The sequence below is a fragment of the Castor canadensis genome, chromosome 6 (genome assembly GCF_047511655.1).
Source record: "Castor canadensis chromosome 6, mCasCan1.hap1v2, whole genome shotgun sequence".
Lineage (NCBI taxonomy): Eukaryota > Metazoa > Chordata > Mammalia > Rodentia > Castoridae > Castor > Castor canadensis.
This window is the reverse complement of record NC_133391.1, coordinates 7,736,007-7,807,566: the sequence shown is the minus strand read 5'-3', so window position 1 is coordinate 7,807,566 and position 71,560 is coordinate 7,736,007. Positions and strand designations below refer to the sequence as shown.

Sequence of the window (71,560 nt, the reverse complement as noted above, 5' to 3'; positions counted from 1 at the left end):
ACACCTGCAAGCCGAAAAACTTACTGAAACTGTATTGCATTTGAACTGGGGACACTTGGTGGGGCTTTGTGTGTGTGTGTGTGTGTGTGTGTGTGTGTCTGTGTGAGTGTGTAGTTTTGTTCTACTTTATGCATCCCCTTTGATGAGACAACTAGAGAACAACATCTGAGGCACCAACTCCAGGACTGGAGATTGAGACAGACACCCAAATTATTAAGACTGAAACTGCATTGCATATAAACTTGGAAGTTTTTTGGTTTGTTTTTTTTTTAATTTTCTATTTTCCATTTTATTTTAATTCATTTTTATATATAGATATTACTTTCATTTACTTATTTTTTATTTTTTTTATCTTTGATTTTCAATCCTCTCTCTGTCTCTCTAATGTCTGTTCAGCTTACTGTCAATTAGTACACTAACACTCCCTGTTTATACCTTTGAAACTCTCTTGTCTGATACCTTGTTCTGCTTTCTCCCTCTTGTCTGTATATTTGTTTTCCCCTTTTCTTTAACTTCTTGCTTTCCATCTCAGCTCACCCTTCCATTATAAATATTACCATTGTTATTATTACAAGCTAGAAAATACTTAATTGCACACAGTACAGGGACAGTAACAACACCAAGGACAATGACGGGAAGACAGAAAAAACAGGGAAACCAGTTTCCCCACAGCAAAAAATTAGTACAGGAACCAGAGGGGAATGAAGAGAACAGAAACTCAGATCCAGACTCCAACAAAATGAAGATAAACTATGCCAAAGGACCCAATGAAGCCCACAAGAATAATTTAAAAGAAGACATACTACAAGTACTCAATGAGAATTTTATAGAGATGATACTGGATAGGGTCAACCAAAATGGACAGGAGACACTCAAGAAATTCCAAGACAATAAAAATAGAGAATTTGAAAAAGCAAAAGAAGAAATAAAGGAAACCATAGAAGCACTGTATAAACACCAAAGTGAAAGAGAGAACACAATGAATAAATGGATAAATGAACTCAGGACAAAAATAGACAACAATAAAGAAGAAAACTGCCAGGATATGGAAAACCTCAGAAAAAAGAACGAAACAGACTGCAAAACAAAACGGAAGGCCAATCCAGCAGAATAGAACAAACAGAAGACAGAATCTCAGAACTTGAAGATGAAATGGTAATTAAAGGAAAAACCGAAGAACTATTAATTAAACAACTCAAGACCTGTGAAAAGAAAATCCAAGAACTCACTGACTCCATCAAAAGACCAAACTTGAGAATCAAGGGCATCGAAGAAGGAGAGGAGGTGCAAGCGAAGGGAATGCGTAATATATTCAACAAAATAATAACGGAAAATTTCCCAAATCTAGAGAAAGATATTCCCATACAGATGCAAGAGGCCTCCAGGACACCAAACAGACCAGATCAAAATAGAACTACTCCATGACATATCATCATTAAAACAACAAGTTCAGAAACTAAGGAAAGAATATTGAAGGCTGTAAGAGAGAAAAAACAAGTAACATACAAAGGTAAACCCATCAAAATCACAGCAGACTTCTCAACAGAAACATTAAAAGCAAGAAGAGCATGGGGGTGAGATCTTCTGGGCACTGAATGAAAATAACTTCAACCCCAGGATACTCTACCCAGCAAAGCTATTATTCAAAATAGATGGAGCAATAAAAGTCTTCCATGATAAGCAGAAACTAAAACAATATGTGACCACAAAGCCACCATTACAAAAGATTCTGCAAGGGATCCTGCACACAGAAAGTGACACCCAACTTAACCATGAAAAGGCAGGCAGCACCAAACCACAGGATAAGAAAAAGCAAGACAGTAGAGAGTAACATCAAGTTAGGTACACACAATCAAACCTTCAAACAACTAAGACAACTAAATAGCAGGAATCACCACATACCTATCAGTACTAACGCTTAATGTTAATGGACTTAATTCACCCATCAAAAGACACCATTTGACAAAATGGATTAAAAAAGAAGATCCAACAATTTGATGCTTACAGGAGACTCATCTCACCAACAGAAATAAGCATATGCTTAGGATGAAAGGCTGGAAGAAGATTTACCAAGCCAATGGCCCCCGAAAACAAGCAGGAGTAGAAATACTTATCTCTGACAAAGTAGACTTCAAACCTACATTGATCAAACGAGATAAAGAAGGACATTCCATACTAATAAAGGGGGAAATAGACCAAAAGGAAATAATAATCATCAATCTGTACGCACCCAATGTCAACGCACCCAATTTCATCAAACATACCCTGAAAGATCTAAAAGCATATATAAACGCCAACACAGTGGTTGTGGGAGACATTAACACTCCATTATCATCAATAGATAGGTCATCCAAACAAAAACTCAATAAAAAAATCCAAGATCTAAAATATGCAATAGATCAAGTGGACCTAGTATATGTCTACAGAACATTTCATCCAACCTCTACACAATATACATTCTTCTCAGCAGCCCATGGAACCTTCTCCAAAATAGATCATATCCTAGGGCACAAAGCAAGCCTCAGCAAATATAAGAAAATAGAAATAATACCGTGCATACTATCTGACCACAATGCAGTAAAAGTAGATCTCAACAACAAAAGTAAAGACAAAAAACATGCAAACAGCTGGAAACTAAATAACTCATTACTTAATGAAGAGTGGATCATCGATGAAATAAAAGAGGAAATTAAAAAGTTCCTGGAAGTCAATGAAAATGAAAACACAACCTACCGGAACCTATGGGACACAGCTAAGGCAGTCTTGAGAGGAAAGTTTATAGCTATGAGTGCATATATTAAAAAGACTGAAAGATGCCAAATCAATGACCTAATGATACATCTCAAACTCCTAGAAAAACAAGAACAAGCAAATCCCAAAACAAATAGAAGGAGAGAAATAATAAAAATAAGAGCTGAAATCAACGAAATAGAAACCAAAAAAACCATACAAAGAATTAATGAAACAAAAAGTTGGTTCTTTGAAAAAATAAACAAGATCGATAGACCCCTGGCAAACCTGACTAAAATGAGGAGAGAAAAAACCCAAATTAGTAGAATTAGGAATGCAAAAGGGGAGATAACAACAAACACCATAGAAGTCCAGGAAATCATCAGAGACTACTTTGAGAACCTATATTCAAATAAATTTGAAAATCTTATAGAAATGGACAGATTTCTAGATACATATGATCATCCAAAACTGAAGCAAGAGGAAATTAATCACCTGAATAGACCTATAACACAAAATGAAATTGAAGCAGCAATCAAGAGTCTCCCCAAAAAGAAAAGTCCAGGACCTGATGGATTCTCTGCTGAATTCTATCAGACCTTTAAAGAAGAATTGATACCAACCCTCCTTAAACTGTTCCATGAAATAGAAAGCGAAGGAAAACTGAGAAACACATTTTATGAAGCCAGTATTACACTTATCCCAAAACTAGGCAAAGACACCTCCAAAAAGGAGAACTATAGGCCAATCTCCTTAATGAACATTGATGCAAAAATCCTCAACAAAATAATGGCAAACCGAATTCAGCAACACATCAAAAAGATTATTCACCACGACCAAGTAGGCTTCATCCCAGGGATGCAGGGGTGGTTCAACATACGAAAATCAATAAACGTAATAAACCACATTAACAGAAGCAAAGACAAAAACCACTTATCATCTCAACAGATGCAGAAAAAGCCTTTGATAAGATCCAACATCATTTCATGATAAAAGCTCTAAGAAAACTAGGAATAGAAGGAAAGTTCCTCAACATTATAAAAGCTATATATGACAAACCTACAGCCAGCATTATACTTAACGGAGAAAAACTGAAACCATTCCCTCTAAAATCAGGAACGAGACAAGGATGCCCCCTATCTCCACTCCTATTCAACATAGTACTGGAATCCTAGCCAGAGCAATTAGGCAAGAAGAAGGAATAGAAGGAATACAAATAGGTAAAGAAACTGTCAAAATATTCCTATTTGCAGACGACATGATCCAATACCTTAAAGACCCAAAAAAGTCTACTCAGAAGCTTCTAGACATCATCAATAGCTATAGCAAGGTATCAGGATATAAAATCAACATAGAAAAATTATTAGCATTTCTATACACTGACAATGAGCAAACTGAAAAAGAATGTATGAAAACAATTCCATTTACAATAGCCTCAAAAAAAATCAAATACCTAGATGTAAACCTAACAAAAGATGTGAAAGAGCTCTACAAGGAAAACTATACACTTCTGAAGAAAGAGATTGAGGAAGACTATAGAAAGTGGAGAGATCTCCCATGCTCATGGATTGGTAGAATCAACATAGTAAAAATGTCTATACTCCCAAAAGTAATCTACATGTTTAATGCAATCCCATCAAAATTCCAATGACATTCATTAAAGAGATTGAAAAATCTACTGTTAAATTTATATGGAAACACAAGAGGCCACAAATAGCCAAGGCAATACTCAGTCAAAAGAACAATACAGGAGGTATCACAATACCTGACCTCAAACTATATTACAAAGCAATAACAATAAAACAGCAAGGTACTGGCACAAAAACAGACATGAAGACCAGTGGAACAGAATAGAGGACCCGGATATGAAGCCACACAACTATAACCAACTTGTCTTTGACAAAGGAGCTAAAAATATACGATCGAGAAATAGCAGCCTCTTCAACAAAAACTGCTGGGAAAACTGGTTAGCAGTCTGCAAAAAACTGAAACTAGATCCACGTATATCACCCTATACCAAGATTAACTCAAAATGGATCAAGGATCTTAATATCAGACCACAAACTCTAAAGTTGATACAGGAAAGAGTAGGAAATACTCTGGAGTTAGTAGGTATAGGTAAGAACTTTCTCAACGAAACCCCAGCTGCACAGCAACCAAGAGAGCATAGATAAATGGGACCTCATAAAACTAAAAAGCTTCTGTTCATCAAAAGAAATGATCTCTAAACTGAAGAGAACACCCACAGAGTGGGAGAAAATATTTGCCAACTACACATCAGACAAAGGACTGATAACCAGAATATATAGGAAACTTAAAAAACTAAATTCTCCCAAAACTAATGAACCAATAAAGAAATGGGCAAGTGAACTAAACAGAACTTTCTCAAAAGAAGAAATTCAAATGGCCAAAAAACACATGAAAAAATGCTCACCATCTCTAGCAATAAAGGAAATGCAAATTAAAACCATGCTAAGATTCCACCTCACCCCTGTTAGAATAGCCATCATTAGCAACACCACAACAACAGGTGTTGGCGAGGATGTGGGGAAAAAGGAACCCTCTTACACTGTTGGTGGGAATGTATACTAGTACAGCCACCTTGGAAAAAAATTTGGAGGCTACTTAAAAAGCTAGACATTGATCTACCATTTGATCCAGCAATACCACTCTTGGGGATATACCCAAAAGACTGTTACTCCAGAGGCACCTGCACATCCATGTTTATTGCGGCACTATTCACAATAGCCAAGTTATGGAAACAGCCAAGATGCCCCACCACTGACGAATGGATTAAGAAAATGTATCTATACACAATGGAATTTTATGCTGCCACGAAGAAGAACGATATGTTATCATTCGCTGGTAAATGGATGGAATTGGAGAACATCATTCTGAGTGAGGTTAGCCTGGCCCAAAAGACCAAAAATCATATGTTCTCCCTCATATGTGGACATTAGATCAAGGGCAAACACAACAATGGGATTGTACTATGAGCACATGATAAAAGCGAGAGCACACAAGGGAGGGGTGAGGATAGGTAAGACACCTAAAAAATTAGCTAGCATTTGTTGCCGTTAACGCAGAGAAACTAAAGCAGATACCTTAAAAGCAACTGAGGCCAATAGGAAAAGGGGAACAGGAACTAGAGAAAAGGTTAGATCAAAAAGAATTAACCTAGAAGGTAACACCCACGCACAGGAAATCAATGAGAGTCAATGCCCTGTATAGCTATCCTTATCTCAACCAGCAAAAACCCTTGTTCCTTCCTATTATTGCTTGTACTCTCTCTACAACAAAATTAGAAATAAGGGCAAAATAGTTTCTGCTGTGCATTGGGGGGGTGGGGGGATGGAGGGGGCGGAGTGGGTGGTAAGGGAGGGGGTGGGGGCTTGGGGGAGAAATGACCCAAGCCTTGTATGCACATATGAATAATAAAAGGAAAAAAAACAAAAAAAAATATAAAAATAAATGAAGAAATAATGGTCCCAAATTTTCAAACTCAATGAAAAAATGTGAGTACACAGATTCAAGAAGTTTGACAAACTCCAAAAACAAAAAGGAAAAACATGAGGAAAGGTGTCAAGATGTTCAGATTAAATGAAAAGGGAATTTTGTCAGGCACTGGTTGCTCACACCTGTAATCCTAGCTACTTAGGAGACTGAGATCAGGAGGATCATAGATCCAGGCCAGCTCTGGGGAAATTGTTTTTCATGAGACCCCTTTCCAAAAGAACCAGAGAAAAAGGTACTAAGGTGTGGTCAAGCAGTGGAGCACCTGCTTTGCAGGTGTGAAGCCCTGGGTTCAAACCCCAAACACACCACAAAAGACGGGGAGGAGAATTTCATGAAAAACTTTATTCAGTACATTTGATAGCCTAGATTAAGTGAACCCATTCCCTAAAAGACAAATTAGAAAAGTTTTCTTGAGATGAAATAGACTTCTTCAATAGCCCTATATTCATTTTTAAAAGATTGAAATCATAGTTTTCAAAGCTTCTCACAAGAAAATGCCAAGCCAAATATCATCACTAGTGAATTCTACCAAATAGTTAAGGAAAGAATAATACTAATTCTGTACAAACTCTCCCAAAAACTGAAGAGGAGGAAATGCTTCTCACATTATTCTAGGAGGCCAGCATTTACTTTGCTATGAAAACCAGAGGAAAACATTGCAAGAAAGAAACACAGGCCAATATCCTTTATGAACCTACAGGCAAAAATTCCAAACATAATTTTTGTAACTAGATTGAACAACGCATTGAAAGGATAATGCGTCATGACCCAGTGAGATTTATTCTAGGAAAGCAGTATTTGTTTAGCACTGAAAAATCAATCCATGTGCCAGGTGCCAGTGGCTCATGCCTGTAATCCCAGCTACTTGTGAGGCTGAGGAACACAGATAGAGACCCAACAGGGAAAATAGTTCTTGAGACCCTATTTCCAAAATAGCCAGAGCAAAATGGACTGGAGGTGTGGCTCAAGTGGTAGAGTGTCTGCTTTGTGACAGAGCCTGCTTTGCCAGTATGAGGCCCTAAGTTTAAACCCCAGTCCCAACACACACACTCAAATTCAATCAGTGAGCCCCATGTGGTGGCACGCTAATCCCAGCACTAAGGAGGAGAACCTTGAACTTTCCAGTCTTTGGAACAGTGTGACAACATGTAACTATTATTTCAGCCACCCAGGTTATAAGACTTTATTAAAGTAACCCCAGGCAATTAACACATCATTAGACAACACCCCAAACTCACGGCCTTGGCCTCCAAGGCTTCCATCTTCTTTTAGCAATGCCTCCCTCACTGACTACCCTTCCTCCACCCTGGAATGATGCAAACTAATCGAATTTTTATTATTTTTCAATAGTTAAAAATTACACTAAAATATAAATACCAATAAACTTACATTATTATAAAATTATTATGATTAATGATTAATGTTAATGATTTTAGATGATTATAAAATCATTTAAAATCCAATAGTCCATGAACAGATAAGATTGCTTTCGAAATAGACTATAGACATGATTCAAACAGCCTAGCATGTATTACAAAGAGGAAGAAACGTGACATGGTAGCTGAAAGTCTTAATTTTCTATTAATTGAGGCTTTCTACAGTTTTTTTCTTAGAGCTGGAGTCAAAAGTGTAATAATTATGATGAGTGTGAAAAGGGGATTGTCTGGGGGGATCAGTGGGAAGGAGAGGGGCAGAGGAGAGGTAACTGGGAGTGAAGAAGGTCAAAATACATTATCTAAAATATAGTATGTATTATATATGATACATATATGTGTATTTATAGGAAGGTAGCATAATGAAACCCACTAAACACTGTTTGAAGAAGAAGGATTAAAGGAATGTAAGGCGATGAACTTACTCAAAGTACATTGCACACATCTACAGGACAATCACAAAATAAACCCCCTTGTGCTGCTGATGTATGCTAACAAAAAACGTAAAAATAATAAATAAATAAATAAACTAAAAAAGCAACGAGGGCTGGGAGCATAGTTCAAGTAGTAGAACATTGCTTAGCAAGCCCAAGTTCCTAAGTTCAAACCCCAGCACCACCAAAACTATAACCAAAAAACTGATGAAAAAAATGTAAGTATTGTGCAAAATGCTATTACATATCACATGTGTACATATTATATAGAATATATTGAATCTATATTTTACATTTATGGAAGTATAAAATATAGGATTGTTAAAAGTGGCTTAATTTTTAAAAATTGTAAAAATTATGGGACCACTGAAAACTGTTTTAGAAAATTGAAACTATGTACTATTCTCTGATGCAGCATTTCCTAGGTCAAAATGTTGAAAAAATGGTTAAAGAAATGTTAAAAAAAAAAAAGTAAACAAAAAACCCTATACTAATTCCCCATTCTGAAATATAGACCAAAAAATGCTTAAAGAAACACTAAAATGTTTTCAAACACCTCCCACGGTGTTTGCACAACAGTAGGGGAATACACTATGATTAGGAAGGTATGCTTTAATCAATGTTTTTAAAAACAAAATGGGATTTTTTGAGGGCTAGGGATTAAACCCAGGGCCTCATGGGTGCTAAACATGTGCTCTACCCCTGAGCCCTCCAGCTTTTGATTGCCTAGCTGCTGAGCATCCTTCTGGCAAAACCCTGTGCTTAGAAGGTCTCTCATTTGGTTTCATGCTCTTGTATTGGAGTTTTTAATAATCTTTGAATAAAATGCCCTGCGTGTTCAAATTTCATTGATCCCTGCAAATAACAGTCAATGCCGCCTAAAGCCAGGTGAGAGGCCCTAAGTCCGTCATCATCTTGCTACTGGTAGTTTCCTGAAGTCTCTTGGTTGATGAGATGCTAGTGGCTGGGTTGGGGATAGGAAGGAAAAGCATGTGGTGGTGGCTAAGTGTGCCTGATGGCTGCCAGAACCAGTTGTCCTTATGGCCTAGGCCGGGCATCAGAGCTTCCTAGAACTGGCCCATCCCATCACTGCCTGGCTCTTTAGATAAACTGTAGCAATTAGAGGAGTCCAAAGGTTCACAGTTAGCATCTTCCCCCACCCTATCCAGCAGACCCTGACCCCACTAATTGACCCATGAGTGGTGGGAAGAGGATGAAGTACAAAGGAAGCTCTAGTTTTGTGGTAGTGGGGGATGGGGGACTTAGGTGAGAGAAGGGGCCAGGCCTCAGACAAGGCTGGAAGCTGAAACCATCAGTCACAATGAACAGTCATTATCATAGTCTCCATTATGTTTTCTTGTTGCTTGTCATTTGATTGTTTTTATTAGGGTCAAAATTAAGAGTGAAAAAAATTCACAACCAACTATGCAGCCACTATTTTGTGGGGTTTGTATCACCCTTAATTTTGATCAAGTACAGAGAAATAGATTATCCAAGTTAAAGATGAAAGAGTTCATTTAGATCTCAGGTTGAGGCCCAGCAGACAAGGCAGCTGGCTCCTCACTGGAGGGCATGGAGGGGATGATTTGGGAAGAGAAGGAGGCAAGAGCTGCTGGGTCCACCCACTACCTCCCTCCCTCTCACTTTTTTCTGACTAATAGCAATTACTTTTTAGAGAAAGGCCATGGACTGGGGCTATCACTCAGTAGTAAAGCACTTACCTAACATGAGGGAGGCCCTGGATTGGATCCCCAGAATCAAATAAATAAATGAAGGAAATAAGTAAATTCCTTTCTCCTACTTGTGGGGTCTCCTCTCATTCCTTTCTGTTACAATTTCAGGACCTCAGAAAGTGACCGTATTTGGATATATGTTTTTGTTTTTTGAGATAGTCTCACTATGTAATTCAGGCTGGCCTAACACTCTTGATCCTTAGCCTCCTGGTTGCTGGGATTACAGATGTGTGCCACCATGCCTGCTTTCTACTACTTTATTTTAAGCATATTTTATGATAAAATTCTGTGTCAAATTTGTATTTTGTTCCAAAATATAACTTGTTGATTCATTCTTTTTTATTGTTTTTAATTTTCAGAAAACAAGCTTGAAAAAATAGACCCAGCAGAAGCCAAATTCTGAACCATGGTGGGGCACGAGTAGGTGTTTAATGTAGATTGCTGGACCTGGTGTTGGGGAGGGGAGGGCCCTGGGTCTCACTTGCCTATCTCAGTGTTTTCAACCATATTCTCACACCTTGGTCCAGAGTGGAGCCTGGTGCACTGGCACCTGATCCCATCCCAGGAGCCTCCATTCTGCCAGATATTGACCAAATAGTGACATTGTTCTCCTGTGAAGCCACTGGGGCAAACACAGACATCTCCTATCCATTGCCCTCCATTGGAGCAGGTCCCGGAAAGAGACAGCTAGTCAACCACACATACTTGATCAGCATATTACTGCTTCAAATGTGTTTTCAAAGATATTGTCTACTTTGATACTGTCATGAGACCCTGGGGTACACAAGGTAGTTAGTGTCATCCCTGTTTTACACACAGGAGAGGTGACATGGACAGAGGCTAAAAGGCCTGTCCAAGGGTCCAAGTAGAAGAAGACTTGACCCAGTCTTGGAGTCCAGCATGCTTTACTTCACCCCAGAAATATGAGGAGTGTTGGAATTACAGTATACACCACCAGCAGCCCACCCTGGCTGGACATATAGTCATTGCAGGTGATCAAGTTAGACTAAGGTCATTCAGCATAGGCCTTATCCAATATGACTGGTGCCCTTATAAAATCTAGAAATTTGAACACAGACACAAATATGTGTACAAGGGAGCATATCACGGGAAGAAGAAGACAGAGATTGGGGTGATGTAGCTACAAGCCAGTGAGTACAGCGATTGCCAGCAGCCAGCAGAGGTTTGGAAAGGGGCTTGGGACAGACCCTCCCCTACCACCTTCAGAGGAGTCATGGTGCTGTTGAGCCCTGTGACCTAAGCTTCTAGCCAGAACTGTGACATGATAAATTTCCATTGCTGTAAGATGCCCAGGTCATTCCAGACCATCCAACAGCCCCAAAGGTGGGATTGGGGTAGGAACAAGGGGTGGGTAGAATGCCTGGGACATGGAATGAGGAAGGGCAGTGGGATACGTGTTGTGGGCAGGTGACTGCACCCCAGGTGTTAGTCATATTCATGTTGGGTGTGGAGAGCAGAAGGCATTTGCCAAAGCTGTGCAGGGCAGGGCCAGCCCAGAGGACACGGTGTTTCATTTATATGCTATATACCCAGATATATGGGAAGGTGACAGGACATCTTCCAGGAAGGGCTGGGCTGAGGTCACTAAATTCTTTCTCCAGGCCTACACCCTTTTCTATCATTCCAAGTTCAATGGCTTTAAGGACAGGTGGGGCTCTGGGTCCTTGGAGAGGGCACACAAAAGGATCAGATGCTACTCAATGCTGGCTAGGGCTCCAGAGGCCAGCTAATGCCAGACTCAGAAAGGGTAGAGGAAGGGTAGAGGACTTCAGAATCCTGCTAAGCAGGAGAGGAGAGTCTGAAAGCTCCCATTTTAGAGAGGGGGAGACTGAGATTAAAAATTGAATGAGTCACAGTAAGTGGTATAGTACAAGAGGAAGCAAGGACGACATGGGAAGATCAAAAGATCAGGAAAGAGAGAACCCAGAAAAAGAGAAAGGAGAAGCAGAGGAAAAAGAACATAGAGTGGTAGAGGGATGAGAGGAAGTCAGGAAAGCTTCTTCCATACTGAGGCCCTATAGTGGCTCTAATGCCCCCATAAGAGGCCTCTGGTAGGCCAGATGCTGGTGGCTCACACCTGTCATCCTAGTTACTCGGGAGCAGAGATCAAGAGGATCACAGTTAGAAGCCAGCCCAGGCAGATAGTTTAATAGACCCTATCTCAAAAGAAAACAAACAAACAAACAAAAAACCCATACCCCCCTCAAAAAAAAAAAACAACTGGTGGAGTGGCTCAGGTGTGGGCCCTGAGTTCAAACACCAGTATCGCAACAACAACAAAAAATAGAGCCCCCTGGTCAAGGGTTATGATCAGCTTTACTACTCTCCTTCCCTATCCTGTGTCCTTAGAAGAGATAGCTGAAGCTGTGGCCTGGGGTCCAGGAGCCCCTACTTTTCCTGGGAAAGTGAGCTCTGGGCAGAGCAAAGTGCAAGGCAGGCTTGCTGAGATGACACCTGTAAGGCTGGGCAAGAGAACTCCCCTTTGGTCCCCAAGCTCCACTCCTCACCTTTTTGTGGCACTGGGGTTAGAACTTAGAGCTTTGTGCCTGCAAAGAAGCTCCAGTGCTTGAGCCACACCTCCAGCCCATTTTGCTCTGGTTATTTTGGAGATGGGGTCTCACAAAGAACTATTTGCCGGGGGCTGGCCTTTAACTCAATCCTTCTGATCTCAGCCTCCCAAGGAGCTAGGATTACAGGCATGAGCCTCTGACACCTGGCCAAGTCCTCTTTCTTTCCTCTCAGGCCCTCCCAGAGTGATATTTAGGTGGGAAGGAATGCTGAGACTGGGGGTTTAGTTTCTGCCTTGGTTTCCCTCCCTCCTTCTCTGGGGGTGGAGGGAGCTCTTGAGGGTCTGGCCAGGACCCACTGTCATTTCCCACTGCCCTGAGCCTGGTCCCCATTGCCAAGAGTACCAAAACAACTAAGATGAAAAGATTGTTAGAGGTCCCAAGCCTTGACTAAGGACAGAGAGGAACAAAATGGCCCTATGGCACACAGCTTGTTCCTGGTAGGATTTGAATCTGAAGGCCCTAAATCCCATCTTGGCCTTAGTCCTGTGACATCTCCAGGGTACCAGACAAGGGTGGAGTTATGCAGAAACAGGTAGGATGAAAGTTAGAGGAGGCAGAACTTCTTGGTGTTATTCACCTTTTGTTATGGGGCATTTGGTTTAGGGACAGGAGGTGAGAGGGTATTGGATGGGGACATTTACCAAGTAAAGATGGGCTCTAACATTGGTTGAGCATCTGTCCTTTGCCAGGGATCCTGTCTAGAGGTTTCTGTTTAATCCTCAAAGCAATTGGATCAACAAGTAGGTGTTATTTAACTCTCACCATCTGGAGAAGTAATTGCTTAGAAAGGCCAAGGAGGAGGAAGTTCAAAAGCCCTGCACTTGCCCGAAAGCTCACAAGGAGAGAGAGAAGTCTGGGGTGGGGGAAGGTGCATAAGGATGACATCCAAGTAGAAGGCATTCCTCACCTGAATACCAGGAGGCAGCCCTGCCTGGGGCTGGGAAGGTTCAGAAGGCAGCAGGGTTAGGGGGTCACTTACCCATGTTGGCAGCATTGTGATTGGGCAGGAGCTGAGGTACGAGGGTCAGCAGACAGAAAACCACTGTCCTCACCCTTGGCATCAGAGCGCTGAAGGTTCCACCTGCCCTTCACACTTCTAGGACACTGGCGAAATGATTATCACCCAGGGAACCTCAGACATAAAAAGGCCCCAGTGACCTTTGGCCCCTGAGATACTGAAATTCTGGGGACCAGTATGAGCCTGAGCCAATCTGGGAGCTTCCCTCTTGACTAGGGTTACAAGCCAAAGAGCAGTGGGAGGCGTTCCCTGCTTGGGCCAGACAGCACCTAGGTAGGAGGTAATATAATTTATCAGATTTATCTGTAGTTCTAGGCACTACAGGCCCTGAAGCAGGCAGAGAAAAGAGAGAAGAGCCCCCAGAGGGAGGTGGACACTTGGGGCCCAGCCTGAGCAGTAGACCGACAACTTGGGTTGGTCCCCAGCCTCTGGGAAGGAGACTGCTACTCAAGCCCGTCCTCTGCCCTATGGGTACTTCAACAGGAAATGGGCACAAGTCATGGGCACACCTGGGCAGTGCCCAGCCTTGGGATGACTGAGAGCTCTTGATCTTTACGTTCAAGGGTGAACATGCTTCCCCACAAACTCACCTTGGCCATCTGGAGTGACCATGCCCACTCCCAAGGTCAGCAGAGCCTAGTGCTCACTCCTTAGCCTTTTGAGGTGTTCCACTCCTCACTCTTGGGGCCTGAGGTCTTCTATTCCAGGACCTGACCCTGGGTTTCTCTAGTGCCCAAGAGACCTCAGGTAGAGGTGGGCATGGCACTGCCCCAGTTGGAGCAGACCATGGGCTCATGTCAAGGCACAGTGAGAATTGCTTTCCCCAGGCCCAGGAAGGACAATTCACTCTGCAGCTCCACACACACACACAAACACACACACACCCTATCTTCTTACCTCCCAGCAAACCCAGGCCTGCAGCCAACTCCCTGGAGAGGGAGGAAAGAAACCCTCTGATGTCACTCTGCACTTTAAGAATTGCTTTTATTGATAAGGAAATACCAGAGTAGGAGTCACCCAGGAGAAAATAAGGATGCCAGGGGTGTTTGGGAACCTAAGACCCCAGGATGGAGGGTGAGGGTAAAGGGGAAGGAGAAGAAAAGCTGACACACAGTCCCCACTGCCTCTTCAGAGACCACAACAAAGGACTACTAGCCAAGTCTGTCACTCTGAGTACACCCACAGAGCCACTCAGCCTGGTATCAGTTTCCTCTTGGCCACCCAGGGGCACCTCTGATGGGCTGTCTGTTATTCTCTTATCCAAATCTAGATGAGGGGTTGGAGACCCTGTTCCTCTCATGGAGTAGCTGTCATCACCTTTGGCCTCTGAATGTGGAGCTGGGGCTGAGAGAGACAGGTGAAGGCCAAGGGGCAGCCCAGGGATGGGGAGAAGCCTCAAGGGTGGTGGGGAGCCCCAGGGAAGAGGGAGCTCTTAGCTGAGTCACCTCTGTGCTGGGGTCAATATTCTCCAGGGCTGGCTGGAAGTGGCTGTGTCCTTTTTCAAGGCTGAACTTGTCCTCCTTCAGATTCCTGGTTGTGGGGAGAGATGTGGAGTGAGAGGGAGCCCTGAGGAGGCTGGGAGACACTGGTGGAGGGAGGGAGAGGGAGAGGAGGAGGTCCAGAGAAAGGAAGAGAGGGCTTCTGCCATTCAGCTCCTTGAAGGGCCTCAGTTGTGAAGTAAGCCTGGGAAGCTACCCCATTGTGAGCCAGGGATGGGAAGGACACATAGCTGCAGCCCCCATACCCACCCTGCCCACCATATGACAAGGGGCAAAAGTCAGCCAAAGAGCACAGGCTACTGCCAAGGTCCTGGGGCAGTCATGGGTTCCAGGTCCTAATCTGGGTGGAGTAGAAGAAAGCCACTTGAGTCACAGGTGTCCCCATCCCACCAAGCACCATAGCAACAGTAGCCACAGCAGAAAGAACCCAGCTCTGCCCAGAATCTTCTCTCCCTCTCTCTCTGGTTCTTGTGCATAACACTCACTTCCTGATCCTGCAAGCCCTGCCTCCCTCCCTCCTGACCTCCAGGAATAGTGACATCTGCCTGTCTCCACCATTCCTCTGCTGCCTCCTCAGAAGGTCTCCTGTTCTGCCTGTCCTTTTAGGAGGCTCCTGGAGGCCCTGTCCCTACTCCCCTCATGTCCCATTCTCACCTTCTTCCACCCTGAGCTGATAACGCCCAGTGCCACCATCAGTCAGGCAACAGACCTCTCCCTCTCAACAACCCACCAGGCCCCCAATTCTATTCTACCTTCTACTTCTCTCATGGACACCCATCTCAGGCCCCAGGCACAGCTCAGGTGCCCCGAGAATCCTCCCTCTCCACTCCTTTCTCGAGCCTCTCGCAGCCAGAGCTCAGGTCCAGCTGCCTCATCTGACTGCTGCTTTTCCCCTTCTTCCCCTAAGCTTCCTATCCTGTCACCTGGTCCCCAGCTTTAGTCTGCCCCCTCAAATCCACCTGAGGGTGGCCTGGCCTCTCCCATCTGAATGAGCCCTGCCTGGGATGCCCTTTCCCTGTCCCCTCAGGGACTGTTTGTGGCAGCAGGAAACCATTTCTGACTCAGTGCTCAGAGAACCAGACTCAACTCAGGCAACACCTCCTGGCTGGGCCAAGCCTATCCCTGTGCTCTGGTCATGTCCTGGGCATGTCCCTACCATCACGCAGCAGAGTGGGTGTCTCACACCCTTGCCAGGGTGCTCTCTTGGGACAGGAGCTGGCTCTTAGCCACCCCAGTGCACAGGGCAGTCAAGAAGAACTGATGTGGGAAGGCTGGACTTGCTAAGGGCAGGGACTGAGTAGAGGTGAGCCACACTGCTGTGAAAAGTGTTTTATGTGGACAGAGATCCACGTAGACAGCATAATGGTCCCATGAGCCAAAGGAAGCTAATGCACAAGGAGGCTCCATGAAGGGAGTCGCATTTTAACAAGATCTTGGACACAGAATGGGATTGGGACCTGCAGAGATGGGAGGTAGGAGCTTTCCAGATGATGGCACAATGTGTGCAAAGGGAAAGAGGAGAGAGGGGCAAGCCCCAGGAGACTGAGAGAACCTGAGAAAGGACTGAGAGTCACTAAAGGACTTTGGGGGGACTGAGTCCTCCCAAAACCAGGATGCACAAAACCAGGATGCAGCAGTAGATATAGGACAGGAGGTCACTAAGCCACAGGAAGGTAGGCAAGACACCCTGTCAAGCCACAGTGCAGAGGGCTGGGCATCTTTCCTACCTCTCAGCACCCTCAAGTTCTGCCCCCTCACCCACCCCTCCTTTGCGTTGACGAGTACTTTTCCAAATGCCATTGTTCTGGAAGCTGGCAAAGAAGCCATATTTCACTCACTCTTGTTACACATCGAACTTCTGCTTGCAGATGGAAGCACAGTGAGCAGCTGGGACAGGAAGTGCAGGAGGGAATTCAATGGACTCTCTCTCAATATTGGGATGTAACTGAGGTGACCTGAGAGGGGAGGCCTTCCAGTAGGAAAAATCCCAAGTCACATGACCAGAAGCATAACAGAGCATCCCTAAAACGTTAAGACTGACAGCAATGACCTGGTCCTTATTCAGCAGAAGGCCAAATGGTCACATGACTTCTCCAAAATTTAGCCCTGCAAATCCATGTGAAAGCTGGAAATAAAACCCAGGCCTCCCAGTTCTAAAAGGAAAATGTGGAGAATTTGGTTCTCTCCTGTGGAACTGAGTCCCTGTCTCCTGTGGCTGAGTGGGTGTGGTCCTGACTCCTTGCAGTCCCTCTGGGCTTGCAAGAGATGTTGGAGATTTGGGATGTTACCCTGCCTGGCTGAGTTCTCTCTCTCTCTCTCTCTCTCTCTCTCTCTCTCTCTCTCCCCTTTCCTCCCTCTATTCCTCCCTCCCTCTGTCTTTCTAAGTCTATGTCTTGAGACTCATACTCATCAGCCCTGCAACCTGGAGGAAGAAGGAGAGAGAGATCAGTGAACAAGACCTAGGAGCCTAGGAGCCGGGAGAATTGTAACAAAATTGCTTTCATTGTTTTTAGTTTTTATAAATACATATTATTATATCGACTGATAAGTCAGAATTCATAAAAATAACTTTAATAATACATTATTACAAATATCAATGTGCTATCTATTTTAAAAGAAATGATTTCCATTAAGACAAGATACAATATTTCATATCAGCTTTGTAGAAGGTAGATATAGTCCAGTGTTGGCAAGATCAAAGCTACAAATAGGTCTGTGGTGCTCTCCTTGGTGCTGAATGTGGCCAGTGAGCTGAAGCACCTCTCAGGCAGATGGGCAGGAAGGCCTCGCCTGACTGCATGACAAGCCATGGGAGCTTCCACAGTGTTTGCATTTGAGTTCCTAGCTCGGTGTGTCTCTCCTCTTCTTACTCTTGGTAAACACAGGGGTCATTTTTTATCAAGTCCCCGTGGAAAGCTCTCCATGAGGAAATGTTCCACCAAGCTTGGCCAAGCTGGGTCTTCCCTCCCAAGGCCCACAGCGCCATGCAAAACTGTCTTTGCTTTACAATGCTGTCGTTATCACCTGGGGCCTCTGAATATGGACCTGAAAGAGAGGCAGAGTGAGGTGAGGGTTGGGCCCATGAAAAATCTGGTTTTGGGGGCATAAGAGGCTTGGGCCTAAGGCTATGCTCAGCCTGGAACTTGTCCTATTACCTGGAGTCTAGCACAGACTGTATCTTCTCTTCCCAATCATGCAAGTTTACAGGCAGTCTGGCAGGGATGTCTTTTTTGCCCCATCACACCACTGCTCTCTGTCTAGGGAGTACAGAGCTGAAGCCAACACTCTTGGTATTTCTTCTGCCCTCAAATATCCATATTAATTTGGTCATCATGGATGGCCATCCTTTCCAAGTGGCCAATGCTGGCCTTAGTCCTGGTAGGACAAGCTGACATTATGTATCTCTTCAGTGACATTATAGCTTTATCTACCACATGGCAAAAATGTTTTGGCTAAGTCTAATCAAGACTCTAGACCTGACCTTCACTTTATAGGAATTTCCAAAGACTGAGGGGCAAGTTAAATGACATCATGAGGACAGAATCAGACAAACCTGAGTGTGGAACACTCTAAAAGACAACCATACTAGACTTTTAAAAAATACAATATATTTTTTAAAAAGCAGGAGGTGGTTTGAGATGAAAAGACCAAAGAGACACAACAAAAGTCGGCGAGTGAAATTTGCTGTATCCATGTCTGAGAAAAGGACTGCTGGAGTGGCTCAAGTGGTAGACTGCCTGCCTAGCAAACGTGAGGCCCTGAGTTCAAACCCTACTACTGTCAAAAAATACTTATAACAGGCCAGTTGGGAAATTGGATATTTGATGCTGTTGTGGTGCAATAATGGTTTTGGTAAAATAATGTTTGCAACTGATTGCCAAGTGGTCCAGCAAAGATTAGATGGCTAGATGGATATGAAGAAAGAAAATATAACATGTTAGCATTGGATGGGACACAGACGTATTTACTGTATCATTATTTTGACAGTGACATGTGCTGAAAAATTAAAATAACTCAGAGGCACATGCCTGTAATTCCAGTTCTCGGCAGGCTGAGGCAGGAGGATCGCAAGTTCAAGACCATCTGGACACCAGTGGCTCATACCTATAATCCTAGCTACTCAGAAGACAGAGATCAAGAGGATCGGGGTTCAAAGCAGACCTTGGGAAATAGTTCACAAGACCCTATCTCAAAAATACCAAACACCAAAAAAAGGGCTGGTTCAAATCCCCAGTACCACTAAAAAACAAAACAAGTTTGAGACCAGTCTGGGCAACCTAGCAAGACCTCGTCTCAAAAATAAAATAAAAAGTGGCCATCAGTGACACATTAAAGTGGAGAAGGAAAGCAGAGTGTCAGGACGGCAGATGCCATCTGCTCTATCTCCCCGACCTGCTGTTCCCAGAGTCAGGTTCAGTGTCTGCAGCACAGTCTGGAAACTGTTTGGGAACAACAAACTGTCAACGTGACTTTGCTTTCCCAAAGGCCCTAACCATGTAGGAGAGATGAGGTCTCAGGAGGAGGAGGGTGAGCGTCTTACCTTTGTCTCAGGGTTGATGTGGCTCAGGGAAGCCTCAAAGTTGCTGTACACAGAGTCCACATGAACGTAATCTTCCCGATCTAGAGGAGGAGAAAGCCCCCCAGAGACAGATGGTTAGGAAGGCAAACTCTGGTCTCTCTCGAAGCCCAGCCAGTGGAGAGTGAGGGGTTCACCCTGCTCCCATGACACCGAAACCATCAACAATGTAGTGGACGACCTAAATTATTCCAGCACTCCCTGAAACACACTTCACTGGGGATCAAGCTCAGGGCCTTGTGCTTGCTTGGCAGGCGCTCTCCCACTTGAGCCAGGCTCCTAGTCCTTTTGCTTTTAGCTCATTCTTCAGATAGGGTTTCACACTTCTGCCTGGGTCAGCCTTGAATCTGGATCCTCTTATCTCTGCTGGGATTACAGGCATGTGTCACCACACTCAGCCCCTGATGTAAGCATTTTAAGGCCATAAATTTCTGAGCACAGTTGTAGCTGCCAAGTTTTGATACCAAGTTTTTAGTGATTATTTAGATGCACATATTGTCTAGCTTCCACTATAATTTCTTGTAAATATTTCATAAGTTCTGTAGAAAGTTAAATTTTTTCCAGGATTCTTACTTTCATTTTTCCAAAAATGCTTTTGTTACTAATTTCAAAATTACTTGCATTGTGGTCATATAATGATTTAATTTTTTTGAAATTTATTGAGGATTTTTTATAGTCTGGTGTATATGCATTCTTAGAAATTTTCCATGTAATTTTTTTGAGACAGCTTCGTTTTTTATGCAGGCTGATCCTGAAGTAGAGGTTCACATGCCTCAGCCTCCCAAGAACTAGGGTTTGAACTCAGGGCCTTACTCTTGCCTGTCAGGCAGGTACACTACTGTATCAGCCACATTCTCCTAGGATGCCTTTCTTAGAATAGTTTTCCATCTTTAAATTTTAAAGGCCTTCTTTCTAGAAATTTTAACGTGCATTCAATATAACAAAATTTAATATTAATCCTTGGATTTAGTGAAACTCACATGTTCTCTCTCTTTCTCTCTCTCTTTTCTATTTTTTTCTTTCTTATTTTGGCAACACCTGAGTTTGAACTCAGGGCCTCATGCTTTCTAGGCAGGCACTCTTACAGCTTGAGAACTTTTTTGTGATTTTTTTTTTTGAGATAGCATCTTTCAAACTATTTGCCTGGGGCTGACTTCAACCTTGATCCTCCTGATCTCTGCCTCCTGAGTAGCTAGGACTATAGGTGTGAGCCACTGATGCCTGGGAAAACTCAAATGATAGTGAGTTCACCTATCCCTGGGCACTAACCTATGTCCATACAAACATACCTTGGTGTTCTAGAGAAATCTACCACCATTATATGACCTGTGCCTCCTCACCAGTCTAGTCATGCATGTCCATGTGGGTTTCCCATCCAGGGTCTAGCAAGAGTCAGCCATGGAAATGGGATTTCAAATGTGTTACCAAATGTTTTGGATAGGTACATCTTCCCTCCCCCGCTTTAAGCCGCACCATCTTTCCATGGGCTTCTCTGTGTGTCACCAAGTTGGAGCCATTCTGAGCCCAGCTGGGATTGCCAATACCTTCAGAGACATCAAAACCAGTGTTTTGGAAGGTCCCAGGGGCTGGTCTGCCGTCCTCTTCATTCCACTTGTCCAACTGAGTCACTCTGGACTTTTGCCTGTTGATTGAAATACCACAGAGACCCCATTATCATCACAGAGCAGGAACAAGGACCTGAAGACAAGCTACATCCCTGTTTCCAGTTCCCCACTGTCCATTTTGAAGATGGAGGGATTAAAGAATAAGGAATCCGAGGAGGAGGAGGAAGAGGATGAGGAGGAAGACCTGGAAGAAAAAGGAAGAAGAAGTAGCTTAACTTTTTGCTTCTCTCTTGAAAAAGAACAAAAACACTAGGACGACGATGAGGGCCACCAGCAACACTGCGCCCACTGCCCCCAGGAGCCCATACACCAGGCTCTTCTGGACACCCCAGTCACAGGTTTCTCCAGTGTACCAGTGGGTATCTGTCGTCAGGCATCTGAGATGGGAAAGAGGGGCAGAGAGGAGAGAACAAAGTCAGCTGGGCCCTGGTTCCACGGGTGACTAATGATACAGGGAAGAAGACTGTGAGGATCCCAAGGGGATGGACAGAGACCATATCTAATCAATCTGGTCTGTTCCTTCAATGGGCCCAACATTCAGCTCCAAGCTTCTGGATTTGGCCTCCTGTAGCAACCCAGAACCTAGAATACTCAGCCAGTTTCTTTTCTTTTCTTTTTTTGAGACAAGGTCTCCCTATGTATTGTCTTTGAACTCATAATTTTTCTGTCTCAGCCTCCTGAGAACTGGGATTACAGGCATGCACCTTCATGCTTGGATATTAATATGCAATGCCTGTCTTGGCTTTCCTACCCTCTGTGAGTGGGCTTTGCAGACTCTTCACACACACACACACCCCCATCCCAGAGGTGTGTATCCTTCCTTCTCCTTTTTGCCAGCATGGGACAGTGTTCTTTCGCTGGAAAGGAGGCCCTGTTCTCCCTGCCATACTGGGGGCTTCCTGAAGCTGGGGTCTTCCTTCTACTCCCTCAGAACTTGTCACTGACCTCAGCCTCACCATCACAGAGATGACAGCAGGTTAGGCAGCTCTCGAGCCACTCTTGTTCTATTCTGGACCTGGCCTTAGGGCTTGGGCATGCTTGTCCCTCCAAACCCAATCAAATTCCTTTGTGTGGCTGAATGCATTCAAGACACCCAGGGACCTTGGCCTTCAGGCAGCCTCTTGGGTGGGGTCTGAGGAGAGGGGCTGGGTTGGGGTCAGGGTGGGGTACTTACAAGCACTGGGGACCACTGAGCTGTAGCCGGCACTTGCCATAGTGGCAGTCCAGGGAGGTGTTGAAGCCGGACATGCAGGGAGTGACACAGTACAGCTTGCCATCCTTGTATTCTGGCGTGAAGTAGGCAGCAAACTCCTTGCCAGCTGATTGGCATTCCTCTGAGGAGACCCAAAAGAGCAGCCATAATCAGGGGGGTGGGAGTCCTACCTGGCTCCTCCTTGATCCCCTCCACTGCCTCCCAAGACCTTCTCAAAAGCCGCTAACATCACCTACCTTCAGGATTGACTGTAACCGTAATATTTTCTTTCTTTCTTTCTACCTTTCTGTCTTTCTTTCTTTCTTTCCTTCCTTTCTTTCTTTCTTTTTTTTTTCAAGACAGGGACTCTGTACGTAGCCCATGTTACCCTTGAACTTAAGAATCTCCTGTCTGACTCCCAAGTACTGGGATTAAAGGGCAGTGTCACCACACCCAGATGCTTTTTATTTGTTTCATTTTATTTATTAATTTTTTTGGTGGACCTGGGGTTTGAACTCAGGGCTTCACACTTTTGAAGCAGGCACTCTACTGCTTGAGCCACACCTCCAGTCCATTTTGCTCTGGTTATTTTGGAGATAGGGTCTCACGAACTATTTGCCTGGGCTGGCCTTGAACCTGATCTCACCTTCCAAATAGCTAGGATTACAGAGGTGATCCACTGCGCCTGGCTCGTTTTGTTTTCCATTGGTTGAAAGTTCCTTATGAAAATTATCAATCATGACTGTGAGAAGCCATGAGAAGAGAGATTGTCTTCATAACCTTGGGGAGATGGTGGGGGATCCCATGCCAGTCCAGTTAGCCAGAGCCATTCAAAGAGTTTCATAAAATTGGATCGAATGATACGCAAAAGGTTCTATGAGGTCAGAATCCATGTAGATGAGTGGAAGAGAATACTGCACAGGTGTACACCTGGAAACCTTTTCCCTTCGGTCTCCCTCCTCATGTTAAAATGTTTAGCTTCTTCTCTGAAAACTAATGGGGTGTCCCTCACTCATGACACAGCTTCCAGGTTTTCCAGATTGTCTGCCTGTCCCTAACAAAACAGGATTTCTGTTTTAATCTTGGCCCACCATTCTATAATCTATCCCTCAGGCAAAACATTGAATCTCTCTGAGCCTTGGTTTCTCATCTGTACAATGGGTACAGTTCCACTGGCCTCTCCCACACACTGCTTATAAACTTTCAATAGGAAATGTGTATGGAATCACTGTTGAGGGGTGTTGTGGGATGAGATGTGTCCCATATAAATTCAGATGTTTTGATGGTTAATCTTGACTGTCAGCTTGGTTGGAAGAAGATTAGTAAAGAAATCTCTGGAATAAAAAAAATAAATAAATAAAAAAGAAACCTCTGGGTGTGTCAACTCTGAATGTGGGTGGCACCAGTGTTATAGGCTGGAGACCTGGATATAATAACAGGGGAAAAGTGAGACAGCCAGCTGGTGCAGTCACTTTCTCTCTCCTTCCTGGCCACCATGAAATGAATGCTCTTTTCCACCATGATAAACTGAAGCCTCTTAAACCATAAGCCAAAATAAACCCTTCATCCTTTAACTTGCTTTTAGGTATTTTGTCACACTAATGGAAAGTGCCACTAATACAGATGTTAAAGCTGTAACCCCCAAACCTCAGACAAGAGGATCGTGAGTTCAAGGCCAGTCTGGGTTACATAGTGAAACCGTGTCTTAATAAAAAAAAATAGGAAATTTGTACAAATAGCTGGGTTATGCACACAGATAAAAGGCCATGTGGGGACACAGCAAGGAGGCTGCTATTGGGGCTGGTGAAGTGGCTCAAGAGGTAAAGCACGTGTGAGTCCCTGAGTTCAAACTCCAGTACTGCCCCCCCGCTCCGTCACAATAAAAAATAGGTAGCTATCAGTAAGCCAAGGAGAAATCAACCCTGCTGATGCCTTGGTCTCAGATTTCCAACCTTTGCAGCTGTGAGTGATAACTTTCTGTTCAGTCACTTAGTCCATGGTGCTCTGTCATGGCAGACCTCAAGGGTACCACAGGCACAGTTACAATGGCCTTTATCATTGTGACTATTGCTTCTATTCCAAAGTCCCTCTTCTTAGCAGCCCAAGATACTCACCTCAGCTCTGTGATGGTGACCCCCTCATTCTTGGAAATTCCAGAATAAATTATTTTCATCTGAAAGGCAAGGGGCCACTGTGTCATGAAAGAGGTCCCATTTGGGGTCTTCTGTGCCTTTCTGTGGAACATCAGAAAGGCAGAGGATGGCTGCCCCATCCCATAACACCCCACAAACCCACTCATAGACACTCATCCTCATCCCTAGTCACTGGTATACTGGCCAAATGGACAGCTCCTTCCTAGAGACCAGCGCCACCCTGGCGCTCCCCGTATCCCCCAAACTCTGACAAGCCCTGAGGATTTGGACGGGAGGGACTGAAAACCTCACACCCTTCTAACATGGGAATGGCTTTTAGTTTTCTTAATCCCTCCAGGGTCCTCCCTGGGGGCAACTGAGTGGCCCGGGGTTGTGCTGTCCCAGGTTTACCTGTTCTGAGAATGTCTCATTGAACTTTTTAAATTCCTCAGAAGACCGGTTCTGAAGCTCATCGTGGTACACCTGGTTAGTGACTGTCACGGTCAGTTCCACTTGGGCAGAGACTGTCTGGTCTACAGGGGAAAGAACAAAGCACCACTCAGAGAGCAAAGCACCCCCCTCCCGAGCTCCTGTTACAGAGGTCTGCACCCCAGCAACCCCGCCATGGGTGTAGAAGGAGAGCCAGGCTCCCCTGACACTCAGTGCCCTGCAGGAAAGGGGAGACACCATACCCGGGGCTTACAGATGGAGGCTGAGGGACCTTGAGGCTTAAATTCTCATAGGATACTCCTCACGCTTTGGTTTCTGCTCCAGCATACCCAGACGCTCCTTGGTTTATGACGGGCTACCTCCTGATAAGCCCATCATAATTGAACATATAAATTGGAAAGAAATTTAATCCTTCTAACTTAACAGGGCACACTGTAAAGTGCTGGTTGCTTCCTCCTGGGAGCGTGCAGCTGCCTGGGAGGTGAAGCTAAGCATTGTAAGAAAGGATGGTGCCACAATCATTAATCCAGCTAAAGATTCACATTCAATTTTTATTTGGCAATACTGGAGTTTGAACTCAGGGCCCTGCATTTGATAGAGAAGCACTCTGCCACTTGAGTCAGACCTCAGTCCTTTTTGCTTTAGGTTATTTTTCAGATAGAGTCTTGCATTTTTTGACCAGAGCCAGCCCTAGATTGTGATACTCTTCTCTACCTCCTGCAGGTAGGATTGCAACTATGTCCCACCATATCCAGCTTATTTGTTGAGATGGGGTCTCACTAACTTTTTACCCAGACTGGCCTCAAACCATGGTCTTCCCAATCTCCAACTTCCAAAATCTGGGATTATAAGCATGAGCTACTGCACCCAAGGTACATGCAAAACTTAAAGTATGATTTGCATTGAACTTGCATTGCACAATCATAAGTGAAAAAGTCCTGTTGAACCAATGTACATTGGGGACCTTCTGTACTCTGTTTTTCTTTTTTTCAACTTGTTTATTTGCTTGGGTCAAGTTTATACTGCAGTACCACCTACAGCCTCCCCCATAGCTGGGATGGCAGGTGCCTTTCACCATTCCAACTTATTTGTTGAGATCCAGTGTTTTTTTTTCTTTTTAAAATTTTATTCATATGTACATACAATGTTTGGGTTATTTCTCCCCCCTTCCCCCCACTACCTCCCTTACCCCCCTTACCCCTCACTAACCGGCAGAAACTATTCTGCCCTTATCTCTAATTTTGTTGAAGAGAGAGTATAAGCAATAATAGGAAGGACCCAGGGTTTTTGCTAGTTGAGATAAGGATAGCTATACAGGGAGTTGACTTGCATTGCTTTCCTGTGTGTGTGTGTTACCTTCTAGGTTAATTCTTTTTGATCTAACCTTTTCTCTAGGTCCTGGTCCTTTTTTCCTATTGGCCTCAGTCACTTTAAAGTATCTGCATTAGTATCTCTGCGTTGAGGGCAACAAATGCTATCTAGTTTTTGGGGTGTCTTACCTATCCTCATACCTCCCTTGTGTGTTCTTGCTTTATCATCTGATCAAAGTCCAATCCCCTTGTTGTGTTTGCCCTTGATCTAATGTCCGCATATGAGGGAGAACATATGATTTTTGGTCTTTTGGGCCAGGCTAACCTCACTCAGAATGATGTTCTCCAATTCCATCCATTTACCAGCGAATGATAACATTTTGTTCTTCTTCATGGCTGCATAAAATTCCATTGTGTATAGATACCACATTTTCTTAATCCATTCGTCAGTGCTGGGGCATCTTGGCTGTTTCCATAACTTGGCTATTGTGAATAATGCTGCAATAAACATGGGTGTGCAGGTGCCTCTGGAGTAACCTGTGTCACAGTCTTTTGGGTATATCCCCAGGAGTGGTAGTGCTGGATCATAGGGTAGATCTACGTTTAGATTTTTAAGAAGCCTCCAGTTTTTTTTCCAGAGTGGTTGTACTAGTCTACATTCCCACCAGCTGTGTAAGAGGGTTCCTTTTTCCCCACATCCTTACCAACATCCGTTGTTTTTGGTGTTGCTAATGATGGCTATTCTAACAAGGGTGAGGTGGAATCTTAGTGTGGTTTTAATTTGCATTTCCTTTATTACTAGGGATGGTGAGCATTTCTTCATGTGTTTTTTGGCCATTTGAATTTCTTCTTTTGAGAAAGTTCTGTTTACTTCACTTGCCCATTTCTTTATTGGTTCATTAATTTTGGGAGAATTTAATTTTTTGAGTTCCCTATATATTCTGGTTATCAGTCCTTTGTCTGATGTGTAGCTGGCAAATATTTTCTCCCACTCTGTGGGTGTTCTCTTCAGTTTAGAGACCATTTCTTTTGATGAACAGAAGCTTTTTAGTTTTATGAGGTCCCATTTATCTATGCTATCTCTTAGTTGCTGAGCTGCTGGGGTTCCATTGAGAAAGTTCTTTCTTATACCTATTAATTCCAAGGTATTTCCTACTCTTTTGTGTACGTACTTTAAAGTTTGGGGTCTGATATTAAGATCCTTGATCCATTTTGAGTTAATATTGGAACAGGGTGATAAACATGGATCTAGTTTCAGTTTTTTGCAGACTGCTAACCAGTTTTCCCAGCAGTTTTTATTGAAGAGGCTGCTATTTCTCCATCGTTATTTTTAGCTCCTTTCTCAAAGACAAATTGGTTATAGTTGTGTGGCTTCATATCCGGGTCCTCTATTCTGTTCCACTGGTCTTCATGTCTGTTTTTGTACCAGTATCACGCTGTTTTTATAGCTATTGCTTTGTAATATAGTTTGAAGTCAGGTATTGTGATACCTCCAGCATTCTTCTTTTTACTGAGTATTGCCTTGGCTATTCATGGCCTCTTGTGTTTCCATATAAATTTAACAGTAGATTTTTCAATCTCTTTGAGGAATGTCATTGGAATTTTGATGGGATTGCATTAAACATGTAGATTATTTTGGGAGTATCGACATTTTTACTATGTTGATTCTACCAATCCATGAGCATGGGAGATCTCTCCACTTTCTATAGTCTTCCTCAATCTCTTTCTTCAGAAGTGTATAGTTTTCCTTGTAGAGGTCTTTCACATCTTTTGTTAGGTTTACATCTAGGTATTTGATTTTTTTTTGAGGCTATTGTAAATGGAATTGTTTTCATACATTCTTTTTCAATTTGCTCATTGTTAGTGTATAGAAATGCTAATGATTTTTCTATGTTGATTTTATATCCTGCTACTTTGCTATAGCTATTGATGATGTCTAGAAGCTTCTGAGTAGAGTTTTTTGGGTCTTTAAGGTATAGGATCATGTCTTCTGCAAATAGGGATATTTTGACAGTTTCTTTACCTATTTGTATTCCTTTTATTCCTTCTTCTTGCCTAATTGCTCTGGCTAGGAATTCCAGTACTATGTTGAATAGGAGTGGAGATAGTGGGCATCCTTGTCTCATTCCTGATTTTAGAAGGAATGGTTTCAGTTTTTCTCCGTTAAGTATAATGCTGGCTGTAGGTTTGTCATATATAGCTTTTATAATGTTGAGGTACTTTCCTTCTATTCCTAGTTTTCTTAGAGCTTTTATCATGAAATGGTGTGGGATCTTATCAAAGGCTTTTTCTGCATCTATTGAGATGATCAAATGGTTTTTGTCTTTGCTTCTGTTAATGTGGTTTATTACGTTTATTGATTTTCATAGGTTGAATCACCCCTGCATTCCTGGGATGAAGCCTACTTGGTCGTGGTGAATAATCTTTTTGATGTGTTGTTGAATTCAGTTTGCCATTATTTTGTTGAGGATTTTTGCATCAATGTTCATTAAGGAGATTGGCCTATAGTTCTCCTTTTTGGAGGTGTCTTTGCCTGGTTTTGGGATCAGTGTAATACTGGCTTCATAAAATGTGTTAGGCAGTTTTCCTTCCCTTTCTATTTCATGGAACAGTTTAAGGAGGGTTGGTATCAGTTCTTCTTTAAAGGTCTGATAGAATTCAGCAGAGACTCCATCAGATCCTGGACTTTTCTTTTTAGGGAGACTCTTGATTTCTGCTTCAATTTCATTTTGTGTTATAGATCTATTCAGGTGATTAATGTCCTCTTGGTTCAGTTTTGGATGATCATAGAAATCTGTCCATTTCCTTAAGATTTTTTAACTTATTTGAATATAGGTTCTCAAAGTAGTCTCTGATGATTTCCGGACTTCAATGGTGTTTGTTGTTATCTCCCCTTTTGCATTCCTGATTTTACTAATTTGAGTTTTTTCTCTCCTCATTTTAGTCAGGTTTGCCAGGGGTCTATCGGTTTTGTTTATATTTTCAAAGAACCAGCTTTTTGTTTCGTTAATTCTTTGTATGGTTTTATTGGTTTCTATTTCATTGATTTTAGGTCTTATTTTTATTATTTCTCTCCTATTTGTTTTGGGATTTGCTTGTTCTTGTTTTTCTAGGAGTTTGAGATGTATCATTAGGTCATTGATTTGGGATCTTTCAGTCTTTTTAATATGTGCACTCATGGCTATAAACTTTCCTCTCAGGACTGCCTTTGCTGTGTCCCATATGTACCGGTAGTTTGTGTTTTCGTTTTCATTGACTTCCAGGAACTTTTTAATTTCCTCTTTTATTTCATCAATGACCCATTGTCCATTAAGCAATGAGTTATTCAGTTTACGGCTGTTTGCATGTTTTTGTCTTTACTTTTGTTGTTGAGTTCTAGTTTTATTGCATTGTGATCAGATAGTATGCACGGTATAATTTCTATTTTCTTATATTTGCTGAGGCTTGCTTTGTGCCCTAGGATATGATCTATTTTGGAGAAGGCTCCGTGGGCTGCTGAGAAGAATGTATATTGTGAAGAAGTTGGATGAAATGTTCTGTAGACATCAACTAGGTCCATTTGATCTATGGTATATTTTAGATCTAGGATTTCTTTATTGATTTTTTGTTTGGATGACCTATCTACTGATGATAATGGGGTGTTAAAATCTCCCACGACCACTGTGTTGGAGTTAATATATGCTTTTAGGTTCTTCAGGGTATGTTTGATGAAATTGGGTGCATTGACATTGGGTGCGTATAGGTTGATAATTGTTATTTCCTTTTATTCTATTTCCCCCTTTATTAGTATGGAATGTCCTTCTTTATCTCGTTTGATCAATGTAGGTTTGAAGTCTACTTTGTCAGAGATAAGTATTGCTACTCCTGCTTGTTTTTGGGGGCCATTGGCTTGGTAAATCTTCTTCTAGCCTTTCATCCTAAGCCTATGCTTATTTTTGTCAGTGAGATGGGTCTCCTGTAAGCAACAAATTGTCGGATCTTCTTTTTTAATCCAGTTTGTCAGTGGTGCCTTTTGATGGGGGAATTAAGTCTGCTAACATTAAGTGTTAGTACTGATAGTTATGTGATGATTCCTGTCATTTAATTGTCTTAGTTGTTTGAAGGTTTGATTGTGTGTACCTAACTTGATGTTACTCTCTACTGTCTTGCTTTTTCTTTTCCTGTAGTTTGCTACTGCCTGCCCTTTCATGGTTATGTTGGGTTTCACTTTCTGTGTGCAGAATCCCTTGAAGAATCTTTTGTAATGGTGGCTTTGTGGTCACATGTTGTTTTAGTTTCTGCTTATCATGGAAGACTTTTATTGCTCCATCTATTTTGAATGATAGCTTTGCTGGGTAGAGTATCCTAGGGTTGAAGTTATTTTTATTCAGTGCCCAGAAACCTCACCCCAAGCTCTTCTTGCTTTTAATGTTTCTGTTGAGAAGTCTGCTGTTATTTTGATGGGTTTACCTTGTATGTTATTTGTTTTTTCTCTCTTACAGCCTTCAATATTCTTTCTCGAGTCTCTGTACTTGTTGTTTTAATGATAATATGCCATGGGGTGGTTCTATTTTTGTCACGTCTGTTTGGTGTTCTGGAAGCCTCATGCACCTGTATGATTTCTCTAGATTTGGGAAATTTTCTGTAATTATTTTGTTGAATATGTTATGCATTCCCTTTGCTTGCACCTCTTCTTCTTCAGTGAGTTCTTGCATTTTATTCTCACAGGTCTTGAGTTGTTTAACTAATAGTTCTTTGGTTTTTCCTTTAATTACCATGTCATCTTCGAGTTCTGAGATTCTGTCTTCTGCTTGTTCTATTCTGCTGGATTGGCCTTTCATTTTGTTTTGGATTTCTGTTTCATTCTTTTTTCTGAGGTTTTCCATATTCTGAGTTACTTCCTCTTTAATATTGTCTGTTTTCATCCTGAGTTCACTTATCTATTAATTGTGTTCTTTGTTTCACTTTGGTGTTTATACAGTGCTTCTATTGTTTCCTTTATTTGTTCTTGTGCTTTCTCAAATTCTCTATGTTTGTTGTCTTGGAATTTCTTGAGTGTCCCCTGTACATTTTTGTTGACCATATCCGGTATCATCTCTATAAAATTCTCATTGATTACTTGCAGGATTTCTTCTTTCAGGTTTTTCTTGTGGGCTTCATAGGGTTTGTTGGCATAGTTTATCTTTGTTTTGTTGGAGTCTGGATCAGAGTATCTGTTTTCTTCATTTCCCTCTGGTTCCTGTACTAACTTATTGCTGGGGGAAACTGGCTTCTCTCTTTTTTCCATCTTCCCATCATTGCCCTTGCTATTGTACTGTCCCTGTACTGTGTGCAATTAAGTATTTTCTAGCTTTTAATAATAACAATGGTGATATCTAGAATGGAATGGTGAGAGAAGAGGGAAAGCAAAGAAGGTAAAGAAAAAGGGAAAAACAAACAAGTAAAACAAAAAAACAAACCAAAAAACAGTTTCAAAGAAATAAACAGGGAGAGATAGTGTACTAATCAACAGTAAGCTAAACAGGCATTAGAGAGACAGGGAGAAGATTAAAAACAACCTCCAAGTTCAAATGCAATAAAGTTTCAGTCTTAATTATTTTGGTTAGTCCTTCAGCCTCAAATCCTGGAGATGGTGTCTCAGAAGGAATTCTATTGTTGTTTCTTCAAAGGGGAAAAAACCCAAAAACACAAAACAAACAAATAAACAAAAAACACAACAAAATACCCCAAGTTCAAATGCAGTACAGTTTCAGTAAGTCTTTCAGCATGAGGTTGTAGTTCATCAAAGGAAGAGAAAAAGAAAGAAGGAAAAAAAAAGGGTCTGGAGACAGTTCTGTGGATGTCTATCTGAGGCTGTGGCTCACGTGCCTGCTATTGTCAGCCAGCTGTTGCTGGAGGCTTTATTGATTGCAGATCTCAGGAGTGAGCTTAACACTCACCTAGTTCAGCAGGCTTTGTTTGCTCAGAGTTCTCCTGGGAACAACAGCCACTGTTACAAGGTTTCCGCTCTCCAAGCACACTGGGGGAGGTGGCGCTCCACCCACCTTCTCCAGCCAACTTGTTTATTTACAGTTCACGTGGGAAGTGTCCCTTCCCCCGTCTGCAGTGTAGCTTTCCTCATACAGACACTTTTACAAGCTTTCCAGCTCCACCGATGCTGGGCGGGGCCACCACTCCTGCCTTCTCTGGGCAGTTTTTTTATTCACAGTTCCGTGAGGGATTGCTCCTCTCCCCTGTATGGTGCTCAGGGCGCCCTGCCCTCTTTGCTATGTGTCTTTTCTTGTTGTTGTTTATTATTCAGTTTGGTTTTTTTTCACTTTTTTCCCAGGGTGGGGGTCATTCTGTCCAGGGGGTTATGCTGATCTGGCCCGGGGTTGTTTGTGGGAGTACCGTGCTGCTTAGCTCAGCTGGAGTTCTGCATCTCTTGAGCTGGGAGGAGCTGGCGTCTGGCCGCGTGGGGGCCCTCCTGGTTTCTCTGTTTTCCATGCAGTGGGGATGTTATGCACGGGCTGGGGATGTGGAGGAGTCAGAGGAGTCGGGGTTTTGCATCTTCTCAGAGGTTTTTCATGTAAGGTGCATCTCCAGCATCTCTCCAAGATTTTACTTTAGGAAGCACAATTTCTGCTTCCTCCCTCTAGTTGCCATCTTTGTTTTTTTTCAGACAGGATCTCACTATGCAACGTAGGTTGGCCTCCTACTCTCAATTCTCCTCCCTTAGTCTCCTGAGTTCTGGGATTACAAATGTGTACCACCAGGCGTGGCCTTGCAGTCATTGGTTTTAGGTACTTTTTATGGTAAAATTCAGCATCAAATTTGTATTTTGTTCCAAAATATGGCTTGTTGATTTATTCATTTTCAATGTATAATGTTTCATGTTTAAGGTTTTTAACTATTTTACTACTAGCTTGGGGAAAAAGGCCCAGAAGAGACCAGATTCTTGAATCATGATGGGGCAGGAGCAGGGGTTTGATGTGGGTTGCTGGTCTAGGTGTTGGGGAGAGGAGGGCCCTCCCTGGGGTCTCACTTACCTATCTCAATGCTGTCAACCACTTCCTCACACCTTGGTCCATAGTAGAGGCTGGTGCACTGGCACTTGAGCCCATCCCAGAGGCCTCCATTCTGGCAGACATTGATCAGAAATTGGCATCGCTCTCCTGTGTATGCATCAGGGCAAACACAGCCACCTCCTATCCATTGCCCTCCATTGAAGCAGGTCCCTGCATGAAACACCTAGTCAACCACACATACTCGATCAGCATATTAAATGCGTTTTCAAAGACATTGTCTCTTTGATACTGTCATGAGACCCTGGGGGACACAGGATAGTTAGTGTCATCCTCACTTTACACACAGGAGAAGAGACATGAATACAGGCTGAGAGGCCTATATAAGGATCCAGGTAGAGGAAGACTTGACTCGTTCTTGGAGTCCAGCATGCTTTACTTCAGCTCAGAAATGTGAGGGAAGAGAAATCTGTTGTTGTGAGAGGCAAGCCACACCATCATGGCTGAGAAAAATGAAACAGGAGACAGAGACTAAGTGAATCCAGGAGAAAGTGGCCTTATAAGATTGCACAGGACTGTGAGTGAACATTGTCATTGTCCTTCAATACATGCTGCAGAAGACCTTGCACTAGCACTTGTTACGGCCACAATTGTTTATGATTACTTTCTTATTTCCTGGGACATGGAGAAGGAGGGAGGAGTATAGATGTGTTGAGATGATTATCCACAACTCTTGATCGTGCATGTGGATCCATCCAGAAAATCTAAAGCTGTCTTTGACTGTTCTTGAAAAATCACTGTGCTTGTGTAGAACAGTATTCAGGGTGCATTTTTTGTCTGGGGAAGCACACAAGGCATGGGTGTACTCTGCAAAGACCTGCCTTATCTTGGTTCTCTGGTCTTCTCCAAACTCAGAGAGCAAGGGCCACAGACATGACAATCACATCATGAAACCTTGTCTGAGGTCCAAAATCCTCAGGAATGATGGAACAGAGAAGTCAAGGGTCCTGAGCATGCTGGAGACACAAAAATCTTAATTCATCCTAGTATCCCATACAATTTCCTCACCCCTTCTCCATTCCTTCCTCTCTTCCTCCTCCGCTCTCTACCCTTTCCTACTGAAGATGCTCTGACCTCATCTAGGAGCTGAAGCACAGGTTGGTGAGTTGCTGCTAGGATGTATTCACTTGTTGCCCAACAATCTAAAAGGAAGACCAACCTCTGGGGAATAGGACAGAAGAGGAGATCATCTGCCTTCAGATAAGTGACCAACAACAGATTTTGGACCCAGCAGTGATATAGCTACCTGATTTTTTTTTTGTAGAATGCCTAGTATGGTTTGATTATGATTTGTCCTCCTGAGGTTCATAGGCTGGAAGCCTGGTCCCCAGTTGGGTGATGTTGAGGGGGTGGAACTCTTAGGAGGTGGGGCCTGGTGGAAGGCCATTAGTTCATGCAACACCCTTCCTTCTTCATGCATGTATTAATGCTGGTCTTGCAGAGTGGACTGGGTCTCACAAGAGTGGGTTCATTCCTTCAAAATGCTTGTTACAAACTAATAAGGCCAGTTGCTCTCCACTCTCTTCCTTCCTAGCTGCACACGTGCCCCTTCTGCATGTATTTATGTCCCTTTCCACTTATCCACCATGTTCTGCTTCTCCTAGTGGGGCCCTCGCCAGATGCCAGATCCATGCTGTTTGGAACTTTCAGCTACCCAATTTATGAGGCAAAAAAATCTGTTCTCATTATACATTACCCAGCATCAGGTATTCCATTATAGCAACACAAAACAGACTAAGACAATACCTATAGGGCTTCCTGAGAATATTAGGCTCAAATTGCCCATCTAAAGATGCTCAGGTCCCTTGTATGAGAACCAGGAGCTGAACAAGACAAAGAGATACTGACGAGAACCCAGAGTACTTAAGTAGAGCTTAACAAAAGAAGAAATCAAAAAGCTCTGAAAAAGTGTAGAAGCCCAAAGAGGAGGAACTGTCCTTTATTTCCATCAATTAAAGATTGATTGAGTAATGTCTTTGGAGGGACATTGAGTAATGCCTGCAGGGATATCCATGATAAATTTAAGTCCATCAATGAATGTACATAATATATGATATACAATAGAAAAACAGCACGTGAAATTGTAAAACAATGGGGAGTAAACAAAACTAATTTTAACAAAAGCACAGAGAGTCAAATGAAAGTTCTAGATGCAGGTAAGGAAAAAGGAGACATTAGAAAAAGGATTCCCTGATATGCACACAGGTAGGATCTGGCTTGGTAGAAGTGAAGAAATTTTTTATAACTCAAAGCAAAACAAAAGTTAATGCTGGCAGCTGTGTACCAAGAATATATGCAAATATTATTGCCAATACTGTCATGAAAAAATCATACTTACATATGCAAGAAAAATCAAGGAGGAAAAATCACTAAAATATGAGAAAACCAAATAAAATATTTGGAGTTAATGCCATTATGGCCAAAAAGGCAATGCGAGAGAGAATTTCAGAGTAGAAAAGGAAAAAACAGGAGATGTGACCAGATTACAGGGAAAATGCAGAGAAAAAGACAAACAATATACTCTGTGAAGAAAAAGCAGAAAAAAGCAATGAATAAGTGTGTATTTACATGACTTAAAGATTTCATATAGCAGAAAAAAAGACAGCACAATGGGTTAAAGATTAACTACACAGCAAAAAAACACATGGATGGAAAATGAAACTGAAGAGTGAGATTGAAAATATAGGGATAAATAAATGAGTAGCAAAAATTAAAATAATAGGATGAAATAAATCATAGACCTTTTGTAATTGTTGGAACTGTAGTAGTTGGAAGAGGGATGGTTGTTGTTGGCACAGTAGAGGCAACAGTTTAGGTTGAAGATGTGGTCATTGTGGTGGAAGCAACACTCGTGGTCTAGGATTAACTCCAACACTTGTAGTGGGGACAATTGAAGGAGTGACAGATGTAGTACTGCCTGGGGGATTAGAAGAAGTAATGCTTTACTTTGTAAAAGTGGATGAAGGCAAGGTGGTAAAAGAGGTGTTTGAGAGTGTGTTGATCTCAGTAGATGTGGTTACTGGGGTGCTGCTGACTACGCTGTTTTCAGCGGGAGTGGTAAAGGGTGTGGTCACCTCAGTAGAAGTTGTCTCAAGGGTGGTGCTGACTAGTGTAGTGGATAATGGAGTGCTTCCTACTGTAGGAGGATGCACAGTAGTGCTGGTTACTTCCAAAGTAGTAGATGAGCTAGCTTCCACAGTAGTTCCCACAGGTGTCGTGGTAGCAACAGGAGTAGGTGAGGATGTGCTAGTCCCAGGGGAAGTATTAACCCACTGCTGATGAGACTAGGTGATGACAGAATGTTTCCTTCTGTTGTTGCAGTACCAGCTGCGGTAGTAACTTCTGAAGCTATGGGAATGGAGCTGGATTCAGTGGAAGTCCCAAAAGGTGTGATGTTATGAACAGGAGTACTGAAGGCTGTGGTCAGGTAAGTGGAGGTGCTAACTGGGGTGCTGAAAACTAGAGCAGTGGATGACAGTGCTTCAGTCTGTTGTAAGAATGGAGGTGCTCATTACTTCCAGTGTTGTAGGAGTGCTAGCTTCAGTAGTGGTTCTGATAGCAGTAGTGGTTCAGTGCTATCAACAGGAGTGCTGTGGGGTGTGGTGACATCTGTGGAAGTGGTAAAGGAGGTGGTGCTCACTGGAACAGTGGAAGATGGAGTGATTTCTCCTGTTGTTGGATTAAAAGTGCTGGTAGGGTCTTCCACAGTTGAAGGAGAGGAGCTGGCCTCAGTGGAGGTTCGGACAGGTGTGGTAGTTTCAACAGGAGTGGCTGAGGTTGTGCTCACCTCAGTGGAAGGGCTTACTGGTGTGCTGCTGATGTCAGCAGTGGATGACAGTGTGCTCCCTTCTGTGGTTGGATGAAAACTAGTGCTGCTTACTTCCACAGTTGTAGATGTGCCAGCCTACTAGTGGTTCACATGGGCATGCTGGTGTCAACAGGAGTGCTGGATGGTGTGCTGATGTCTGTGGAAGTGGCGTACAAGGTGGTACTGGCTACAGTCATGGCTGATGCATTGCTTCCTTCTGTCGTTGGAGTAAAAGGGCTGGAAGGGCCTTCTACATTTGTAGAATAAGAGGTGTCTTTTGTGGATGTCCAAAATGGTGTATGGCTCTCAATAGGAGTGGTTGATGGTGTGATCACCTCAGTAGAGATGCTCACTGGGCTGCTGCTGACTAGAGGGCTAGATGACATTGTGCTCTCTTCTGCTGTTGGAAGAACAGTGGTGCTCATTACTTCTCTTGTTGTTGATGGGCTAGCTTCAAAAGTAGTTATAACGGGTGTGGTGGTGTCAACAGGAGTGCTGGAGGTTGTGCTGACCTTTGTGGAAGTGCTAATCAAGGTGGTACTGGCCACAGACTGGATGATGAAATGCTTTCTTCTTTTGTTGGAGTAACAGGGCTGGTAGTGCCTTCCACAGTTTTAGTAGTGGAGGTGGTTCCACTGGAGCTCCAACCAGGTGTGGTTTTTACAACAAGAGTTTTAGAGGGTGTCCTTATCTCAGTACACATGGTGAGAGGTTGCTGCTGACTTGACTGGTGGAAGAAAGTGTGCTAGCATCTGTTGTTGGTGGAAGAATGATTCTTGTAATTTCTACTGTTGCAGATGTGCTACCTTCAGAAGCAGTTCCCACAGGTGTGGTTGTATCCACCAGAGTGCTGGATGGTGGGATAACTTCTTTGGGATGCAAAGGGAGGTAGAGTTGGCTCAACTAGTGGAGGATGCTGTGCCCTCTTCTGTTGTTGCAGGAACAAGAGTGCTGGTTACATCCTAAGTTGTAGATGTGCTAGGTTCAGTACTGGTTTCCACTGGTGTGGTGGTATGAAGAGGAGTACTGGAGGGTGTGATGTGTTCTGTGGAAGTGGTAAAGGAGATGGTGCTGTGTAGAGCAGTGGATGACAGTGTACTTCCTTTTGTTGTCAGAGGAACAACGGTGCTTGTTACTTCCACTGTTGTAGACGTACTAGCTTCAGTAGTAGTTCTCACAGGTGTGGTGGTATCACCCAGACTGCTGAATGGTGGAATAACTTCTGTGGGAATGCTAATGGAGGTGGTGCTTGCTCTGGAAGTGGATGATAGTGAACTCTGTTCTGTTGTTGTAGGAACAGGGATGCTGCTTACTTCCACAGTTGTAAATGTGCTAGTTTCGGTAGTGGTTTCCACAGGTGTGGTGGTATCACCCTGAGTGCTGGATGGTGGAATAACTTCTTTTGGAGTGCCAAGGGAGGTGATGCTGGCTCCAGTAGTGGATGATGGTGTGCTCTCTTCTGTTGTTGTAGGAACAGGGTTGCTGCTTACTTCCAGAGTAGTAGATGTGGTACCTTCAGTAGAAGTTCCCACAGTTGTAGTGTTGTCAACAGAATTGCTGGAGGGTTTGCTAACCTCTGTGGAAGTGGAAAGTGAGGTGGAGCTGGCTGGATCAGTGGATGTTGGTGTGCTGTCTTCTGTTGTTGTAGAAACAGGGATGCTTGTTACTTCCACAGTTGTAGTGGGTGTGGTGGCAGATAATAATCTTCTAGACTGTGTGCGGATCTCCTTGGAAGTTTCGAACGAGTTGATTCTGACTAGAATCCGGGATGATGGAGTGCTTCTTTGTGTTCTTCCAGTAATAGGATTGTTTTTGCCTTCTGCACTTTTAAGAGAAGATCTGGCTTTATCATCATTCCCAAGAGATAGGACCGTTTCAACTTGAGTGGTGTAAGGTTGGCTGTGAGCAGTATATGTGGATTCTTGTCTGCTTTGGTCTGCTGTTGTGAATTTTGGTGTCTTTCTTTGTTTTTGTGAAGTATCAGTTGTTTTGTTATTCATAGTTGTAGTAGCATAAATTGATTTGGTGGATGTGGCCATGTTACTGGACCTTATTGCTCTTGTATCTTTTGTAAAACCTGCAATAATTGTTCCATTAGATTAGTTTAATTGCATTGGTTAACATCCCTCTTTTTTTAAGAAACATTTTTGCACTTATTTTTCCTGTGTAGGCACTCTCCCCAATGTAATGGTCTCAGTAAGTATTGGGGAATATTCAGGCATTGCTTCAAGATGCTCTGTGATCTAGAGTCAGAAATTATGTTAGGATTTGACTTGTTGCCTGACAATTGGTTCAAAGAGATGAAGCCTTCTGGATTAATTTCCCAAATTGGACAGGAATAAGTCATCTCTGTTTTTGCACTTCCTGCTTTCCCTTCTGGGCTCTTATAAATTGAGCTCTACCCAATCCCCTTCTCACTCTTCCTGACTGTCACTTCCACCTTCCTTCCATGTGTCTTCCCTCATCCCTAATACACCAGTGGCATAGCCTGTTAAGTCTGTTGTCTTTGCCAATCTGCCAGGGTCACTCCTTGGTTTCTAGAATGAGCCCCTTCTCCTGGTCTGCAGAGTACCGTTTCCTCACTTGTCTCATTGATTCCCGAAAGCCTCCAGCACTGGGACTCCTCAGAGCCTTCTTGGGAGTTGCACCCTCCTTCATCCCACACATCTCTGCTCTCCATGAGATCTGAAAAAGAGAAAAAGTAGTTAGTATCTTGAAACCACAATCCTCTTTTCCATTCTGGGTTCTTCCTTCTTTCAAAACCTCTGAGTTCTATGTCCTGCTTTGGAAAGCCTCAATCACAAGACCAGTGGTATAATCACCCAGTTAAGAATCATGCATGAAATTTGTCCAATGCAAGAATCAAACAAGAAGTGGAGGGTTAGGCTGAGCTTCTACAGATCTTGAGGTGGAGCAATGTCAAGTGGCACAGGTGTAGGAATGGGAGCCTCTGCCCTGGTAGAAATCAGAGGAGAAAATATTTACAAGTCGCTCGGTCCTTCCCAATGGAATGTGAGCATATGGATGGATGAAACTTCCAAGCCTGACCCAGAACACCTATTCTTCCTCCCTTCTGCCAGGTAGAGGCTGATGGTGAGGAGGTTGGAGGGAAGATGAGAACTCAGGAGGGAGGAACTGAGGTCCCTGAGTCATCACAGAACAGAAAGCCATCTGACAATCAGGGGTGCTTGCCTTGAATCTTTATATGAATGAGAAAAAAGTCTATGATTGAACCGCAATACATTTTGAGCTTATTTTTATAGCAGAGTTTTTAAAAATCCTAACCCATAAGTGAAGAGCTTCACTTCTCCCTAAGAATACAGTTGCTCTAGTCAATCTTAAGAAATTCGAACTTACAATATTAATAGTTAAACATGAAACAGTCTCTTTACACTTGGGATTTAATATATTTCTAATGTTTAGGATATAACAGCCAGGTGACAGTGACTCAAACCTATAATCCCAGCTACTCAGGAGAGAGGATCAGCAGGACTGTGGTGCAAAGCCAGCCTGGGCAAATAGTTCTGAGACCCTGTCTCAAAAATACTCAACACAAAAAAGGGCTGGCAGTGTGGTTTAAGTGGTAGAGTGCCTGTCTATCAAAACTAAGGCCCTTAGTTCAAGTCCCAGTAAAGGCAAGGGAGAGAGAAAAAGAGAGAGAGAGAGAGAGACAGAGACAGAGAAATGATGTATTAGTATAACATGCCACCCTTGCCATAGAATTTTTTGGAGGAACTGGGGTTTGAACTCAGCTTCATGCGTGCAAAGCAGATGTTCTACCACTTGAGTCACCTCCAGTCCATTTTGTGCCGTAGCAATTTTTATCATCATATGTCAGTTTCATCATATGTGGTTTCATTATGACATTTCCATATGTGCATATAATGTAATTTGGTCATATTCATTCCCTCTATCACTCTTTCTTATCTCCCCTTCCTGCTCCTCTTTTCCTCTTCCTCCTGCACCTCCCCAGTTGTTCCCTTTTTGCTTCATGACCTTGGTGTTTTTTATCCCCTACTTTCCATGTTTAGTGCTGGGATAGCTACATGAAGAACACGGAAACTAGATCCCCGTGTACCAAAGTCCTGGACAAAAGTCAAGTCAAAGTGTATCAAACATCTAAATGTAAAACTTTAAAGTTTGAAAGTACTGGAGGAAAACATAAGGGAAAGTTTTCAACATGGATGGCATAGGTAGTGAATTCCTGAATAGGACTCCTGAGTCCTAAACTTTCCTAAACTTAGGAAATAAGAGCAAGAATTGACAAATGGGCAGAGCACAATGGCTCAAGCATGTAATCCTAGCTACTCAGGAGGTAGAGGCCAGCATGAACAAAAAGCTCACCAGACACCATCTCAACCAATGACTGGGCATGGTGTCACATGCCTGTCAATCCTATGACAGGCAAAGGAGCACATACAGGAGGATTGCAATTCAGACTGGCCCAGGCATAAAGCAAGACCCTATCTCAAAAATAACCCTATCTCAAAAGAAGGGCCAATGGCATGGATCAACTGATAGAATGTCTGCTTAGCAAGATAAGGCGCTGAATTCAATTCCCAGTACCGACAAAAAAAAAAAAGAATTGGAATAAACAGATGGGATTATAGCAAATTGAAAAGCTTCATAGCAAAAGAAAGAACAGAGTGAAGAGACAGCTTACAGCAGATATGCATCCAATGGGATTAATATCTAAAATATATAAGGACTCAAAAATTAAACAACATCAAAGCAAATAATCTGATCAATAAATGAAACTGGACACTTTCAAAAGAAGTACAAATGGCAAATAATACATGAAAAATTGTTCAGCATCTTTATTCATCAGGAAAATGCAAATCAAAACTACTTAAGATTCTACCTGACGACCAGGTCTGAGAGGAGCAGTTGGGCCCTCAGCTCTTTTGTGCCCCCAGAAGGGACCAAGGTTTTCCTGTTCCCCAGTCACATTGGAACCCATGTCACTGAAACTGTGAAATGGATGCAAGGAAGGAGGGAATGGAGGAGGACCTGACCAGAGCCTCAGTCTGACTTTGCAAACAAGGGATGGGTAGAGCTGTGGGTGGAATTGAGACTGCCCAGGACCCCCTTCCTAGGATACCTCAGCATCAGTCACCCCATTTAATTTTCTACCAGGGAAAATTTAATACCCTGGTAGAAAATACCCCTACCTGATCTTGCTATTTATTGCTGTAATTTATTGACCTCAAAAATACTGCACTTGGGGCAGGGAGGGTCCCCAGGTTCCCCCCCCCACACCTAAGGGACCATATATGGCCAAGGTGCTGAGAAGAGCCTCTCTGTACCTCACCCATTACTTGCTTCCCCCTGCCCCGCCACTGGGGACTCTGGCCCATTCGCAAATACCTCAAGGGGGAGGGGAAGGGATGGGTTATGGCTGTTTTGTTCAATTGTAATTGGAAGAGGGATCATGTCTGACTTTATACTGTTCCCAGATAGGGGAAGGAATGCCAGGGTCACACTCTTGGACTGGCCACCGCCATTGTTACCCATCACATTGAGTTCACTTCTCTGGAGCATTTAGATAAATCCAGATCAGAGTTGCAGGTATGCAGCCTCAGTGTCACAGAAAAATGACTGACCGACAGTGGACTTCTCCACTCAGAAACGTGCAGTGTTAATGTACACTGATGAGAAACTAGTATTTTATGGTCTTTTCCTTAAAAGCTTGTTTGAAAACTCAAAAAAAAGAAAAAGATTCCACCATTCTAGTGAGAATGGCTATCCTGAAGAAAAACTGTAAGTGCTGGCAAGGACACAGACAGAAGGGGAAGGAACTCTCATCCACTGTGATAGGAATGTGAACTAATTCAGCCACATGGAAATCAGAGATTTAAAATGTTTAAGACAGTGTCTGATTTAGGCTTGTCATGTTACATTAAAATCTTGCTAAGGTTGGAAGTATTAAAACATTTAACAGAATTAAAAATTCATCATACTTGTGTATTCATTTGAGAGACTTGGGGAGTTCTGGTTTGCCCACTCTGAAACTCAGGTTGAAATCTGATTCCCATTGTAATGGTGTTGCAGTGGCAGGGCCTTTAAGAGGTGATTATGTCATTAAGAGGGATTGATACCTTCCTGGAGGGACTGAAGTAGCTACCACCAGAGCAGGCTGTTTCAGAGCAGAGCTGACCTTCACGATTCACCTCTTCTACAAGCACCCACTTTCCCTTCTGCTTTCTGCCATGCTAAGCAGGTGCCATTGCTGTGCAGCCCAGGCTAACCTCAAACTTGAGATCCTCCTGCCTCCTCCTTTCCAGTGCTGGGATTACAGGTGTGAACCCCCATGCCCAGCTGAAACCTCCATTTCTGTTGTTACACAAGTTTTTAAACACGCATTTACTAGATTGTGGACTTTGATAAGTACTTGGGAAGTTTTCATTTGTTAATCAGACAACTGAAGTCCTTAAACAGGAAATGCAATATTATAATACAATACAATATAATATAATTTTGTAAATGAATTGAAAATGTTTGAAGGAATTTAGTTAGCCATGTATGGAAATTAGAATACACCCTAAGCAAATGCTGTCATAAAAGCAATTATTTTTGCTTCTGTTTCTGCCCAAGATGAGGGAACAGGATTGCATTTCCACCTGATCACTGTCTCCTCTCCTCAGTAACCACATAACCATACAAAAGACTTGCAAAAATAGTTTTTCGACACACAGGATATCAGACACCAAAGGACAGCGATTCCTGAGATGGCAAGCAATTGAGACCACCCTACAATCACCCCAGGTTACTGGCTTGAAAGAGTTTCCAGGAAGCAGTGAAGGGAGGTAAAAAACAGTTGGAGCCAAGCAGACCTCCTGAGTTGAGGAGATGCTGGTGACAAGAATCTTGGGAGACCAAAGCTGCTAGATTTCAGAGGACAGAGTCACTGGATCAGGGTGAGGTACAGGGAGATCCTGGAAACAAGAAGTGGATTATCCTTGAGCATTACCCACAGGACTGATCAGTGCCTGTTTATGAGGGAAATACCAGAGGTCAATTAGATAACCACTGGAAAAGAGTAGAAGGAACTCTCACACCAGTGTGAACAGTGCTAATCCCATTAGCCAAACAGGAGAAACTCAAAGTTCACAAGCATTGGATAAAGTAGTTGGGACTGTTTTGCTTCAATAATGGGAAATACAGCTCCAGGCTAGGCATATTGCTGGACCCAACTAAGGACTTTAGATCAAGGGCAAATACAGCAAGGTGATTGGACTTTGGTCACATGATAAAGCGAGAGCACACAAGGGAAGTGTGAGGGTAGGTAAGAAGCCCAAAAAACATGACAGTATTTGATGTCTTCAATGCAAAGGAACTAATGCAAAATTTTAAAGTGACAGAGGCCAATAGGAGAAGGGGATCAGGAACTAGAGAAAAGGTCAGTTCCAGAAGCATCAACTAAGAACGTAACACATGTACATGGAAGCAATGCTAGGTTCTCCCTTTATAGCTATCTTTATCTCAACTAGCAAAAATGATTTGTCCTTATTATTTTTTATACTCTCTCTTCAACAAAATTAGAGATAAGGGCAGAACAGTGTCTGTCTGGAAGCGAGGGGTTAGGAAGGGAGAAGGAGGGCGTGGTGGTGGGGGAAGGGATGGGGTATGGGGTAAGGGGAAAAAATGACCCAAACCTTGTATGCACGTATGACTAAATGAAAAAAAAAAAAAAAAGAAATCACAAAAACAAGACCTGGAAGAATCAAACTGTTTCCATGTAACTTAACTGCATTCCAGAACAAGGATCAGCATGGTTGTTTTTTTGGTTTTTGGTTTTTAGGGTTTTATTATTGTTGTTGTTTTGGCAGTACAGGGGTTTAAACTCAGGGCCTCTGGCTTGTTAGGCAGGTGGTAAAGAACTTGGACCATGTCCCCAACCTTTTTTGCTTTAGTTATCTGGAGATACGGTCTTGCACTTTTGCAAGATGGATAGATCGATAGATAGATAGATATAGATATATACTTATATAGATGTATATTTAAAGTTATATATAGATAGATGTTGATAGATTATCTATCTATCTATCTATCTATCTATCTATCTATCTATCTATCTATCTTTCTTTCTATCTATCTATGATAACTAGAGTCCCTGAAAGGAAGGAGAGAAAGAGGGAACCAAAAATAAGTGAACTATCTTGAAGAAATAGGCCCAGAAGAAGCTAAACTCAGCCTGAACCATGGTGGGGCAGCAGTAGGTGTTTAATGTGGATTGCTGGACCTGGTGTTGGGGAGGGGAGGGCACTGGATCTCACTTGCCTATCTCAGTGCTTTCAACCATATTCTCACATCTTGGTCCAGGGTAGAGGGTGGTGCACTGGCACCTGATCCCATCCCAGGAGCCTCCATTCTGGCAGATATTGACCAGATAGTGACATTGTTCTCCCGTGAAGCCACTGAGGCAAACACAGATATCTCTTATTTCTTCCCCTCCATTAGAGCAGGTCCCTGAAAAAGACAACTAGTCAACCACACATACTTGATCAGAATATTACAGCCTCAAATGTGTTTTCAAAGACATTGTCTACTTTGATACTGTCATGAGACCCTGCAGTACACAGGGTAGTTAGTGTCATCCCCAATTTACACACAGGAGAAGAGACATGGACAGAGGCTAAGAGGCCTGTCCAAGGGTTCAAATAGAAGAAGACTTGACCCAGTCTTGGAGTCCAGTATGCTTTACTTCAGCCAAGAAATATAGGAGTGTTGGAACTACAGTATATACCACCCAGCAACCCACCCTGGCTGGACATATAGTCTTTGCAGGTGATCAAGTTAGACTAAGGTCATTCAGCATAGGCCTTATCCAATATGACTGGTGTCCTATAAAATGTAGAAATTTGAACACAGACACATGACAATAGACACAAATATGTGTAAAAGGGAGCATGTCACAGGAACAAGAAGACAGAGATTGGGGTGATGTATCCACAAGGCAATGAGTACCAGAGATTGACAGCAGCCAGCAGAGGTTGGGAAAGGGGCCTGGGACAGACCCTCCCCTACCACCTTCAGAGGAGTCATGGTGCTGTTGAGCCCTGGGACCTAAGCTTCTAGCCAGAACTGTGACATGATAAATTTCCATTGCTGTAAGATGCCCAGGTCATTCCAGACCATCCGACAGCCCCAAAGGTGGGATGGTGGTGGGAAGAAGGGGTGGGCAGAATGCCTGGGACATGAGGATGAGGAAGGGCAGTGGGATACGTGTTGTGGGCAGGTGACTGCACCCCAGGACTTTGTCATATTCATGTTGGGTGTAGAGAGCAGAAGGCATTTGCCAAAGCTGTGCAGGGCAGAGCCAGCCCAGAGGACACTGTGTTTCATTTATATGCTATATACCCAGAAATATGGGAAGGTGACAGGACATCTTCCAGGAAGGGCTGGCTGAGGTCACTAAATTCTTTCTCCAGGCCTACACCCTTTTCTATCATCCCAAGTTCAATGGCTTTAAGGACAGGTGGTGCTCTGGGTTTTTGGAGATGGGACACAAAAGGATCAGATGCTACTCAATGCTGGCTAGGGCCCCAGAGGCCAGCTAATGCCAGACTCAGACAGGGTAGAGGAAGGGTAGAGGACTTCAGAATCCTGCTGAGCAGGAGAGGAAAGCCTGAAAGCTCCCATTTTACAGAGGGGGAGACTGAGGTTAAAGATGTATGAGTCACAGTAAGTGGGAAGAGGTGAAGAGGAAGCAAGGAAGATGTGGGAAGATCAAAAGATCAGGAAAGAGAGAACCCAGAAAAAGAGAAAGGAGAAGCAGAGGAAAAAGAACATAGAGTTGTAGAGGGATGAGACAAAGTCAGGAAAGCTTTTTCATACTGAGGCCCTATAATGGCTCTAATCCCCCCATTAGAGGCCTCTGGTAGTCTAGATGCTGGTGGCTCAAAACTGTAATCCTAGTTACTCGGGAGGCAGAGATCAGGAGGATCACAGTTGGAAACCAGCCCAGGCAAATAGTTCACTACACCCTATCTTAAAAAGAAAAAAGAAAAATCACAAATAAAAAGGGCAGGTGGAGTGGCTCAGGGTATAGGCCCTGAGTTCAAACCCCAGTACCACAACAACAACAGAAAAATAGAGGCCCCCTGGTAAAGGGTTATGTCAGCTGTACTCCTCTCCTTCCCTACCCTGTGTCCTTAGAGAAGAGCTAGCAGAAGCTGTGGCCTGGGGTCCAGGAGCCCCTACTTTTCCTGGGAAAGTGAGCTCAGGGCAGAGCAAAGTGCAAGGCGGGCTTGCTGAGATGACACCTGAAAGGCTGGGCAAGAGAACTCCCCTTCTGTCCCCAAGTTCCACTCCCCACCTTTTTGTGGCACTGGGGTATGAACTTAGACTTTTGTGCCTGCAAAGCAGCTCCAGTGCTTGAGCCTCACCTCCAGCCCATTTTGCTCTGGTTATTTTGGAGATGGGGGTCTCACAAAGAACTATTTGCCGGGGGCTGGCCTTTAACCTCAATCCTTCTGATCTCAGCCTCCCAAGGAGCTAGGATTATAGGCATGAGCCTCTGACACCTGGTCAAGTCCTCTTTCTTTCCACTCAGGCCCTCCCAGAGTGATATTTAGGTGGGAAGGAATGCTGAGACCGGTGGTTTAGTTTCTGCCTTGGTTCCCCTCCCTCCTTCTCTGGGGGTGGAGGGAGCTCTTGAGGGTCTGGCCAGGACCCACTGTCATTTCCCACTGCCCTGAGCCTGGTCCCCATTGCCAAGAGTACCAAAACAACTAAGATGAAAAGATTGTTAGCTGTCCCAAGCATTGACTAAGGACAGAGAGGAACAAAATGGCCCCATAGCACACAGCTTGTTCCTGGTAGGATTTGAATCTGAAGGCCCTAAATCTAATCTTGGCCTTAGTCCTGTGACATCCTCAGGGTAACAGACCAGGGTGGGGTGAGGCAGAAACACCTAGGATGAAAGTTAGAGGAGGCAGAACTTCTTGGTGTTATTCACCTTGTGTTATGGGGCATTTGGTTTAGGGACAGGAGATGAGAGGGTATTGGATGGGGACATTTACCAAGTAAAGATGGGCTCTAACATTGGTTGAGCATCTGTCCTTTGCCAGGGATCCTGTCTAGAGGTTTCTGTTTAATCCTCAAAGCAACTGGATCAACAAGTAGGTGTTATTACTCTCACCATGTGGAGAGGTAATGACTCAGAAAGGCCAACTGAGAGGAAGTTCAAAAGCCCTGCACTTGTCCTAAAGCTCACAAGGAGAGAGGGAAGTCGGGGGGGTGGGTAGGAGGAATAAGGATGCCATCCAAATGGAAGGCATTCCTCACCTGAGTACCAGAGGCAGCCCTGCCTGGGGCTGGGCAGGTTTAGAAGGCAGCAGGCCTAGGGGATCACTTACCCATGCTGGCAGCAGTGGGATGGGGCAGGAGCTGGGGTACGAGGGCCAGCAGACAGAACACCACTGTCCTCAGCCTTGGCATCAGAGCACTGAAGGTTCCACCTGCCCTTCACACTTCTTGGAAGCTGGCGAAATGATGATCATCCAGGGAACCTCAGATATAAAGAGGCCCTGGAGACCTTCGGCCCCTGAGATACTGAGATTCTGTGGACAAGTATGAATCTGAGCCAATCTGGGAACTTGCCTCATGACTAGGGGTACAAGCCAAAGGGCATTGGGTGGCATTCCCCGTTTTGGCCAGACAGAACCTATCTTTGAGGTAATCTGATTTATGACCTTAATGGAGGAGCACTAAAGGCCCTGAAGCAGGCAGAGAGAAGAGAGAAGAGCCCCCAGAGGGAGGTGGACACTTGGGGCCCAGCCTGAGCTGTAGACAAAGACAACTTGGGTTGGTCCCCAGCCTCTGGCAAGGAGACCCCTACTCAAGCCCATCCTCTGCCCAATGGGTACTTCAACAGGATATGGGGCACAAGTCATGGGCACACCTGGGCAGTGCCCAGCCTTGGGATGACTGAGAGCTCTTGAGTTTTTACGTTCAAGGGTGAAAATGCTTCCCCCACAAGCACACCTTGGACACCTGGAGTGACCTTGCCCACGCCCAAGGTCAGCAGAGCCAAGTGCTCACTCCTTAGTCTTTTGAGGTTTTCTACTCCTCACTTTGGGGCCTGAGGCCTTCTATCCTTAGGACCTTACCCTGGGTTTGTCTAGTGCCCCAGAGACCTCAGGTAGAGGTGGCCTGGCCCTGCCCCAGCCCAGCAGACGATGGGTTCATGTCAAGGCACAGTGAGAATTGCCTTCCCCAGGCCCAGGAAGGACACTTCACTCTGCAGCTCCACACACACACAAACACACACACACCCTATCTTCTTACCTCCCAGCAAACCCAGGCCTGTAGCCAACTCTCTGGAGAGGGAGGAAAGAAACCCTCTGATGTCACTCTGCACTTTAAGAATTGCTTTTATTGATAGGGAAATACCAGAGTAGGAGTCACCCAGGAGCAAATTAGGATGCCAGGGAACCTTAGACCCCAGAATGGAGGGTGAGGGTGAAGGTGAAGGAGGAGAAAAGCTGACACACAGTCCCCACTGCCTCTTCAGAGACCACAACAAGGGACTACCAGCCAAGTCTGTCACTCTGAGTACACCCACAGAGCCACTCAGCCTGGTATCAGTTTCCTCTTGGCCATCCAGGGGCACCTCTGGTGGGCTGTCTGTTATTCTCTTATCCAAATCTAGAAGAGGGGTTGGAGATCCTGTTCCTCTCATGGAGGGCCTGTCATCACCTTTGGCCTCTGAATGTGGAGCTGGGGCTGAGAGAGACAGGTGAAGGCCAAGGGGCAGCCCAGGAGTGGGGAGAAGCCTCAGGGAAGGTGGGCAGCCCCAGGGGAGAGACAGCTCTTGCCTGAGTCACCTCTGTGCTGGGGTCAATATTCTCCAGGGCTGGCTGGAAGTGGCTGTGTCCTTTTTCAAGGCTGAACTTGTCCTCCTTCAGATTCCTGCCTGTGGGGAGAGATGTGGAGTGAGAGGGAGCCCTGAGGAGGCTGGGAGACACTGGTGGAGGGAGGGAGAGGGAGAGGAGGAGGTCCAGAGAAAGGAAGAGAGGGCTTCTGCCATTCAGCTCCTTGAAGGGCCTCGGTTGTGAAGTAAGCCTGGGAAGCTACCCCATTGTGAGCCAGGGATGGGAAGGACACATAGCTGCAGCCCCCATACCCACCCTGCCCACCATATGACAAGGGGCAAAAGTCAGCCATGGAGAGCTCAGGCCACTGCCAAGGTCCTGGGGCAGTCATGGGTTCCAGGTCCCAATCTGGGTGGAGTAGGAGAAAGCCACTTGAGTCACAGGTGTCCCCATCCCACCAAGCTCCATAGCAACAGTAGCCACAGCAGAAAGAGCCCAGCTCTGCCCAGAATCTTCTCTCCCTCTCTCTCTGGTTCTTGTGCATAACACTCACTTCCTGATCCTGCAAGCCCTGCCTCCCTCCCTCCTGACCTCCAGGCCTAGTGCCGTCTGCCTGCTTCCACCATTCCTCTGCTGTCTCCTCAGAGGGTCTCCTGTTCTGCCTGTCCTTTTAGGAGGTTCCTGTAGGCCCTGTCCCCACTCCCTTCATGTCCCATTCCCACCTTCTTCCACCCTGAACTGATAACGCCCAGTGCCACCATCAGTCAGGCCACAGACCTCTCCCTCTCAACAACCCACCAGGCCCCCAATTCTATTCTACCTTCTACTTCTCTCATGGACACCCATCTCAGGCCCCAGGCACAGCTCAGGTGCCCCGAGAATCCTCCCTCTCCACTCCCTTCTAGAGCCTCTCGCAGTCAGAGCTCAGGTCCAGCTGCCTCATCTGGCTGCTCTCCCTTCTTCCCCTAAGCTTCCTATCCTGTCACCTGGTCCCCAGATTTAGTTCTGCCCCCTCAAATCCTCCTGAGGGTGGCCCAGCCTCTCCCACCTGAATGAACCCTGCCTGGGATGCCCTTTCCCTGTCCATTCAGGGACTGTTTGTGGCAGCAGGAAACCATTTCTGACTCAGTGCTCAGAGAACCAGACTCAACTCAGGCAACACCTCCTGGCTGGGCCAAGCCTATCCCTGTGCTCTGGTCATGTCCTGGGCTTGTCCCTACCATCACTCAGCAGAGTGGGTGTCTCACACCCTTGCCAGGGTGCTCTCTTGGGACAGGAGCTGGCTCTTAACCACCCCAGTGCACAGGGCAGTCAAGAAGAACTGATGTGGGAAGGCTGAACTTGCTAAGGGCAGGGTCTGAGCAGAGGTGAGCCACACTGCTGTGAAAAGTGTTTCATGAGGACTGAGATCCACGTAGACAGCATAATGGCCTCATGAGCCAAATGAAGCTGAAGCACAAGGAGGCTCCATGGAGGGGGTGGCATCTCAACAAGATCTTGGACATAGAGTGGGATTGGGACCTGCAGAGATGGGGGGTAGAAGCTTTCCAGATGATGGCACAGTGTGTGCAAAGGGAAAGAGGAGAGAGGGGCAAGCCCCAGGAGACTGAGAGAACCTGAGAAAGGACTGAGAGTCACTAAAGGACTTTGGAGGGACTGAGTCAGGTTGCTCCTGAGATGCACAAAACCAGGATGCAGCAGTTGATATAGGACAGGATGTCATTAAGCTACAACAGGCAGGCAGGACATGCTGTCAAGCCACAGTGCATAGGCCTGGGCACCTTTCCTGCCTCTCTGCACCCTCCAGAACTGCCCCTCTCACCCACCCCTACTTTGCTTTTCAAGTACTTTCAAATGCCATTGTTCTGGAAGCTGCCAAGGAAGCCATAGTTCACCCACTCTTGTTACAGATCAAAGTTCTGCTTGCAGATGGAAGCACAGTGAGCAGACAGGGCAGGAAGTGCAGGAGGGACTTCAATGGACTCTCTCTTAATACTGGGATGTAACTGAGGGGGCCTGAGGGGGGAGGCCTTTCAGTAGGAAAAATCCCAAGTCACATGACCAGAAGCATAACAACGCATCCCTAAAATGTTAAGACTGACAGCAATGACCTGGTCCTTATTCAGCAGAAGGCAATATGGTCACATGACTTTCCCAAAATTTAGCCCTGTGAACCCATGAGAAACCTGGAATAAAACCCAGGCCTCCCAGTTCTAAAAGCAAAACGTGGAGAATTTGGTTCTCTCCTGTGGAACTGAGTCCCTGTCTCCTGTGGCTGAGTGGGTGTGGTCCTGACTCCTGTATCCCTCTGGGCCTGCAGGAGATGTTGGAGATTTGGGATGTTACCCTTCCTGGCTGAGTTCTCTCTCTCTCTCTCTCTCTCTCTCTCTCTCTTTCTCTTTCTCTACCTATGTCTTGAGACTCACACTCATCAGCCCTGCGACCTGGAGGAAGAAGGAGAGAGGGATCAGTGAGCAAGACCTAGGAGCCTAGGAGCCAGGACAATTGTAACGAAATTGCTTTCATTGTTTCTAATTATTACAAATACATATTATTACATTGACTGATAAAAAATCAGAATTCATAAAAAACTCTTTAATAATTCATCATTACAAATATCATGTGTTATATTTTTTAACAGAATTTATTTTCATAAACAAAGAACAATATTTCATATAAGTTTTGTAGAAGTTAGATATACTCCAGTGTTAGCAAGATCAAAGCTACAAACAGGTCAGTGGTGCTCTCCTTGGTGCTGAATGTGGCCGGTGAGCTGAAGCTCCTCTCAGGCAGATGGACAGGAAGGCTTCCCCTGACTTCATGACAAGCCATGGGAGCTTCCACAGTGTTTGCATTTGAGTTCCTAGCTCGGTGTGTCTCTCCTCTTCTTACTCTTGGTAAACACAGGGGTCATTTCTTATCAAGTCCCCGTGGAAAGCTCTCCATGAGGAAATGTTCCACCAAGCTTGGCCAAACTGGGTCTTCCCTCCCAAGGCCCCACAGCGCCATGCAAAACTGTCTTTGCTTTACAATGCTGTCGTTATCACTTGGGGCCTCTGAATATGGATCTGAAAAGAGAGGCAGAGTCAGGTGAGCGTTCGGCCCATGAAAAATCTGGTTTTGGAGGCATAAGAGACTTGGGCCTAAGGCTATGCTCAGCCTGGAACTTGTCCTATTACCTGGAGTCTAGCACAGACTGTATCTTCTCTTCCCAATCATGCAAGTTTACAGGCAGTCTGGCAGGGATGTCATTTGTGCCCCCTCTCCCCAAGGCTCTCTGTCTAGGAAGTACAGGAGCTGAAGCCAACACTCTTCGTATTTCTTCTGTCCTCAAATATCCATATTAATTTGGTCAGCATGGATGGCCATCCTTTACCCAAGTGGCCAATGCTGGCCTTAGTCCTGGTAGCACAACCTGACATTTTGTATCTCTTCAGTGACATCATAGCTTTATCTACCACATGGCAAAAATGTTTTAACTAAATCAAATCAAGACTACATCTGACCTTCACTTTATAGGAATTTCCAAAAACTGAGGGACAAGTTAAATGATATCATGAGCATATAATCAGACAAATCTTAGTGTGGGACACTCTGAGAGACAACCATCCTAGACTTTTAAAAAATACAATATATTTTTTAAAAAGCAGGAGGCGATTTCAGTGAAAAGACCAAAGAGACACAACAAAAGTTGGTGAGTGAAATTTGCTGTATCCATGTCTGAAAAAATGGCTGGTTGAGTGGCTCAAGTGGTAGACTGCCTGCCTAGCAAGCGGGAGGCCCTGAGTTCAAACCTTAGTACTGTCAAAAAAATAGTTACAATAGGCCAGGTGGGAAATTGGGTATTGGATGCTGTTGTGGTGCAATAATAGTTTTGGTGAAATAACGTTTGCAACTGATTGCCAAGTGGTCCAGCAAAGATTAGATGGATAGATAGATATGAAGAAAGAAAATATAACATGTTAGCATTGGATGGGACATAGAAGTATTTACTGTATCATTATTTTGACAGTGACATGTGCTGAAAATTAAAATAACTCAGAGGCACATGCCTGTAATTCCAGTTCTCGGCAGTCAGAGACAGGAGGATCGCAAGTTCAAGACCATCTGGGCACAGTGGCTCAAACCTATAATCCTAGCTACTCAGAAGACAGAGATCAAGAGGATCGGGGTTCAAAGCAGACATTGGGAAATAGTTCACAAGACCCTATCTCAAAAATACCAAACACCAAAAAAGGACTGGTTCAAATCCCCAGTACCACTATAAAACAAAAACATGTTTGAGACCAGTCTGGGCAACCTAGCAAGACCTCGTCTCAAAAATGAAATAAAAAGTGGCCATCAGTGACACATTAAAGTGGAGAAGGAAAGCAGAATGTCAGGACGGCAGATGCCATCTGCTCTATCTCCCCGACCTGCTGTTCCCAGAGTCAAGTTCAGTGTCTGCAGCACAGTCTGGAAACTGTTTGGGAACAACAAACTGTCAACATGACTTTGCTTTCCCAAAGGCCCTAACCATGTAGGAGAGATGAGGTCTCAGGAGGAGGAGGGTGAGCGTCTTACCTTTGTCTCAGGGTTGATGTGGCTCAGGGAAGCCTCAAAGTTGCTGTACACAGAGTCCACCTGAACGCGATCTTCCCGATCTAGAGGAGGAGAAAGCCCCCAGAGACAGATGGTTAGGAAGGCAAACTCTGGTCTCTCTCAAAGCCCAGCCAGTGGAGGGTGAGGGGTTCACCCTGCTCCCATGACACCGAAACCATCAACAATGTAGTGGACGACCTAAATTATTCCAGCACTCCCTGAGACAATCTTCACTGGGGATCGAGCTCAGGGCCTTGTGCTTGCTTGGCAGGCGCTCTCCCACTTGAGCCAGGCTCCTAGTCCTTTTGCTTTTAGCTCATTCTTCAGGTAGGGTTTCACACTTCTGCCTGGGTCAGCCTTGAATCTGGATCCTCTTATCTCTGCTGGGATTACAGGCATGTGTCACCACACTCAGCCCCTGATGTAAGCATTTTAAGGCCATAAATTTCTGAGCACAGTTGTAGCTGCCAAGTTTTGATACCAAGTTTTTAGTGATTATTGAGATGCACATATTGTCTAGCTTCCACTATGATTTCTTGTTAAGTATTTCATAAGTTCTGTAGAAACTTAAAATTTTTTCTAGGATTCTTACTTTCATTTTTCCAGAAATACTTTTGTTACTAATTTCAAAATTACTTGCTCTGAGGTCAGATAACCATTTAAACATTTTTTGAAATTTGTTGAGGATTTTTTTGTGGTCTGGTGTGTATCCATTCTTACAAATTTTCCATGTAATTTTTTTTGAACAGCTTCGTTATTTACGCAGACTGATCTTGAACTTGAGGTTCACTTGCCTCAGTCTCCCAAGTACTAGGGTTTGAACTCAGGGCCTTACTCTTGCCTGTCAGGCAGGTACACTACTGTATCAGCCACATTCACCTAGGACCCATTTCCTAGAATAATTTTCCATCTTTAATATTTAAAGGCCTTCTTTCTAGAAATTTTAACATGCATTCAATATTACAAAATCTAATATTAATCATTGGATGAAATGAAATTCACATGTTCTCTCTCTTTCTCTCTCTCCTTTCTTCTTTCTTTTCTTTTTTCCTTTCTTTCTTTTTATTTGGCAACATGGAGTTTGAAGTCAGGGCCTCATGCTTGCTAGTCAGGCACTCTTACCACTTCAGCCCTTTTTTGTGATGGTTTTTAAAAAACTTTTTTTGAGATAGGGTCTTTCAAACTATTTGCTGAGGCTGATTTCAAACCTTGATCCTCCTGATCTCTGCCTGCCTCCCGAGTAGCTAGGATTATAGGTGTGAGACACTGACGCCTGGCAAAACTCACATGTTAGTGAGTTCACTTATCTCTGGGCACTAACCTATGTCCATACAAACATAGCTTTGTGTTCTAGAGAAATCTACCACCATTATATAACCTGCGCCTCCTCACCAGTCTAGTCATGCCATGCCCACATGTGTGTCCCATCCAGGGTTTGGACTTCTGCCTGTTGATTGAAATACCACAGAGACCCCATTATCACAGAGCAGGAACAAGGACCTGAAGACAAGCTACATCCCTGTATCCAGCTCCGCACTGTCCATTTTGAAGATGGAGCGATTAACGATGGAGAAATCCGAGGAGGAGGAGGAAGAGGAAGAGGAGGAAGACCTGGAAGAAAAAGGAATAAAAGACAGAAGTAGCTCACCTTTTTGCTTCTCTCTTGAAGAGGATTGCAAACATCAGGATGATGACAAGGGCCACCAGCAATACTGCGCCCACTGCCCCCAGGAGCCCATACACCAGGCTCTTCTGGACACCCGAGTCACAGGTTTCTCCAGTGTACCAGTGGGTATTTGTCGTCAGGCATCTGAGATGGGAAAGAGGGGCAGAGAGGAGAGAACAAAGTCAGCTGGGCCCTGTTTCCATGGGTGAATAATGACACAGGGAAGAAGACTGTGAGGATCCCAAGGCGATGGACAGAGACCAGATCTAGTCAACCTGGGCTGCTCCTTCAATGGGCCCAATATTCAGCTCCAGGCTTCTGGATTTGGCCTCCTGTAGCAACCCAGAACCTAGAATACTCGGCCAGTTTCTTTTCTTTTATTTTATTTTTGTGAGACAAGGTCTTCCTATGTATTGTCCTTTAAATCATAATTTTTTTGCCTCAGCATCTTGAGAACTGGGATTACAGGCATGCACCATCATGCTTGGATATTAATATGCAATGCCTGTCTTGGCTTTCCTACCCTCTGTGAGTGGGCTTTGCAGACTCTTCACACGCACACACCCCCATCCCAGAGGTGTGTATCCTTCCTTCTCCTTTTTGCCAGCATGGGACAGTGTTCTTTCCCTGGAAAGGAGGCCCTGTTCTCCCTGCCATACTGGGGGCTTCCTGAAGCTGGGGTCTTCCTTCTACTCCCTCAGAACTTGTCACTGACCTCAGCCTCACCATTACAGAGATGACACCGGGTTAGGCAGCTCTCAAGCCACTCTTGTTGTATTCTGGACCTGGCCTTAGGGCTTGGGCAATGCTTGTCCCTCCAAACCCAATCAAATTCCTTTGTGTGGCTGAATGCATTCAAGACACCCAGGGACCTTGGCCTTCAGGAAGACTCTTGGGTGGGGTCTGAGGGAGAGGGACTGGGTTGAGGTCAGGGTGGGGTACTTACAAGCACTGGGGGCCACTGAGCTGTAGCCGGCACTTGCCATAGTGGCAGTCCAGGGAGGTGTTGAAGCCGGACATGCAGGGAGTGACACAGTACAGCTTGCCATCCTTGTATTCTGGCGTGAAGTAGGCAGCAAACTCCTTGCCAGCTGATTGGCATTCCTCTGAGGGGACCCAAAAGAGCAGCCATGATCAGGGGGGTGGGAGTCCTACCTGGCTCCTCCTTGATCCCCTCCACTGCCTCCCAAGACCTTCTCAAAAGCCACTAACATCACCTACCTTCAGGATTGACTGTAACCGTAATATTTTGCACCGCAGTGGCAGTTGAGTTGAAACACAGTAAGGCTGTGAAGGAAACACAAAGTCCCTGAGAATAAGATTATCAGCCTCAGGTGGCTGAGGGGTGTGTGCATGTGACAGGAATGGGGCTGTGACAGGGAGGTAGGAAACTGAACCTTGCAAAGGTGGAACACCAAACTTCCTCCCAGCTCTCTACATCAGCCTCCCTTCAGGTGTCCTGCACATCTCAGGTCCTTTTTTGTCCACACTGTCCTCTGTCACAATCCCCACACCACTCACTATACAGAAGACTCACAGCTTGACAAGTTTTCTCTCAGAGCCACTCTCCTGGTCACCTTTATACTGGTGGCCCATGGGATTACCTTGCATCTCTATCTGCTTTTGCACACTTCTTGGAATCTGCCAGTGTAGTGACAAGGGCCAGGACTGATTCCTGCATCTCAGTGTCCTGCAATTCCCACTGTCTTTCTCCTGTCCATTGCCCCAAAGTGACAAACATTAAACCATCTCTGAACATTGCTCTGTCCCTGGGAGAAATTTACTTTTGCAGTCATCACTGCTGTTGCTCGTTTGCGTTTTGGTTGCATTCTGGATTTTTTCTTCCACCTGCTGTTTGGCTTGCTTGAATATTTCCTTGTATGCAGGGGTATAATGGGTCTTCAAGAGGACGTCATGTTTCACAACCACACTGCCAGGCCTAGGAGGGAGGGATGACATCTTTGAGCATCTTCTCATGGACAGCCCTTGTGCTCACACTACCCACCCCTTCCCCAGGCAGGTTCTGCTCTCCTGGGAAGGCAGAATTGGGAGGAGGGATGTTTAAAATAATGATCCAGCACTTCTTGGGCAAATGCTGTGTTCAAGGCATAGCACCAGGACCTTTCCCATAGGTCATCACAAAATGCTGTGTGCAAAGCAGGCTGAATGGCTCAAGTGGTAGAGCACCTGCCAAGCAAACACAAGGCCCTGAGTTCAAACCCAAGTACCGCCCTCCCCCCAAAAAACCCAAAACAACAACAAAGACAACTGACCTATGCCTAAAAGAGTTCCTCTACAAAGATTAGGCTCTGAGAAGTCTCCAGAAAGGCTCAGCATCAAACACAGACAGAGGTTGGAGACTACAGAAAAGGCCATCCTTAAGCTGTCACTAGATGTAACCAAGCAAGAGATTGAGGTGTCCTGGAGGGGTTTGGCCACAGAGCAGGAACTTGCATCAAAGTGTCTTACAGTGGTCATGAATCCCCACATATGGTGGGGGTGGGGGGCTGCAGGAGGTCGTGAGTCCCTAAGGACAGTATGCAAAAATTGAAGGTGCACTCAGGCATTTTTTCTTATGACCCATATTTTTGTCAATTTTAAGATGGTCTTAAGTACCTAAAAGGTTAAAATTTCAATCCAAAGTCCCAAGTTTTAGGAGTTGGAAGCCAGGTTCAACACCATCAAGTGTCCAGACTTATGTTTTTCCCAGCTCCTTTCCTCTTCCCTAACTCTGAATCCAGTAGAGTAGGCAAACTTCTTCTCTTCTTTCCTTCCTTCCTTCCTTCCTTCCTTCCTTCCTTTCTTTCTTTCTGACAGGGACTCTTTCTGTAGCCCACGTTGCCCTTGAACTTAAGAATCTCCTGTCTCTGACTCCCAAGTACTGGGATTAAAGGCCAGTGTCACCACACCCAGATTCTTTTTATTTATTTCATTTTATTTATTAATTTTTTTTGGTGGACCTGGGGTTTGAACTCAGGGCTTCACACTTTCGAAGCAGGCACTCTACTGCTTGAGCCGCACTTCCAGTCCATTTTGCTCTGGTTATTTTGGAGATAAGGTCTCATGAACTATTTGGCTGGGCTGGCCTTGAACCTGATCTCACCTTCCAAATAGCTAGGATTACAGAGGTGAGCCACTAAGCCTGGCTCGTTTTGTTTTCCATTGGTTGAAAGTTCCTTATGAAAATTATCAATCATGACTGTGAGAAGCCATGAGAAGAGAGATTGTCTTCATGACTTTGGGGAGATGGTGGGGGATCCCATGCCAGTCCAGTTAGCCAGAGCCATTCAAAGAGTTTCATAAAATTGGATCGAATGATACACAAAAGGTTCTATGAGGGCGGAATCCATGTAGATGAGTGGAAGAGAATACTGCACAGGTGTACACCTGGAAACCTTTTCCCTTCGGTCTCCCTCCTCATGTTAAAATGTTTAGCTTCTTCTCTGAAAACTAATGGGGTGCCCCTCACTCATGACACAGCTTCCAGGTTTTCCAGATTGTCTGCCTGTCCCTAACAAAACAGGATTTCTGTTTTAATCTTGCCCCACCATTCTATAATCTATCCCTCAGGCAAAACATTGAATCTCTCTGAGCCTTGGTTTCTCATCTGTACAATGGGTACAGTTCCACTGGCCTCTCCCACACACTGCTTATAAACTTTCAATAGGAAGTGTGTATGGAATCACTGTGGAGGGGTGTTGTGGGATGAGTTCAGTCCCTCACAAATTCAGATGTTTTGATGGTTAATCTTGATTGTAAGCTTGGTTGGATTAGAAGATCAGTAAAGAAACCTTTGGGTGTGTCAACTCTGAATGTGGGTGGCACCAGTTTTACAGGCTGGGGAGCTGGATAGAATAAAAGGGGAAAAGGCAGAGAGCCATCTGGTGCAGTCACTTTCTCTCTCTCTCTTTCTCTCTCCTTCCTGGCCACCATGAAATGAACTGCTCTGATCCACTACGTCCTTCCTGCCATGAAAACTGAAGCCTCTGAAACCATCAGCCAAAATAAACCCTTCATCCTTTAACTTGCTTTTAGGTATTTTGCCACAGTAATGGAAAGTGCCACTAGTACAGATGTTAAAGCTGTAACCCCCAAACCTCAGAATGTGACTGCCTTTGGAATTAAGGCCTGTAAACAGGCGATGAGGTTAAAATAAGGCTGTTGAAATGGATCCTAACCCAACCTGACTGGTGTCCTTATAAGAAGAGGAAATTGAGGCTGTAATTACAGCACTCAGGAGGTTTAGGCAATAGGAAGTGAGATCAAGTTCAGTCTAGGCTACATAATGAGACCATGTCTCAAAAAAAAAAAAAAGGAAATTTGTACAAATAGCTGGGTTATGCACACAGAGAAAAGGCCATGTGGGGACACAGCAAGGAGGCTGCTATTGGGGCTGGTGAAGTGACTCAAGAGGTAAAGCAAGTGTGAGGCCCCGAGTTCAAACCCCTATACTGTGCCCCCACCCCTGCCCCATCCACTGCAAAAAAAAATAGGTAGCTATCAGTAAGTCAAGGAGAAATCAACCCTGCTGATGCCTTGGTCTCAGATTTCCAACCATCACAGCTGTGAGTGATAACTGTCTGTTCAGTCACATAGTCCGTGGTGCTCTGTCTGTCATGGCAGACCTCAAGGGTAGCACAGGCACGGTTACAATGTCCTTTATAATTGTGACTATTGCTTCTGCTCCAAAGTCCCTCTTCTTAGCAGCCCCAGATACTCACCTCAGCTCTGTAATGTTGACCCCCTCATACTCGGAAATTCCAGTATAAATTATTTTCATCTGAAAGGCAAGGGGCCACTGTGCCATGAAAGAGGTCCCATTTGGGGCCTGCTGTGCCTTTCTGTGGAACATCAGAAAGGCAGAGGATGGCTGCCCCATCCCATAGCACCCCACACCCACACATAGACACTCATCCTCATCCCCAGTCACTGGTATACTGGCCAAATGGAGAGGTCCTTCCTAGAGACCAGCGCCACCCTGGCGCCCCCCCCGCCCCCGTATCCCCCAAACTGTGACAAGCCCTGAGGATTTGCGGGGAGGGACTGAAAACCTCACACCCTTCTAAGAAGGGAATGGCTTTTAGTTTTCTTAATCCCTCCAGGGTCCTCCCTGGGGGCAACTGAGTGGCTCTGGGGTTGTGCTGTCCCAGGTTTACCTGTTCTGAGAATGTCTCATTGAACTTTTTAAATTCCTCAGAAGACCGGTTCTGAAGCTCATCGTGGTACACCTGGTTAGTGACTGTCACGGTCAGTTCCACTTGGGCAGAGACTGTCTGGTCTACAGGGGAAAGAACAAAGCACCACTCAGAGAGCAAAACACCCCCCTCCCAAGCTCCTGTTACAGAGGTCTGCACCCCAGCAACCCCGCCATGGGTGTAGAAGGAGAGCCAGGCTCCCCTGACACTCAGTGCCCTGCAAGAAAGGGGAGACACCATACCCGGGGCTTACAGATGGAGGCTGAGGGACCTTGAGGCTTAAATTCTCATAGGATACTCCTCACGCTTTGGTTTCTGCTCCAGCATACCCAGACGCTCCTTGGTTTATGACGGGCTACCTCCTGATAAGCCCATCATAATTGAACATATAAATTGGAAAGAAATTTAATCCTTCTAACTTAACAGGGCACACTGTAAAGTGCTGGTTGTTTCCTCTTGTGAGCGTGCAGCTGCCTGGGAGGTGAAGCTAAGCATAGTAAGAAAGGATGGTGCCACAATCATTAGTCCAGCTAAAGATTCACATTCAATTTTTATTTGGCAATACTGGAGTTTGAACTCAGGACCCTGCACTTGCTAGGCAAGCACTCTGCCACTTGAGTCAGACCTCAGTCCTTTTTGCTTTAGGTTATTTTTCAGATAGAGTCTTGCATTTTTTGACCAGAGCCAGCCCTAGATTGTGATACTCTTCTCTACCTCCTGCAGGTAGGATTGCAACCATGTCCCACCATACCCAGCTTATTTGTTGAGATGGGGTCTCACAAACTTTTTGCCCAGATTGGTCTCAAACCATGATCTTCCCAATCTCCTACTCCCAGAATCCTAGATTATAAGCATGAGCTACTGCACCCAAGGTACATTGAAAACTTAAAGTATGATTTGCATTGAACTTGCATTGTCTTGGCACAATCATAAGTGAAAAAGTCCTGTTGAACCAATGTACATTGGGGACCTTCTGTACTCTGTTTTTCCATTAAGACAGGATCTCACTATGCAACCTAGGCTGGTCTCATACTCTCAATCCTCCTGCCTTAGCCTCTTGAATTCTGGGATTACAGATGTGTACCAACATGCCTGGCCTTGCAGTCAATTGTTTTGATGCTTTTTATGGTAAAATTCCGTGCCAAATTTGTATTTTGTTCTAAAATATACCTTGTTGATTTATTTATTTCTAATTTTTTTAACTCTTTTGCTACTAACTTGGGGGAAAAACTCCCAGAAGAGGCCAGATTCTTGAATCATGATGGGGCAGGAGCAGGGGTTTGATGTGGGTTGCTGGTCTAGGTGTTGGGGAGAGGAGGGTCCTCCCTGGGGTCTCACTTACCTATCTCAATGCTGTCAACCACTTCCTCACACCTTGGTCCATAGTAGAGGCTGGTGCACTGGCACTTGAGCCCATCCCAGAGGCCTCCATTCTGGCAGACATTGATCAGAAATTGGCATCGCTCTCCTGTGTATGTATCAGGGCAAACACAGCCACCTCCTATCCATTGCCCTCCATTGGAGCAGGTCCCTGAAAGAGACAACTAGTCAACCACACATACTCGATCAGCATATTAAATGCGTTTTCAAAGACATTGTCTGCTTTGATACTGTCATGAGACCCTGGGGGACACAGGATAGTCAGTGTCATCCTCACTTTACACACAGGAGAAGAGACATGAATACAGGCTGAGAGGGCTGCCCAGGATCCAGGTAGAGGAAGACTTGACTCGTTCTTGGAGTCCAGCATGCTTTACTTCAGCTCAGAAATGTGAGGGAAGAGAAATCTGTTGTTGTGAGAGGCAAGCCAACCATTATGGCTGAGAAAAATGAAACAGGAGACAGAAACTAAGTGAATCCAGGAGAAAGTGGCCTTATGAGATTCCATAGACTGAGAGTGAATATTGTCATTGTCCCTCAATACATGCTGCAGAAAACCTTGCACTAGCACTTGTTACGGCCACAATTGTTTATGATTACTTTCTACTTCCTGGGACATGGAGAAGGAGGGTGGAGTATAGATGTGTTGAGATGATTATCCACAACTCTTGATCGTGCATATGGATCCATCTAGAAAATCTAAAGCTGTCTTTGTGTATTCTTGAAAAATCACTGTCTTGTGTAGAACAGTATTCCGGGTGCATTTTTTGTCTGGGGAAGCACACAAGGCATGGGTGTACTCTGCAAAGACCTGCCTTATCTTGGCTCTCTGTTCTTCTCCAAACTCAGAGAGCAAGGGCCACAGACATGACAGTCACATCATGAAACCTTGTCTCTGCTCCAAGATCCTCAGAAAGAATGGAACAGAGAAGTCAAGGGTCCTGAGCATACTGCAGACCATAAATCCTAAATCATTTCAGTATCAAATCCAACTTTCCCTACCCCATCTCCATTCCTTCCTCACTTCCTCCTCCACTCTCTACCCTTTTCTACTGAAGATGCCCTGACCTCATCTAGGTGCACAAGCACAGGTTGGTGAGTTGCTGCTAGGGTGTATTCACTTGTTGCCCAACAATCTAAAAGGAAGACCAACCTCTGGGGTATAGCAGGACAGATGTGGAGATCATCTGCTTTCAGATAAGTGACCGACAGCAGGTTTTGGACCCAGCAGTGGTATAGCTACCTGATAGTTTTTTGCAGAACGCCTACTATGGTTTCATTATGATTTGTCATCCAGAGATTCATATGCTGGAAGCCTGGTCCCCAGTTGGGTGATGTTGAGGGAGTGAAAACCTTTAGGAGGTGGGGCCTGGTGGAAGGCCATTAGTTCATGCAACACCCTTCCTTCTTCATGCATGTACTAATGCTGGTTTCTCAGAAAGGACTGGGTCTCACAAGAGTGAGCTCATTCCTTCAAAATGCTTGTTACAAACTAATAAGGCCAGTTGCTCTACACTCTCTTCCTTCCTAGCTGCACACGTGCCCCTTCTGCATGTACTTATGTCCCTTTCCACTTATCCACCATGTTCCGCTGCTCCTAGTGGGGCCCTCACCAGATGCCAGCTCCATGCTGCTTGGAACTTCCAGCTACCCAATTTATGAGGCAAAATAAACTTGTTTTCTTTATACATTACCCAGCATCAGGTATTCCATTATAGCAACACAAAACAGACTAAGACAATACCTATAGGGTGTCCTGAGAATACGAGGCCCAAATTGCCCACCTAAGGATGCTCAGGTCCCTTGTATGAGAACCAGGAACTGAACAAGACAAAGAGACACTGAAGAGAAACCAGAGTACTTAAGTAGAGCTTAACAAAAGAAGAAATCACAAAGCTCTGAAAAAGTGTAGAAGCCCAAAGAGGAGGAACTGTCCTTTATCTCCATCAATTAAAGATTGATTGAGTAATGTCCTTGGAGGGACATTGAGTTTAGCCTGCAGGGGTATCCATGGTAAATCTAATGCAATCAATGAATGTACATAATATATGATATATAATAGAAAAATAGCACGTGAAATTCTTAAAGAATGGGAAGTAAGTCAAACTAATTTTAACAAAAGCACAGAGAATCAAATGAAAGTTCCAGATGCAGAGGAAGAAAAGGAGACATAAGAAAAATGATTCACTGATATGCATGCAGGTAGAGTCTGGCTTGGTAGAAGTGAAGAAATGTTTTACACGTCAAAGCAAAACAAAACTTAATGCTGGCAACTGTGTACCAAGAATATATGCAAATATTATTGGCAATACTGTCATGAAGAAATTGATACTTACATATGCAAGAAAAATCAAGGAGGAAAAACCACTAAAATATGAGAAATCCAAATAAAACATTTGAAGTTAATGCCATTATGGCCAAAAAAGGCAATACGAGAGAGAATTTCAGAGTACAAAAGGAAAAAACAGGAGACGTGACCAGATTACTGGGAAAATGCAGCGAAAAAGACACACAATATACTCTGTGAAGAAAAAACAGAAAAAAGCAATGAGTAAGTGTGCATTTACATGACTTAAAGATTTCATATAGCAGAAAAAAGACAGCCCAATGGGCTAAAGATTAACAGCACAGGTAAAAGACGCATTGATGGAAAATGAAACAGAAGAGTGAGATTGAAAATACAGGATTAAATAAATGAATATCACAAAATTTTAAATAATAGGATGGAATAAATCACTGACCTGTTGTAGTTGTTGAAGCTGTAGTAGTTGGAACAGGGGTGGTCGTCAGTGCCACTACAGAGGCAACAGTGGAAGTTGAAGATGTGGTCATTGTGGTGGAAGCAACACTTGTGGTGCTAGGATTAACTCCAACACTTGTAGTGGTGACAATTGAAGGAGTGACAGATGTAGTACTGCCGGGGGGGATTAGTAGAAGTAATGCTTTCCTTTGTAGAAGTGGATGAAGGCAGGGTGGTAAAAGAGGTGCTCTAAGTAGATGTGGTTACTGGGATGCTGCTGATTGCAGTGGTTTCAGCAGGAGTGGTAAAGGGTGTGGTCATCTCAGAAGAAGTTGTCGCAAGGGTGCTACTGACTAGAGAAGGGGATAATGGAGTGCTTCCTACTGTAGGTGGATGGACAATAGTGCTGCTTACTTCCAAAGTAGTAGATGAGCTAGCTTCCACAGTAGTTCCCACAGGTGTTGTGGTAGCAACAGGAGTAGATGAGGACAAATGTCAAGTCAAAATGGATCAAACATCAAAATGTAAAACCTTAAAGTTTGAAAGTACTGGAGGAAAACATTAGGGAAACATTTCAACATGGATGGCATAGGTAGTGAATTCCTGAATAGGACACCTGAGTCCTAAACTTTCCTAAGCTTAGGAAATAAGAGCAAGAATTGACAAATGGGCAGAGCACAGTGGTTCAAGCATGTAATCCTAGCTACTCAGGAGGTAGAGATTGGGAGAATCATGGTTTGAGGCCAGAATGAACAAAAAGTTCACTAGACCCCATCTCAACCCAATGACTGGGTATGGTGTCACATGTGTGTCAATCCTATGACAGGCAAAGGAGCACAAACAGGAGGATTGCAATTCAGACTGGCCCAGGCATGAAGCAAGACCCTATCTCAAAAATAACCCTATCTCAAAAGAAGGGCCAATGGCATGGATCAACTGATAGAGTGTCTGCATAGCAAGATAAGGCGCTGAATTCAACTCCCAGTACTGACAAAAAAAAAGAATTGGAATTGACAGATGGGATTATAGCAAATTGAAAAGCTTCATAGCAAAAGAAAGAACAGAGTGAAGAGACAGCTTACAGCAGATATACATCCAATGGAATTAATATGTAGAATATATAAGGACTCAAAAATTAAACGACATCAAAGCAAACAATCTGATCAATAAATGGAACTGGACACTTTTCAAAAGCATTTCAAATGGCAAATAATACATGAAAAATTGTTCAGCATCTTTATTCATCAGGGAAAATGTGAATCAAAACTACTTAAGATTCCACCTCACTACCAGGTCTGAGAGGAGCAGTTGGGCTCAGAGCTCTGCTGTGCCCCCGAAGGGACCAAAGTCTTCCTGTTCCCCAGTCACATTGGGGCCCATGTCACTGAACCTATGAAATGGATGCTAGGAACAAGGGAATGGAGAAGGACCTGACCAGACCCTCAGTCTGACACAGCAAACAGGGGATGGATGGAGCTGTGGGAATTGAGGCTGCCCAGGACCCCCTTCCTAGGATGTCCCAGCTTCAGTCACCACATTTAATTTTCTACCAGGGAAAATTTCATACCCTGGTACAAAATACCCACTACCTGATCTTGCTATTTATTGCTATAATTTATTGACCTCAAAAATACTGCACTTGGGGCAGGGAGGGTCCCCAGGGTCCTCCCCACTTCGTGGGACACCATAGGGCCAAAGTGCTGAGGAGAGCCTTTCTGTACCCCATCCATTACTGGCTTCCTTCTGCCACCCCCATGGGGGACTCTGGCCCACTCACACACACCTCAAGAGAGAATGGAAAGGATGGACTTGTGGCTGTTTTGTTCAATTGTAATTGGAAGAGGGATCATGTCTGACTTTATATCCTTCCCAGAGAGGGAATGGACGCCAGGGTCACACTCATGGACTGGCCACCGCCATTGTCACCTATCACATTGAGTTCACTTCTCTGGAGAGTTTAGATAAATCCAGGTCAGAGTTGCAGGTATGCAGCCTCAGTGTCACAGAAAAATGACTGACCGACAGTGGACTTCTCCACTCAGAAACGTGCAGTGTTAATGTACACTGATAAGAAACTAGTATTTTATGGTCTTTCCATTAAAAGCTTGTTTGAAAACTTAAAAAAGAAGATTCCACCTCACCGTAGTCAGAATGGCTATCCTGAAGAAAAACAGTAAGTGCTGGCAAGGACACAGACAGAAGGGGAAGGAACTCTCATCCACTGTGATAGGAATGTGAACTAATTCAGCCACATGGAAATCAGAGATTTAAAATGTTTAAGATGGTGTCTGATTCAGGCTTGTCATGTTACATTAAAATCTTGCTAAGGTTGGAAGTATTAAAACATTTAACAGAATTTAAGATTCATCATACTTGTGTATTCATTTGAGAGACTTGGGGAGTTCTGGTTTGCCCACTCTGAAACTCAGGTTGAAATCTGATTCCCATTGTAATGGTGTTGCAGTGGCAGGGCCTTTAAGAGGTGATTATGTCATTAAGAGGGATTGATACCTTCCTGGAGGGCCTGAAGTAGCTACCACCAGAGCAGGCTGTTTCAGAGCAGAGCTGACCCTCATGGTTCACCTCTTCTACAAGCACCCACTTTCCCTTCTGCTTTCTGCCATGCTAAGCAGGTGCCATTGCTGTGCAGCCCAGGCTAACCTCAAACTTGAGATCCTCCTGCCTCCTCCTTTCCAGTGCTGGGATTACAGGTGTGCACCACCATGCCCAACTTAAACCTCCATTTCTGTTGTTACAGTAGTTTTTAAACACACATTTACTAGATTGTGGACCTTGATAAGTACTTGGAAAGGTTTCATTTGTTAAAAAAAAACTGAAGCCCTTAAATAAGAAATACAATATTATAATACAATACAATATAATATAATTTTAAAACTGAGTTGAACATGTTTGAAGGAATTTACTTAGCCATGTATGGAAAATGCATTACACCCTAAGCAAAGGCTCTCATAAAAGCAATTATTTTTGTTTCTGTTTCTAGCTAAGATGGGTAACAGGATTGGATTTCTACCTGATCACTGTCCCCTCTCCTCAGTTACCATATAACCATACAAAAGACTTGCAAAAACAGTTTTTCGACACACAGGATATCAGACACCAAAGGACAGCGATTCCTGAGATGGCAAGCAATTGAAGACCACCCTACAATCACCCCAGGTTATTGGCTTAAAAAGAGTTTCCAGGAAGCAGTGAAGGGAGGTAAAAAACAGATGGAGCCAAGCAGACCTTCTGAGTTGAGGAGATGCTGGTGACAAGAATCTTGGGAGACCAAAGCTGCTAGATTTCAGAGGACAGAGTCACTGCATCAGGGTGAGGTACAGGGAGATCCTGGAAAGAAGAAGTGGATTATCCTTGAGCATTACCCACAGGACTGATCAGTGCCTGTTTATGAGGGAAATACCAGAAGTCAAGGAGACAACCACAGGAAAAGATTAGAAGGAACTCTCACACCAGTCTAAACAGTGCTAATCAATCCCATTAGCCAAACAGGAGAAACTCAAAGTTCACAAGCATTGGATAAAGTAGTTGGGACAGTTTCGCTTCAGTAATGGGAAATACAGCTCCAGGCAAGCATATTGCTGGACCCAACTAAGGACTTCAGATCACCGGCAAAAACAAGGAGGCGATTGGACTTTGGTCACCTGATAAGGCGAGAGCACACAAGGGAGGTGTGAGGATAGGTAAGGAACCCAAAAAACATGATAGTATTTCATGTCCTCAATGCAAAGGAACTAATGCAAAACCTTTAAAGCAACAGAGGCCAATAGGAGAAGGGGATCAGGAACTACAGAAAAGGTCAGTTCCAGAAGAATCAACTTAGAATGTAACACGTATGTACATGGAAGCCATGCTAGGAATCTCCCTGTATAACTATCCTTATCTCAACTAGCAAAAAACGCTTTGTCCTTCTTATCATTGTTTATACTCTCTCTTCAAGAAATCAGAGATAAGGGCAGAACAGTTTCTGCCTGGAAGTGATGGGGTAGGGAGGGAGAAGGAGGGGTGGGGGGGGAGAGAGGAGGCAGGAGGTAGGGCGGAGAAATGACCCAAACCTTGCATGCGTGTATGAATAAACGAAAAAAAAAGAAATCATAAAAACAAGACCTGGAAGAATCAAACTGTTTCCAAGTAACTAACTGCATTCTAGAACAAGGATCAGGATGAGCTTTTTTTTGTTTTTTGGGTTTTGGTGTTTTGTTGTTGTTATTGTTGTAGCAATACTGGAGTTTAAACTCAGGGCCTCTGGCTTGTTAGGCAGTGGTCTAGAACTTGGGCCATGTCTTCAACCCTTTATGCTTTAGTTATTTGGAGACAGGGCTTGCACTTTTGTAAGATAGATAGATCGATGGATAGATAGATATATGTGGTTATATTTCTATAGATATATTGTTATATATAGCTACATGTAGATAGATTGATCTATCTATCTATGTACATCTATTGACCTATCTACATCTATCTATTTATCTATCTATCTGTATATCCATTTTTCTATCTATCTATCTATCTATCTATCTATCTATCTATCTATTTATGATAACTAGAGTCCCTGAAAGGAAGGAGAGAAAGAGGGAACCAAAAATAGGTGAAGAAATAATGGCCGAAAATTTTCAAACTCAATGAAATAATGTGAGTACACAGATTCAAGAAGTTTCACAAACTCCAAACAAAAAAAGGAAAAACATGAGGAAAGGCGTCAAGGTGTTCAGATTAAATGAAAAGGGAATTTTGTCAGGCACTGGTTGTTCACACCTGTAATCCTAGCTAGTTAGGAGGCTGCTATCAGGAGGATCATAGATCCATCAGCTCTGGGGAAACAGTTTTTCATGAGACCCCATTTCCAAAATAACCAGAGAAAAATGGACTGACATGTGGCTCAAGCAGTGGAGTACCTGCTTTGCAAGTGTGAGGTCATGGGTCCAACCCCCAAACCCATCACAAAAGAGGGGAGGAGAATTTCATGAACAACTTTATTCAGTACGTTTGACAGCTTAGATTAAGTGAACAAATTCCCTAAAAGACAAATGACAAAAGCTTTCTTAAGATGAAATAGATTTCTTCAATAGCCCTATATTCATTTTTAAAAGATTGAAATCATACTTTTCAAACTTTCTCACAAAGAAAATGCCAAGCCAAATATTATCACTAGTGAATTCTACCAAATAGTTAAGGACAGAATAATACTAATTCTGTACAAACTCTCCCAAAAACTGAAGAGGAGTAAATGCTTCTCACCGTGTTCTAGGAGGCCAGCATTTACTTTGCTATGAAAACCAGAGAAAAACATTGCAAGAAAGAAACACAGGCCAATATCCCTTATGAACCTAGAGGCAAAAATTATAAACATAGTTTTTGTAACTAGATTGAACAATACATTGAAAGGAAAACGCATCACGACCCAGTGAGATTTATTCTAGGAACATAGTATTTGTTTAGCACTGAAAAATCAATGCATGTGCCAGGTGGCAGTGGCTCATGCCTGTAATCCCAGCTACCTGTGAGGCTGAGGATCTCAGTTAGAGACTCCACAGGGAAAATAGTTCTTGAGACCCTATTTCCAAAATAGCCAGAGCAAAATGGACTGGAGGTGTGGCTCAAGTGGTAGAGTGTCTGCTTTGTGACAGAGCCTGCTTTGCAAGTATGAAACCCTGAGTTTAAACCCCAGTCCCAACACACACACACACACACACACACACACACACACACACACACACACACACACAAATTCAATCAGTGAGCCCCATGTGGTGGCACACTAATCCCAGCACTCAGGGGGAGAACTTTGAACTTTCCAGTCTTTGGAACAATGTGACAACATGTAACTATTATTTCAGCCACCCAGGTTATAAGACTTTATTAAAGTAACCCCAGGCAATTAACACATCATTAGACAACACCCCAAACTCACGACCTTGGCCTCCAAGGCTTCCATCTTCCTTTTAGCAATGCCTCCCTCAGTGACTACCCTTCTTCCACTCGAATGATGCAAACTAATCGAATTTTTATTATTTTCAATAGTTAAAAATTACACTAAAATGTAAATACTAATAAACTTACATTATTATAAAA

At 44.1% G+C, this 71,560-nt stretch overlaps 2 protein-coding genes across 2 annotated transcripts; both read right to left on the bottom strand.

Annotated features, from left to right (window-relative positions):
- Window positions 1–17,957: 17,957 nt before the first annotated feature.
- Window positions 17,958–24,662, bottom strand: LOC141424252 (mucin-17-like). Its single transcript, XM_074077813.1, has 8 exons — window positions 24,639–24,662; window positions 24,462–24,520; window positions 22,605–22,687; window positions 22,330–22,489; window positions 21,373–21,532; window positions 21,075–21,174; window positions 19,495–19,574; window positions 17,958–17,999 (listed from the first exon to the last, which is right to left on the bottom strand). The coding sequence occupies exons 1-8, from the start codon at window positions 24,660–24,662 to the stop codon at window positions 17,958–17,960; spliced, it is 708 nt and encodes a 235-aa protein (XP_073933914.1).
- A 26,907-nt stretch (window positions 24,663–51,569) lies between these two features.
- LOC141424251 (mucin-17-like) lies at window positions 51,570–65,562 on the bottom strand. Its single transcript, XM_074077812.1, has 12 exons — window positions 65,472–65,562; window positions 62,693–62,881; window positions 61,312–61,433; window positions 60,877–60,935; window positions 57,940–58,094; window positions 57,377–57,442; window positions 57,102–57,261; window positions 56,138–56,299; window positions 56,027–56,100; window positions 54,472–54,551; window positions 52,335–52,352; window positions 51,570–51,635 (listed from the first exon to the last, which is right to left on the bottom strand). The coding sequence occupies exons 1-12, from the start codon at window positions 65,560–65,562 to the stop codon at window positions 51,570–51,572; spliced, it is 1,242 nt and encodes a 413-aa protein (XP_073933913.1).
- Window positions 65,563–71,560: the final 5,998 nt, after the last annotated feature.

What these genes read in the sequence shown, in the direction of transcription:
- LOC141424252 (XM_074077813.1), bottom strand. Translation starts at nt 24,662, where the DNA reads ATGAGGATGAGTGTCTATGAGTGG. An exon ending in GTCACCATCACAGAGCTGAG is followed by an intron (nt 22,688 to 24,461) that starts GTGAGTATCTTG and finishes AAAAAAAGAAAG; the next exon opens with AAAGAAAGGAAGGAAAGAAA. An exon ending in ACATCAACCCTGAGACAAAG is followed by an intron (nt 18,000 to 19,494) that starts GTAAGACGCTCA and finishes CCTCTCTTTCAG; the next exon opens with GTCCATATTCAGAGGCCCCA.
- LOC141424251 (XM_074077812.1), bottom strand. Translation starts at nt 65,562, where the DNA reads ATGACCACATCTTCAACTTCCACTGTTGCCTCTGTAGTGGCACTGACG. An exon ending in GTCAACATTACAGAGCTGAG is followed by an intron (nt 58,095 to 60,876) that starts GTGAGTATCTGG and finishes CCTCCCTCCTAG; the next exon opens with GCCTGGCAGTGTGGTTGTGA. An exon ending in TTCAAGAGAGAAGCAAAAAG is followed by an intron (nt 56,101 to 56,137) that starts GTGAGCTACTTC and finishes TTTTTCTTCCAG; the next exon opens with GTCTTCCTCCTCTTCCTCTT.